At 42.8% G+C, this 72089-nt stretch overlaps 2 protein-coding genes across 2 annotated transcripts in view; one reads left to right on the top strand and one right to left on the bottom strand.

Annotated features, from left to right (window-relative positions):
- The window catches only part of ska3 (spindle and kinetochore associated complex subunit 3), a 36778-nt gene extending 6200 nt beyond the window's left edge, over positions 1–30578 (top strand). The window contains exons 4-10 of the mRNA XM_078222835.1: positions 4296–4461; positions 10170–10590; positions 12095–12204; positions 15260–15426; positions 19592–19816; positions 28564–28688; positions 29678–30578. Coding sequence (XP_078078961.1) covers positions 4296–4461; positions 10170–10590; positions 12095–12204; positions 15260–15426; positions 19592–19816; positions 28564–28688; positions 29678–29693 — 1230 coding nt within the window. The 3' untranslated portion in view covers positions 29694–30578. The remainder of the gene's footprint in view (positions 1–4295; positions 4462–10169; positions 10591–12094; positions 12205–15259; positions 15427–19591; positions 19817–28563; positions 28689–29677) is intronic.
- An 11226-nt stretch (positions 30579–41804) lies between these two features.
- Positions 41805–71606, bottom strand: sap18 (Sin3A-associated protein). Its single transcript, XM_078222124.1, has 4 exons — positions 71432–71606; positions 44967–45076; positions 44021–44143; positions 41805–42182 (listed from the first exon to the last, which is right to left on the bottom strand). Exons 1-4 carry the CDS (start codon positions 71543–71545, stop codon positions 42026–42028), a joined length of 504 nt encoding a protein of 167 aa, XP_078078250.1. The 5' UTR covers positions 71546–71606; the 3' UTR covers positions 41805–42025.
- Between the last annotated feature and the right edge of the window lie 483 nt (positions 71607–72089).

Here is a 72089-nt window from a genome sequence, read left to right as displayed (position 1 = left end):
AATACAACACATGCTAATCTATAAGGTACCATGGGTGCCAGCATTGAGTTCATCAGATGCATTTGACTTTTTGTGGAGGAGTGGGAGGAAGAAAGTTGCTACTCTAGGTTTAATGTGTGTCAGGTTATTAATCTTGCCAATTAGTGAAAAATCTTTAGTTGACAATTAGACAGTCCTTACGAATGTTCATGTCAATCTAGGTATGAGGTGAGAGTTACTGCCCTTGACATCAAGGCAACCTTTAACCAAGTATGGCATCCAGGAGCCCTAGCAAAAATTGGGGGGGAAACTCTCCACTGGTTGGAGCTATACCCAGCACAAAGGAAGATGGTTGCAGTTGCTGGAGGTCAAATATTTCAGTTCCAGAACATCACTGCAGGAATTCCCCAGGGGAGCACACTAACCCAACTATTTTCAGCTGCTTCATTGGTTACCTTCCCTCCGTCATAAGGTGAAAAGTGGTAATGTTTGCTGATGAATGTCCAGCACCATTTTCAACTCCTCAGGTACTGAAACAGTCCAAAGAACAAAGTACAGCACAGGAACAGGCTCTTTGGCCTTCCAAGCCTGTGCCAATTATGATGCCCCAACTTAGAAAAAAAACCTCTGCCCTTAATTGGTGCATTTCCCACTATTCCCTCCCTATTCATGTACCCACCCAAATGCCTCTTAATGTTGCTAATGTGCCTGCTTCCACCACTTCCTCTGGCAGCACATTCAGGCACCCACAAGTCTCTGCGTGAAAAACTTCCCCCACACATCTCCCTTAAACTTTCCCCCTCTCAGTTTGAACATGTGCCCCCTTGTAATTGACGCTTCCGCCCTGGGGAAAAGCCTCTGACAGTCCACCCTGTCTGTACGCCTCATAATTTTGTAGACCTCTATCAGGTCTCCCCTCAGCCACCGTTTTCCAGTGAAAACAATCCTGGTTTATTCAACCTCTCCTCATAGCCAACATCCTTGAGGCAAGGCAAATCCTGGTGAACCTTCTTTGCACTCTCTCCAAAGCTTCCATGGCCAAATGCACCAACACCTGGACTGCATTCAGCCTTGTGCCAATAAGTGGCAAGAAACATTTGTGCTACACAAGTGCCAGGTAATAATGACCATCTCCAGAAAGAAACAATTAACCATCACCACTTAATTTTGCTGGGGTTTTGCCTGAATGTTTATAGATTTAGCTACCAGAAGGACACTAGAGTTTGTACAATGGTGCTCCATTGGAATCTGGAAGATGCAGAGTAGGTATTGTTGATGGAACTCCTCTAATCCTCTTGCTTATGTGTGCTGATAGTCTAGGTCTGGTGATAACTGCTTTTTGTTAACTTGCGGGATGACTTTGTCAAACACTTGCTGCTGTAGTTTGAGCTGGCCCAACTGATCTAGTGTTGGATCTCCTTGTCAATAGCCCTGTTTTGAGAGAGGTAACTGCCAAGATATGAGAAGTGCTCAACATTTCCCAGAATCTCTTCCCTCAACTTATGTGGGAGGTGAAATATTTGGTTGACCAGGTGAGTTTTGTTTCAGGCTGAGTCTCGTGTATGCAGAATTGAAGAGGGAGTGGCATGTACTGTGGGCAGTCATCTGCAAGCTGTAGATCATGTATGTCTATGGTATCAATTTTGTCACTGAGATTGTTGTTAGTTTCTAGATGGTATTCAATACTCATAGCAGAGGGCAAGTTGATCTTTGAGAAAAGCCACTCGGGTAGATTGTGGTAAATGGGGCTGTCACACAGCCATGCTTGACACTGGTCTGTATTTTGAAGGTGTCTGTTTCAGATCTTCACTCATGACAATTGCAGTCATATAAAGAAGCAGTTGCAAAGTTGCGATAGACATTGTATCTTTTGGAGCACAATCTGCAGAACTTCACTATTTAGTGAGTCAAATGCTTTGGTCAGGTTGAAGAATGCAGTTAAGATTTCCTGGTGGTGTTCACGACATTTTCCTTAAATTTTTCTCAAAGGCCATGTCAAAGGTCTAAAGCCACAGTGTCTGGGAGAATTGCTTCCATCACAGGAGTCAGGCAATTCAAGGAATTTTTAAACCAATAAGTAGAAGGTCCTGGACTTACTTTGGGTATCAAAGCCGGGCAAATACTTGAAGTACAAGTGGAAGGGCATTTTGCGGACAGCAATCGTACGTTAGGTTCAAGATTGTTATGGAAAAGGGCAAGGGTGGACCAGAAATCAAAGTTCTAAACTGGGAGATGGCTGATTTTAAATAAGATGAGATGATTTGGGCTGGGAGCAGACACTTTTAGGTAAATCTGTGATGAAACAGTGGGATGTATTCATGAAGGAAATGGGGAGAGTACAGAGCCAACATGTTCAAATATAGAAAAAGGGTGGCACCATCAAATCCAGTAAGCCTGGATCTCAGGTATACAGCACTGGATAAAGAGAAAAGGGGAGGCTTATGGCTGACATCGAGGCTCAACAGCAGAAGACCTAGAGGAGTATAGAATGTGCACGAGGGAACTTGAAAAGGAAATTAGCAGTGCAAAAAGGGGACATGAAACGATACGAGCAGGTAGAATAAAGGAAAATCCTAAGTTGTTTTACAAGTACATTAAGTGCAAAAGGATAACTAAGGAAAGAGTAGGGCCCTTTAAGGACTGCAGTGGTCATTTGTGTGTGGAGCTGGAGGTCATGGGTAGAGATCTAAATGAATAATTTATGTTGGTGTTCATTAGTGAGGGAGAGACAATGTGAGTAGAGAAATTGGGGAGAAGGACTGTGATACAATTAAAGAAATTAACATAGATAAAGAGGAGGTTCTGCATGGTCTAGCAGGCTTAAAAGTAAATAAATCTCCAGGTCTGGATGAAATATATCCCAGGTTGTTGAGTGAAGCAAGGGGAAATAGCAGGGGCGCTGGCTATTTTCAGTTCCTCTGTGGCCTAGGAGAGGGACTGGAGGGACCATTATTCAAGAAGGGATAAACCAGGAAACTGCAGGCCGGTCAGTCTAACCCCCGTGGTGGAGAAACTATTGGAAGCAATTCTGAGAAATGGAATTTATCTGCATTTGGAGAGGCAGTTGGATCAAGAACAATCACGTGGTTTTGTTAAGAGGAGGTCATTCTGACCAACTTGATTGAATTTTTCAGAGGTAACCAGGTGTGTAGATGAGGGCAATAAAATGCATTTGAGAGTCTTCTTGGACTTCAGGGCTTTTGACAAAGTTCCACATGGGAGATGGTAACAAAGGTAGGAGCCAATGGGGTCAAAGGAAATTTGGCAAATTGGATCCAGAATTGGCTGAGTGGCAGGAAGCAGAGGGTGATGGTCAAGGGGTGTTTTTTGGATTGGGGTTCTGCAGAGTTCGGTGTTGGGGAGCCCTTGCTGTTGTGATTTAGGAGGGATGATAAAGTTTGCGGATGATACAAAAATTGGTTTGGTAAATAGTGGGGAGGCTAGCCTTAGAATACAGGAGGATATAGACGGGCTGGTCAGTGGTAAATGGAATTCAATCTGAATAAGTGAGGTGGTGCAGTTGGGCATGGCAAACAAGGCAAGGGAATGCATGATGAATGGCAGGATTCTGGGAAGACCGAGGATCAGCGAGACGGACCTCACTGCTGTTTATCCCTTGTGTAAATTAGATTTCTGAAATATATCCTTAATAGTCTTCAGTAATAAAACTTGTCGTACTATTAATCCAGTTCAACTCTTGACCCTGATACCAAATTAATCATGTCCTATTGTAGCCATTTATGTTTCATAATAATTGTTGATTTCCACTCTTGCCTAACTCAATGTCTTATGCTTACCTGATATTTTTTTTCCATAGCTCATACAATGCATGTTCTGTTATATTAAGGATCTTATCCCACTCTAGTGTTATGAAAGTTGCAGAATACGTTGGAAGAGAAATGAACTGAGCATTAAAAATTTCAACTGTACACAGTAATGCTTGGTTGGATTTAAAATTTGAGTGTTTTAATTGCTCTATATCTAAGGAAAGTTTATTTATTAGTCACAACGTTAACACTGCAATGATACTGTGAAATTCCCCTGGTCGCCACACTCTGGTGCCTGTTTGGGTCAATGCACCTAACCAGCATGTCTTTAGAATGTGGGAGGAAACCGGAGCACCCAGAGGAAACCCACGCAGACATGGGGAGAACGTGTAAACTCCACACAGTGACCCAAGCCGGGAATCGAACCCGGGTCCCTGGCACTGTGAAACAGCAGTGCTAACCACTGTGCTACCGTACCTCCTTGAAAGTTTGTAAATGGAGCTTCTGTATAAATGATTTCAACAGGTCTTAATTTTTTACTTTTTAAAGGTAGAAGTTCAAAAAAAAATGGAAACCCTTGATGATAAATACAAAGATAATATTGAATTAATTAGAGCCTTTCGGATACTGCAGCAAAAGAATTGTGCAGGACTTGAAGAAATCGAAGAGCACTTTCAACATTATGGCTATGAACCCTTGCATAGAAAAGATGAAGGTATGTCAAAGGGAAAAACGTAGGGGCATTGAGCACATTTGCCTGCTAATTTACTGATTTTTTTTTTTAAAAGAGTCTTTAATATGAAGCAATGTAGTTTGCTGTAGTGTTATATTGTACTCAATATGTCCCAGAAAAGTCTTACAGTATACTGATACAGTAAAGTTTTCAGGGGTTACAGTCCTGCAAGATCTCGCAAACAGCAAAATGTGAATGGGGAACATGCTTTTGAATGGGACTCAATTGGACAGGTTCCATCCATGTGAGGGCAGCATTGGTCTGAGCCGTTACTCTTCAGCAAATTGTAGTGCAGCACCTGTATACGACAGATGGGGGAGCCTCCGGGTGATACATTAATGAATATTTAAAATTGAATAGAACTGTTATTGCAGGTAGAATAGGAACTAGAAACAAGAGTAGGCCATTCAGCCCTTCGAACCTGCTCCACCATTCATTTTGATCATGGCTGATCATCGAATTCAATTTCTGGAATCCCCCCCCCCCCATATCCCTTGATTCATTTAGTCCTGAGAGCTATATCTAATTTCTTCTTGAAATCTCACAATGTTTTGGCCTCTGCTACATTCTGTGGTAGTGAATTCCACGCATCCACCACCCTCTGAAGAAATTTCTCCTCGCCTCCTTTCTAAAAGGTTTACCCCTTATCCTCAAACTATGACCCCTAATTCTGGACTTCCCCACCATTAGGAACATTATTTCTGAATCTACCTTATCTCACCCTGTTAGAATTTTCTTAAAGTTTCAAGAGATCCTCTCTCACTCTTCTAAACTCCAGTGAATATAATCCTAACTGACTTGGTTTCTTCGTATGACAGACCTGCCATCCCAGGAATCAGTTTGGTAAACCTTCGCTGCACTCCCTCTATAGCAAGGACAGCAAAACTGCACACAATACTCTAGATGTGGCCTCACCAATGCCCTATACAATTGCAGCAAAACATCCCTATTCCTATACTCAAATCCTCTCGCTATGAAGGCCACCATACCATTTGCCGCCTTTACGGCCTGCTGTACTTTCTGTGACTGATGCATGAGGACTCGGAGGCCAAGGTCTCAATGAGTATCCATCTCTCAATTTACACCCATTCCAGTAATAATCTGTCTTCCTATTATTGCTAGCAAAGTGGATAACCTCACATTTATCCACATTATACTACATCTGCCATGCAGGTGCCCACACACTCAGCCTGTCCAAATCACACTGAAGCATGTCCTCCTCACAGCTCACCCTCCCATCCAACTTTGTATCATCTGCAAATTTGGAAATAATACATTCAGTTCCCTCTTCCAAATCATTAGTATATAATGTGAACAGTTGAGGTCCTGTCACAAATCCCTGTAGAATCCCACTAGTCACTGCTTGCCAATCACAAAGACCCATTTATGGCAATTCTTTGCTTCCTATCTGCTAACCAGCTTTTTATCCATCACAAGACATTATCTGCAATCCCATGTGCTTTAATTTTACTTAGTGGTATGTTAGATGAAACTATGTCCAAAGCGTTCTGAAAGTCTAAATAAACCACATCCACTGGTTCTCGGTCAACTCTACTAGTTGCATCTCCATTCCAATAGATTCGTCAAGCATGATTTCCCTTTTGTAAATCCATGCTGATTATACCACTGCCTTTCAAATGCTGAGTTATGAAATCCTTGACGATAGACTCTAGCAACTTCCCCAGTACTGACGTTGGGCTCACTGGTCTATAGAATAATAATTTCTCTACAATGCAGAAGGAGGCCATTCGGCCCATTGAGCCTGCACCGACAACAGTTCCACCCAGGCCCTATCCCCGTAACCCCACATTTACCCTAGTCCCCCTGTCGGTAAGGGCAATTTAGCATGGCCGATCAACCTAACCCATACATCTTTGGACTGTGGGAGGAAACTGGAGCACCCAGAGGAAACACACGCAGACACAGGGAGAACGTGCAAACTCCACACAGGCTGTCACCCGAGGCTGGAATTAAACTCAGGTCCATGGTACTGTGATGCAGCAGTGCTAACCACTGTGCCACCGTGCTGCCCATTTTCTCTCTACCTTCCTTTTTGAATAGCGGACTTGCATTGGAGCTACCTTCCAATCTATAGGAACCATTCTAGAGTCCAAATAATTTTGGAAAATGACCACCAATGGATCTATTTCCAGGGCCACTTCCTTAGTACTCTGGGATGAAGATTATCAGGACTTGGAGATCTATCCACCTTCAATACTATCAATTTCCCCAAAACCATTTCTGCACTAATGCTAATTCCTTCAGCTCCTCACTAAAACATGTTTCTCTCAGCACAGTGGTTAGCACTGCCGCCACATAACACCAGGGACCAGGTTCGATTCCTGACTTGGGTCACTGTCTGTGCAGAGTCTGCACGTTCTCCCCATGTCTGCGTGGGTTTCCTCTGGGTGCTCTGGTTTCCTCCCACAGTCCAAAAATGTGCAGGTTAGATTGACTGGCCATGCTAAATTGCCCCTTAATGTCAGGGAGTTAGTAGGATTTTTATTAAAAAATCAGGTGGCACAATGGTTAGCGCTGCTGCTTCACAGCGCCAGGGATCTGGGTTCAATTCCTGGCTTGGGTCCCCTTAGTGTCAGGGGGACTAGCTAGGGCGAGTGCATAGTGTTATGGGGATAGGGCCTGGATGGGATTGTGGTCGGTGCAGACTCGATGGGCCGAATGGCCTCCTGCACTGTAGGATTCTATGAAACTGCAGATAAGCGAACATTGTTCATGCAATGGGCGTGTGATATACAAAGCACAATTAAGTGAAAATGTGAACCAGGAATTTGTGAATGATGGGACTTTACCCTACAACCCATGGTAAAGAACAGGAGTTTAAAAAATGGAATTTGCACAACAAAATGCAATTTTGTATGTACTATAATGACTTGGTTCAGATTTTGAATACTGTTTTTAAACACTCCCTCTTTCTGCATCCCAAAATTTAATCCATAACATTAATTAAATTAGACTGACCTACAAAATGTTTCTAACTGCAGAATTGGTGTTTTATATCTCGTGTTCCTTGAAACCTATATTTCGGAATAATAATGATTCGACTGTGATTTTTAAAAAAATATTTCAAGTGTTATTCTACTATATGGGAGCATGCACCAGTGGCAAAATTGTATTTAGTAAGAATTGCTGAATCAGTATTCATTGAATTTATGAACTCAGCAACTCTTTCAGTTTTAATGGCAGCATGTGGCCCAGATAGATGTTGCTGCCATGGGATTCTTTTTGGGCCCAGCTCTTGCAAACGTTTTTTTTGGGGGTCCATGATGGAATGGCACCTAATCTCTTGCCACATGCATATTTCTGATATGTGGCTGATATGTTTGCTGCATTTAAATGCATAGTTGCATGTAATTTCCTTGATGGATGCCTTAAAGGGCTCCATCCTGCATTCAAATTCACTTTTGAAATAGAGCAGACAAGTGAGCTCCTTCCTTGATGTACTAGTTGAGAAATCTGCAATGGAGTGTTCTACGATGGTTTACTGCAAGCCAACCATCTCTAGTCAATACATATGTTGGGATTCTTACAGTCACATGTACCATAACTGGTCTTATCTACAACTTCTTTGTAAATAGGCCCTGAGCTACTTGCTCACCATGTGAGCTTGATGCTAAAATAGGGATCGTCCCATGGGATAATGACTACTCAGATCAGATTTTGTACTGTGTATCAGGCAAACTCATGAACAAACCATTGGTCCTTAATAGTGCCCAGTCTACCTCAAATTACTCTGGAAGAGCAAGAGTATCAAAGGTATTAAGTGAAGCTAATAGTTTCATACTGCTACTATGCAGTAGCAACACGAGTGGTATTTGCCACTAACAGAATGCTGCCTTCAAGCCAAAAAGATGTTCTGCCTATTACACACATGAATGATATGGTATATGGATTTCCGTGCCACTGCAATGGTAGGTATATAAACAGTACGTCCCAAAGACTAGTGGATCGTATCAAACAGCATATCCCAGCAGCTGTTTGCAACGGGCAAGATTCAGACCATATCCAAACAACCCATGTTTGCAAAACAGTGTCCAACATTAGAAGTGATTTTGCAATTGAGCAACATTTGCTAAATAATCTTTGGTGCTCAGAATTACACTGACAACCACTTTAAGATACAGTTGGGTTTGCAGTGTGGCACATTTGTGTGCATGAATACACAGGGTCTTGTTCTTTGCAGATGGAACATGTATTCGCATTGCACCTGTTGACAGCCATTTGTTGATGATTCACTCCTCAAAGGTAATGCCATGACCAATCGGGGTTGAGCTGCCTGGTTTGAATTTCAAACAATGCTTGGCAATTAACTGTCAATCGCCATCTGGTGCATTCTTCATGGCAACACCTCTGCCAATCGCAGCCCACTTGCCAATTAATCAGCCCCCTTCTCATCGAGTATGAATTGTTGTTTTTTCCCCTTAAGCTGGTATTCTTGCAAAATGTCCTGATGAATGCAAAAGAAAAAGCTATGAAAAGTCACCTTTTACTATCAGACAACTATTAGTGAGAATTGTTGCAAGAGTTATAAATTTACTGTGCATAGTAGTGAATGAAAATTTCAGCAGTGACCCTGTTCAATGTTCTTTACCTTGAGATGACTGTCAGAAGTTTCCAACTGCCATGCCTTGACCTTGCAAATTTAAGATCTTCATTTGATTACAGCTTAAAGTTTGTTTATTAGTCACCAAGTAGGTTTAAATTAACACTGCATTGAAGTTACTGAGAAAATCCGCAAGTCGCCACTCTCTGGTGCCTATTCAGGTACACTGAGGGAGAATTTAGCATGGCCAATCCACCTAACCAGCATGTCTTTCAGACTGTGGGAGGAGCACCCAGAGGAAACCCACGCAGACACAAGGAGGTTGTGCAGACTCCACACAGACAGTGGCCCAAGCCAGGAATTGAACCTGGATCCCTGGCACTGTGAGGCAGCGGTGCTAAGCATTGTACCACTGTGCTTGCCCATACAACAGCCAAGCATCCAATAGTGAAGATTTTGCAAATACACGCATTAAGCCAATCATATTAAAGCCATTGCCTTCGGTTCTGTAGTAAACTCCACTCCCTCGTAATCAATTCCAACCCTCTCCCTGGTAATTGCCTGTGGCTGAACCAGACTGAAGCTTTAGTATCATATTTAAATATTTAGTATCATTTATGGGTAGCACGGTGGCACAGTGGTTAGCACTGCTGCCTCACAGCGCCACGGTCCCAGGTTCAATTCCGGCATCGGGTCACTGTGTGGAGTTTGCACATTCTTCGTGTCTGCGTGGGGTTTCCTCTGGATGCTCCGGTTTCCTCCCACAGTCCAAAGATGTGCGGGTTAGGTTGATGGCCATGCTAAATTGCTCCTAATGTCAGGGGGATTAGCAGAGTAAATGCGTAGGGTTACGGGAGTGTAGGGCCAGGATGGGATTGTGGTCGGTCCAGGCTCGATGGGCCAAATGACCTCCTTTAGTACTGTAGGGATTCAATGATTTGTCCCCAAGGTGAGCTTCCAACTTTGTACCATGCCATCACTAGGACTATCCATTTCCAACTTGTACAATCCCTTGACAATGCTTCTTTGTCGGCTCATCCACTGAAACCCTAATTTGTGCTATGCAGGAAAGCAGTAAGTAAAAGCAAAGTGGAGAATCTCTAAATAAAATGCTTTTTTTTCCTCCAAGAACCACAAATGGAACTGGTGAATACTGTAGTGGACGGGATTGAAAGTTCTGAACATGAAGAGCAAAATGATGAAGCTGTCAATCCTCCATCACATGAGAAGCCTTTGCTGAATAACTCCTTGCGTACCCCTACACTTGAAGATTTTGGACTTGGTCACCTAATGTTTCAAAATGTGTGGGGGGTGCCAGAATGTAATCTGCCTTCAAATTCCCAAATCACTCCAGAATTGTCTAGAAATGGGCATCCTTCAACATTACAAGGTCCAGTTATGTCAAAGACACCAAAATGCTCATTAAAGCTGGATGATGAGATGCTCCTCACTCCTAAATTGGAACATTTTGGTATTACAGAACATACTGGTTATGTAAATGACTTTACTTTGGCACTGTATAATAAATGTGCTCAACCAGAAATCAACAGGTAAAGGTTTTACAATGTTTTTGGAAATAATTGTAATACAGGTTTCTCTTGTTGCCATTAATCGTTGACCATTCTAGCTGATTTAGAAGCAGATCATTAGTGACTAGTTCACTGCAAGCTAAATTTTAGTTGTATTGATTTTTTTTCCCCACGCATCTCCCCACCATCCCAGTTCAAAACAGAATTAGTATGCTTTTATAACAGTGAAATGTTTGCACTGTTGTTCGTATTCTAAAATTTATAATTTGCAATAGCTATGGTTGTATGTTGATTTTGAACAAACTTGTCCATGTGTGTGATAAAGATTGAAATAGGAAAGCATTGTTTTAAGCTATCTTTATCCCTGTGGCAAGGTACTTACTGTAATTTTCCAAATATAATGCACCCTCAAATATAATACACACCTAGACTTTCACAAGACTGTGGTCAAAATGTATTATTCTAAGTGGTGTGATAGGTAAGTGATGGACATCAACTAAGGCAGACTCTGAGACCATTTGAGAATGTCACTCGTGGAGGATTCCTGTACTGCTTGTCTCTCATGTTTTATTACGTTGCATACTAATTAACAAAGCTGGGCCATAGTGTTTTGCAGACAGCCTATGTCTAATGCCAGTCGAGTCCTTTGTTGAATTTAAAGCCTAGCAATCCTCAGATGGTTTACTTCTGGGGAGACCCATCACCAAGTGAATCTTGTAAAAAAAAAGATTCAGCAGGATGACTGTTAATCCTCTTGCAGGCAGCAATTTTCTTTTGTAGCCTCCCTGTTTCCTTGAGTGGTTCCATCCTCCTGCTCTTGCGTTGTCTCAGGCAGGGAAACAGAATTGGCCCAAGTTCCTGTGTGCTCAAACCTTTACTAGGAAAATATAGTCAACCCCAAATAGGATCGAGTGCATTCCTCATGAAGCCCACTTGGTCATTTGATCCAATATCTCCTTGTATGGCTCTGTCTTGTTTTGTACTGCTCCTGCAAAGCACCTTGGGTTATATATTATGTTAAAGGCACTAAATAAATGTAAGTTGTTCTTCACTGCGCACCCTAATTTCTAGATCAATTTTTTTTAGGAGAAAGTGTATGTTCTGTTCAGAGAATTGCAGTAACTTCTGGGACCACCATATGACAGCACTGGTTTTGTCAACGCAATTAAAAGTTTCTGTTTCTGCCAGTAGTGCTAACGATGCTAAGTGTGCCATCTGATTTTTTTTTTTAAGGGCAGCTTCAGTGTGTTGGGGTTACATGTATACAATTTTCTTGGCACTTCTAACCCAAGACTGGGAGAAAAATTAAGTATTTGCATTCTTCATCCCTCACCACATTCCAAAGAAATGGCCATTTTGTGTTATTGTACAATTGATTTTTGTCAGTAATGTTATATATTGCATTTTGTCATTTTTTTAATCTACTTATAGGAATTATCTTATAGAAATATGTTTTTTCTTTTGTTCCTTCTCTTTTCTTTCTTTCTCTCTTTTCTCTTCCCCCCCCCCCCCAAACATTTTCCAGTTGTAATTCTATACCAGCAACTGAAGAATATCTATGGCAAACTTCTGTGTCCAAACAGGCTGAAAAGATTGTTTCTGTGACTTCTAATACACATCAGGCAGATCCCAACAGTAAGTATAGGCTGAATATTTAAAATATTTGAATGAAGCTTCTGTTACCAAACAGTGTTAAACCTGTATGTATGCAATTCATTGGCAGGTCTACCGACTGGATTGGTTTATGCTGGAAAACCAATCCAAACATTCTTGTTAGTAGGCAGCACAAAGACTGAAATTATAAAGTATCCATTGTTTTGGCTTTAGGATTATTTTCTGCAAATCAGAACGTTTAAGCTATTAATGTTTAGTCTTGATGAAGTAAGTATCATTAGCTCAGTAGCCCTTCCTCTGGATTTTGCATAGAGCATGGCTTCGTTTCAGAAACCTCAGTGCAAATTGGTAGATGGTGCCAAACTAGGACAGGCTTTTGAATCCACAGCAGACCATTCACATAATGCACCAACATTGACACACAGACAAGGTTAAAGAAGCATTCTGTGATGATCTCCGCAGGATTGTCTGAGGAGTACCCTGCCAAGACAAGCTCATCACCCTGGTGATTTCAGTGGTATGTTGGCACAGACTGCAATACACAGAAGGGAGTAATAAAACGTCACAGTATTGGTAGATTAAACTCCAACAGTCAGTTTCTTCTCTCAAGTGCAGAGTTGATCGTATCATCACAAACGCAATCTTCCAACAAGTTGATAAACTGAAAACTACATGCATGCGTCCAAGATCTAAACATTAATATGTGTTGGACAACATTATTGTACAACGATCATGAACATGCGTTCGACCTGTTGCCTTAGTTTGACCAACCTTCAGCACCTCTATTGGCTTGTCAAGAGCATCACATCTTTGAAGATAACACCCAATACATTATGACAGTCAAACCACAAAAGAAGTCTGTATCTATCCTAATAAGATGTGGCCAAGGGCAAGAACTGGAATAAAATGTGAGCTTGCTGGTATCCCAGAAGAAAACTTAATGTCTATGTTAATGGGATGTCACTTGCAGTACAGCATTTGGAGTCCTTTGGATTCATCAAATGGAAGCACCAAAACTGGTTTGATAAGACCAAGACATAGACAAGTTACTAGATAATATGCAGAATGCTCACATCCTGCATATATGGTGCAAAATCACCCAGGAAAGCTGGTTGTCATCCAGCAAAACACATGCTGAGGTACAATTAAGAGGTGAAGAACCAGTGCTAGGCAAACAAGGCTGAAGAACTTCAGAAAGCTGTCAATAAAGATGAACTGAAAACTCTGAAGGTCTCCAAAATGTTCTAGCTCCAAAACCAATGGTGTGACATCTGTCCACTCAGCAGGTTAGGGTCAGCTCCTAATGAGCAGGCATGAGATACTTTCTTGTTGAAGGGTTCTGTCCAATCTACAGAACCAAGAATCAATAGTGTGCGACAATGCCATTGAATCACTTCCACAGCATCGCATTCTCAATCGCAAATTATTACAGTGCAAAAGGAGGCCATTTGGCCCATCATGCCTGCACTGGTTCTCCAAAGGAGCACCATGACTTGGTGCCAGTCCTCTGCCTTTTTCCTGTACCCCTGAATGTTGTTTCTATTCAAGTATTCATCTAAATGCCTCGATTTAAACCTGCCCCCACAATTCCAGGCAGTGCATTCCAGGACTGAACCAAGAGTTTTTCTTGCATCACATTTGCTGCTTTTGCAAATCGCTTGGTAAATCTGTGCCTTCCCATCCTTGATCCCTTTGAGTGGCAACAATTTCTCCCTATCTACTCTGCCCAGCCTTTTAATTTTGAACATCTATCAAAACTCCTCTCTTTCGAAGGAGAACAATCCAAACCCCTCCAATCTATCCTTAACACAAGTTTCTCATCCCTTAAACCATTCTTGTAGACCTCTTCTGCACTTTGGCATCCAGAACAGTATGCAATATTCCAGCTGAGGTTCAACATAGCCTCTCTGTTCTTGTATTCTTTTGCCCCAATTAAAACCCAGAATACTATATGCTTTACTAACTGCGCTCTCCACCTTTCCTGTCACCTATGCAAATTAACACCCAGGCCCCTCTCCTCCTGCACTCTAAGAATTTTCCTTGTTATTTTATATTGTGTCTCCATGTTCTTCCTACCAAAAATGCATAACCTCACACATCTTTGAACTTTATCACCCACTTCACCAACTTGTCTGTCATTTTGAAATACTATACTGTCCTCTCCTCAGTTTACAATACTTTCAAGTTTTGTATCATTCACAAACTTTGAAACTGTCCCCTGCACACCAAGATCTAGATCATTAATAAGATGAAGGGAAGATTTGATATGGGTATTCAAGATCATGAAGTGTTATATAGGTGAATATGGAGAAACAGTTTCAAGTGATAGAAGGATTGGTGACTAGAGGGCACAGAGTTATGGTAACTGGTAAAATAACCAGTAGTCCCTTGAGAAATATGTAGTGAGTTATGATCTGGAGTTCATGGCCTGAAGAAGTGATGGAAGCAAATTCATTAATAACTTCAAAAGGGAATTGAATAACTACTTAAAGGGGAAACATTTGTAAGAGGAAAAAGCCAAGGAAACAGAAGTAATTGGATAGCTCTTTCGAAGAGCCTGCAGAGGGATGATGGACTGAAAGGCTACCTGTTGCATATCATTGTGATTCTATGGTTCATTACAATAGGCCTTCCATATTTGAGTGAACATCTTGAATGTTATTTCCAGTATGAAATAACTGAAGCAATGTTTGAGTGCAAGAGATCTTTTTGGAATTTTGTTTTTTTTTGTTCTACTTAAAATCTTCCTCAGTCAACTTCACAAAAATAGATAATCTGGTTATTTATGGGAGTTTGTGTGAAAACTATATGCCACATTTCCTACATGACAGCAGTCACTACACTTCAAAAGTACTTGATCGGCTGTAAAGTGTTTTGGAGCATCCTGTGGTCGAGGAAGGCACGATATAGATGCAAGTTGTTTTTCTTTTCAGTTGCAAATCCAAAATGTTTACCTCTGCTCATTCAATACATTGAAAATAATGCCTACGTTTGGGTTTCAAATTCTAAGTAGCTTGTGTATTTCAATAAAATATTACTGCCTTGATAAATTGGTTGTAATTTTCTATTTTTTTAGCTGCAGATATGCTGAATTCCCCTTTGCCTCCTGTGTTCTGCACGCCTGGTCTAAAAATTCATAAAGGTTTCTCCCAAGCTCCAGCAGATAAAAGAAAATCAAATGACTCTGTGTCCTCTCCAGTACTACCTCATTTTGAAACACCATGGCTGAAAAAGCAATCTACTGTGAGTATGATCTTTAGTGCTAATTTAAAATTGTATGAAATGAGCAACTATATTCATGTTGTCTCAGATCTGCAAATAGTAATTGCTATCAAATACACTTTGATATGGCTTTGCAGAAAGATTAGCCAATTTTGTCAACATTTTCCAATCACTCTAAACAATCATTTAAAAGTTATGATTGGTCTTGTTCCTACCTGTATGGCTGCTTTTTTCCCTGTTCAAGTGTTACTTTTCTCTTGAACTCAAAGTGAAAGCACATGTCCCTAAGAAATTTTCCAGCAGGCTTCCAAATTAACTACCCCATCCCAAGAATATACTGTTAGCAGATATGTTGGACTTGTCTGAACAGAAGCATTTGCATGTTAATAGGCCTAAATGTCTATCAGAATCTCTCAATTGTTTTCTGCAATACATTATTTAAAGCACTCTGGTTGAGACCCCTGAAAATCCAAACATGCCTTTCTTAATTCTGCTGCACTGTGAATGTAACTCCTTGAGAATTTGGTTTGATCTAATGAAACATTGGTTGCAGCACAAAAGGAAGCCATTTGGCCCGTCATGCCTGCAATTTTTTTCCTTTTCAGGTGCTGATCAATTCTGTTTTGAAAGCCTCAATTGTATATGTCTCTACCACAAACTCATGTCAGATCATAGCCACTCTCACTGATTAAGGCATTTAGCCCGTGGAACCTGCTCCGCCATTCAATTAGATCATGACTGATTATCTACCTCAGCACTGCTTTGCCCTGCTATCTTCTTATCCCTTGATATCATTAGTGTCAGAAATCTATTGATTTCTGTTTTGAACATGTTCAATGATCGTACCTCCACAGCCTTCCAATGTAAAGATTCACCTCTTTGAATGAAGAAATGCCTCCTCATCTCAGTCTTAAATAGCCTACTCCTTATCCTGAGATTATGCCCCCTGGTTTTAGATTCACCAGTCAAGAAAAAACATCTACATCTACCCTGTCGTGCTATAAGAATTTTAAGTTTCAATGAAGTTATCCCTCATTCTTCAAAACTCGAGAGTCCAGATCCATTTTCCCCGATCTCTAATCATAAAACAATCCTGTCATCTTAAGATTTAATCCGGTGAACCTCAGTTGCACACTCTCTGGTATATCCCTCCTTGGATAAGGGAAACAAAACTGTATGCAACATTCTAGGTGGGGTCTCAACAAAGCTCTATATAACAGCAGCAAGACATCTTTACTCTTGCACTCAAATCCCCTTTTTGATGAAGGCCAACATACCATCTACCTTCCTAATTGCTCTCAAAGTGAATCGCTTCACACTTATTCATATTACATTCCATCTGTCATTTTCCAGCCCATTCACTTACCCTATATAAGCAGGCCAATTGCCTTAAATCAGAGTGCTGTAATTCTCAATCCTTTTAACCAATGGAACTAGTTTCGCTACATCTAATGTCTAGCCCCTCACTGTGACACTTTTAGCATAAATTATTTCTCCAATGGGGAGACATATCAATATTGAACAAAATTTAGTTGGGTAACAAGAGATATGAAAGACAATTGTATGGAGTTGATTTACAGATCAAGCATTGGAACATCTGAATTTCTACGTGGAGAAAGACAAAGTCCATCCATTTTGCTGCCTTCTATCTTATAATCAAATGGTACAAAAGTATTAAAGTTGTTAATTACACAGCAATCTATATGTCAATTATTCTACAAGAAATGAGACATGGAAGGCTCCAGCAACGGAGAGCTTTGAGAACTACAAGTCCAAAGTCACCTTTTGCTTCACAAGTATGCTTTTGTCAATTCTCAAATTACTCGTGTACCATACCTCAATCTTTTTCTTTACCAAAAACTTTTAAGATGCACTTGATACAAACTGCTTATGCTGTCTCCCCAGGAAATATGTTCCATAGTGACTACTCACTCACTGAAACATCTGAGACTTCTATGAACTGGAATTTATATCTTTATTCATTGTATCTAGAATAGTGTACTTTGGTTTAACAATCCCATATTGTGTTGAATACATATTACTAAAAAAATATAAGGAACAATTACTATGTTTCCTGATCACCTTAAAATGGAAAAATGACACGTTGCCAGTAAGACATAAGATTGTCTGAATGCACGCACACACTTTGGAGTTACCATTATCTGCTTGCTGTTGTAGAAAAGCGAAATTAAACAGCTCCTTCTCCCAGACAGCAAGGAATGCCAATTGCATTCCACAGTAAGAGTTTTAACAACACCAGGTTAAAGTCCAACAGGTTTATTTGGGAGCAATTAGTATTAGCTTTCGGAGCGCTGCTCCTTCGTCAGATGGAGTGGAAATCTGCTCTCAAACAGGGCACAGAGACACAAAATCAAGTTACAGAATACTGATTAGAATGCGAATCCCTACAACCAATGTGAATGGAGGGAGCATTAAGCACAGGTTAAAGAGATGTGTATTGTCTCCAGACAGGACAGCCAGCAAGTCCAGGAGGCAAGCTGTGGGGGTTACTGATAATGTGACACAAATCCAACATCCCGGTTTAGGCCGTCCTCATGTGTGCGGAACTTGGCTATCAGTCTCCGCTCAGCAACTCTGCGTTGTCGTGTAGGCCGCCTTGGAGAACGCTTACCTGAAGATCAGAGGCCGAATGCTCGTGACCGCTGAAGTGTTCCCCAACAGGAAGAGAACACTCTTGCCTGGTGATTGTCGAACGGTGTTCATTCATCCGTTGTCGTAGCGTCTGCATGGTTTCCCCAATGTACCATGCCTCGGGACATCCTTTCCTGCAGCGTATCAGGTAGACAATGTTGGCCGAGTTGCAAGAGTAGGTACCGTGTACTTGGTAGATGGTGTTCTCACGTGAGATGATGGCATCCGTGTCGATGATCCAGCACGTCTTGCAGAGGTTGCTGTGGCAGGGTTGTGTGGTGTCGTGGTCACTGTTCTCCTGAAGGCTGGGTAGTTTGCTGCGGACAATGGTCTGTTTGAGGTTGCGCGGTTGTTTGAAGGCAAGAAGTGGAGGTGTGGGGATGGCCTTGGCGAGATGTTCGTCTTCATCAATGACATGTTGAAGGCTCCGGAGGAGATGCCGTAGCTTCTCTACTCCAGGGAAGTACTGGACGACGAAGGGTACTCTGTCCACCGTGTCCCGTGTTTGTCTTCTGAAGAGGTCGGTGCGGTTTTTCGCTGTGGCGAGTCGGAACTGTTAATCGATGAGTCGAGCGCCATATCCTGTTCTTATGAGGGCATCTTTCAGCGTCTGGAGGTGTCTGTTGCGATCCTCCTCATCCGAGCAGATCCTGTGTATACGGAGGGCTTGTCCGTGGGGGATGGCTTCTTTAACGTGTTTAGGTAATGTGACATTTATGTCACATTATCAGTAATCCCCACAGCTTGCCTCCTGGACTTGCTGGCTGTCCTGTCTGGAGACAATACACATCTCTTTAACCTGTGCTTAATGCTCCCTCCACTCACATTGTCTGTACCTTTAAGATCTGGTTGGTTGTAGGGATTCGCATTCTAATCAGTATTCTGTAACTTGATTTTGTGTCTCTGTGCCCTGTTTGAGAGCAGATTTCCACTCCATCTGACGAAGGAGCAGCGCTCCAAAAGCTAATGGTATTTGCTACCAAATAAACTTGTTGGACTTCAACCTGGTGTTGTTAAAACTCTTACTGTGTTCACCCCAGTCCAATTGCATTCCACACAACCTCGCCAATGGTGTAAAAACGTATTTTCTTTTTGGTTGCTAGAGGGTATTTATTTTATCAACCAAAAGTTTTCTGGGGTGACATGGTGGCATAATTAGGTTAGCACTGCTGCCTCACAGTGCCAGGGACCTGGGTTCAATTCCCGGTTTGGGTCACTGTCTGTGTGGAGTCTGCATGTTCTCCCTGTGTCTGCGTGGGTTTCCTCCAGGTGCTCCGGTCTCCTCCCACAGTCCAAAAAACGTGTTGGTTAGGTGCATTGGCCATGCTAAATTCTCCCTCAGTATACCCAAACAGGCATTGGAATATGGTGACTGGGAATTTTCACTGTAACTTCATTGCAGTGTTAATGTATGCCTGCTTATGACAAACTAAAATAAATAAACTTTTAATCAATTGAATAAAGTACAAATGGCACCAAATCCCCTTTTATGTGGGGCACTTGTATATTTTCTATATTAAATTTTACTCTTTAGGGTCACTATTTTAAAAATGAAGAAACCGCTACACTTATAAACAAAACTGCAACAGATGTGTTGAGTTTAGAAGAACCTCAGCCACCAGCCATTAGTACTGAGAATTACTTTCTGAATGGATGCAACAAATCACCATCGCCTCCAATAATGATGACTGACTGTGAAATTCTAAATACACCAAAGGCCCCAGAAATGACAACGGAGATTACTGCAGATGTTCTTAAGGTTGGTTATGTTTCTTTTAATTTTAACTGTTCTAAGATTAATTAGAAATTACTAAATTGATACATTGAATAAAAGCAATAGATGTAGATTTTGGTCCACTACCTTTTTATCTTTTATCTTTTTGTCTTTAATAACTGAATGTTACAAATAAGGTGATAGGAATGATTGGTTGCTTCAAAATAGCAAATGAAGACTGGGAACAATGTACAAAAGCCCTGAATTGAATTGAAAAAAAAAGCAATGTCAGCCATTTGGATGAGGGTGGCCATGGACAATGTGCAGCATTGGTATTGCTCTATAAGTGGACAGTAGACTGGCATTTATGTAACTGCAACATGGAGTTCTGAATAGTGACTGAACCAGACGCAAAGAAAGATGATGGAGAATTAAACAGAACAGTCAGAAGTTGTGCTTCAGTTTGGAACCTGTGCAAATGGAGTTTCAGCAATTTGGAGATAAGAGCAGCACCTCAAGCGTAGTAATCTCAGGATTGCATGTCGTACAATGTGCTATTTCGTACAGTAATAAAATGTACACGTCATTGGTGAGACAATACCTGGAGCACTGTGCAGTTTTGGCTTCTGTACTTGAGGAATATACTTGCATTTGTGGCAGTTTAAAGAATGTCCACTAGGTTGATTCCTGGGATGAGGGGATTAGTTTAGGAGGAAAGGTTGAGCAGATTGTGCAAATACTCTGATGTTTAGAAGAATTGTGATTTTATTAAGATTCTGATGGGGGCTTGACAGAGCAGATGCTGTGAGGATGTTTCTTCTTGTGGGGAAATCTAGAACAGGGGGAACAGATTCAAAATAAGGTTGAGATGAGGAAGAATTTCTTCTGCAGGTTGGTTATCTTTGGAATTTACTACAGCATAGTGAAGTCTGGATCATTGAATATTTGTAAGATTGCGTTGGATAGATTTTATGATCTACATGGGTATCAAAGGTGATGGGGGCAGGCAGGAAAATGGAATTTCAGCCATGGTTTTATTGAATGTTGGAGAAGGTTTGAGGGGCCAAATGGCCTAATCTATTAATGTCATTTTAAAAATGTTCTGCTTTCCTATTTTTCCTATAGAAATGGGTATAATTTTGCTTTTCTCCATTATATTCCATCTTCCAAGTCTTTGACGTTTCCCTCAACCTGTCAAAATTCTTTTGCAATCTCTTGTGCCTTCGTCATACTTTCACACTGAAACTTGTATGGTTAGAAAACTAGGCTAGTTACCTTTAGTCTCCTCATTAAAAGTCATTGATATAAACCGTAAATAATTGAAGGTGGTGGAATGTGTGCCAATCATGTGGAATGCTTTGTCCTGGATAGTGTCAAGATGGTGTTGCTGAAGCCGCACCTCAGCCAGCCAAGTGGAGAGTTCCATCGTACTCCTGACTTGTGCCTTGCAGATGGTAAAAGGCTTTAGAGAGTTGGGAGACAAATTACTCGCCACAAAATTTCCACAGGATGTTGATAGTAATGCCACTGAATGTGATGAGATTATTAGATTCTCTCTTGTTGGAGATCGTTGTTAACTAGCACTTGTGTGAATGTTACTTGTCACTACTCAGCCCAAGCCTGAATGTTATCCATGTCTTGCTACATGTGAACATAAGAGTTGCAAATCATGCTGAACATTGTAAAATCATCAGCGTGTATCCCTATTCCTGGTCTTGTGGAGAACAAGTTATTGATGATGCAGCTGATGGTGGTTGGGCCTAGGACACTATCCTGAGGAACTCATGCAGTGATGCCCTGGGACTGAGATAATTGGCTTCCAATAGCCACTTGGTTTGTGTTGGGTATTACTTCAGCCAGTGAAGTGGTTTCTCCTTTTATTGAATCCAGTTTTTGTCAGGGCTCCTTGATGCTGCACTTGGTCAAATGCTTTGATTTGATTTATTATTGTCACAGTGAAAAGTATTGTTTCTTGTGCGCTATATGGATAAAGCACACCATACTTGGAGAAGGGAAGGAGAGAGTGCAGAATGTAGAGTTATAGCCATAGCTAGGGTATAGAGAGACCAACGAGGTAGGCCCATTCAAAAGTCTGGCAGCAGGGGAAAAAGCTGTTCTTGAGTTGGTTGGTACATGTCCCCAGGCTTTTGTATCTTTTTCCTGACAGAAGAAGGTGGAAGAGAGTATGTCCGGGGTGCATGGGGTCCTTGATTATACTGGAAGTGGGAAGTGTTGAGAGTCAGCGGATGTGAGGCTGCTTTGTGATGGACTGAGCTTCGTTCACGACTCTTCGTAGTTTTTTGCAGTCTTGAACAGAGCAGGAGCCATACCAAGCTGTGATGCAACCAGAAAGAATGCTTTCTGTTGTGCATCTGTAAAAGTTGGTGAGAGTCGTAAGGGACATGCCAAATTTCCTTAGTTCCCTGAGAAAGTGGAGGCGTTGGTGGGCTTTCTTAACTATAGTGTCAGCATGGGGGGACCAGGACAGGTTGTTGGTGATCTGGACATCTAGAAACTTGAAGTTCTCTACCACTTCTGCTTCTTCCCTGTTGATGTAGACAAGGGCATGTCCTCCTCCATTGCGCTTCCAGAAGTTGATGACTATCTCCTTCGTTTTGTTGACTTTGAGGCAGCGATTGTTATTGCACCAGCTCACCAGATTCTCTCTTTCTAGTACTCCGTCTCATCATTATTTGTGATCTGACCCACTACAGTAGTGTCATCAGCAAACTTGAAAATTGAGTTGGAGGGGAATTTGGCCACAGTCCTAGGTGTATAAGGAGTATAGTAAGGGCTGAGGACGTAGTCTTGTGAAGCACTGATGTTGAGGATGATCGTGAAGGAGGTGTTGTTTCCTAAATTACTGATTGCGGTCTATGATTCGGGTCAGAAACTCAAGTGTTTTACGAGCCTGCCTGGATCATAAGTTTTGCCTCTTGAATTTGGCTAGGATAAGTATGATATGTTTCAAACGACCCACTGGGAACTTTTATCAAACAAAGTTTATTTTAAAATATAGTTAACATGTAGAGTAAGAAAATTAACAAGAACTCATCAATTACAAACAAGAAACAAAACAACCACGATAATGTATAACCTCAACAGATATATCTAATGTGTTTCAATCAAACCAGTCCTGTAGACAAAAGACTCTTTTCACAGGCTTAACACAGCGAAGATTAATGCTCACATAATACTGGACTTGGGTCCTTTGGATGAAGTCTGCAGTTCTCTGGACAACCCCCATTTAAGTTATTGAAGTAGCAATAAAAGTACATCTGTAGTCAAGCTGGTAACAAATGACATTAGCTGAGCCTGTGTGCTAAGGCTAAGAAAGCACTGAAGCTGAGAGCTGCAGAGATCATAATTTTTTTAAAAAACTTAAAAGTACACTGATGTTACAAAATCAAGGATCCAGTTGCAGAGGGAGGAGCTGAGCCCCAGGCTATGGGATTTGGAGATGAGTTTTGTAAGAATAATGGTGTTGAAGACTGAACTGTAGTCAATAAATAGGAGTCTGTCATAGGTGTCTTTGTTATCTACGTGTTCCAGGGTTGAGCGTAGGGCCAGGGAGATGGCATCTGCTGTGGACCTGTTGCAGTGGTAGGCGAACTGTAGTGGATCCAGGTAATGTGAGAGGCTGGAATTGATTCATGCCATGACTAACCTGCCGAGGCACTTCAGAATGATGGATGTCAGAGCCACTGGACAATAGTCATTAAGCTGTGCTACCTTGCTTTTCTTTGGTACTGGGATAATGGTTGTCTTCTTGAAGCAAATGGGGACCTGAGATTGGCACAGAGGTTAAAGATATCTGCGAATACCCCTGCCAACTGTTCCATACAGGATCTGAGTGCTCGTCCGGGTACCCCATCCAGACCAGTCACTCTGCGTGAGTTGATTTTCGAGATGGCTGCTCTGACTTCTGCGATGGTGACCTCAGACACAGGTTCGTCCGAGGCTTCTGGGTTGGAGGGCTTGCTCTTGCTCAAAACACGCATGGAATGCATTGAGCTCATCAGGGAAGGATGCATTTGTGCCAGCTTTTTTACATGCCTTCAAATTATACCCTGTTGTGTCTTGCAGACCTTGCCATAGTCACTGGGAGTCTGTGTGGCTAGCCTGGGACTCTAGCTTGCTCCGCTACTGTCTTTTGGCATCTTTGGATCTCCATAGATCATACCTGGATTTCTTGTATAAGTCAGGGTCGCCTGACTTGAACACCTCAGACCTGGACTTCAGCAAGCAGTGAATATCCCTGTTCATCCATGGTTTCCGGTTGGGAAACACATGGATTTGCTTCTTTGGCACACAGTCTTCTGCACACTTACTGATGAAGTCGGTTACTATAGTAGCGTATTCATTTAGGCTGGTCGCAGAGTTTTTAAATACTGACCAGTCTACTGACTTGAAGCAGTCCCTGAGAGCTCATCTGAGTCCTCGGACCAACATTGCACAACTTTCTTTAATGGATTCTCCCACTTCAGTTTTTGCTTGTAAGCCGGGAGCATGAGCATAGCCTTGTGGTCTGATTTGCCAAAGTGTGGGTGGGCGATAGAGCGGGAGGCATGTTATTTGTGTAGCAGTGGTCTAGAATGTTTGGGCCTCTGGTGGAACGGATGTGTTGGTGGTATCTTGGTAGGACGCTCTTGAGCTTGGCCTGATTGAAGTTCCCGGCCACAATGAATAAGACCTCGCGATGTTTTGTCTCAAGGCTAGTTGTGGTAGTGTATATTTTGTCCCGCACAATCTTCACATCCGCATGAGGTGGGATGTAAACTGCTGTCAGGATAACAGAGGTGTTCTCCTGTAGAAGGTAGTAGGCGTGGCATTATAGCGTCAGGTATTCTAGGCTTTGTGAGCAGAAACTCGCCAGTGTTGCTATGTCTAGGCAGCAAGAGGTGTTGGTTAGAAAGCAGACCCCGCCTCACCTGAGGCTGCTGTACGGTCTATTCGGTGGATTGAGAAGCCCTCTGGTTGTAGGGCACAGTATGGTGAAGCAAGAGTGAGCCATGTCTCTGAAACAAAGTACACAGCAGTCTCTCAGTTGTCTTTGAAAAGTGAGTCTGGCTTTAAGTTCATCTAGCTGCTTTGCTGTCAAGGGTAGTTACTCTTGCATAACCTCTTGAAGTTCAGCTCTTTAGTCCATGTTTTTCATAGAATCCGTACAGTGCAGAGGGAGACCATTCGGCTCATCAAATCTGCACTGACTCTGATAATGTGTTTTACCCCCTTGTCTTATCCCCCGCAACCCCGCTCATTTACTATGGCTAATCCACCTAACCTACACACCTTTGGACTGGGAGGAAACTGGAGCACCTGGATGAAACCCACGCAGGCACTGGGAGAACATGCAAAGTCCATACAGACACCCAAGGCCAGAATTGAACCTGGATCCCTGATGCCAAGAGATAGCAGTGCTAACCACTGTGCCATCCTTTGTTTGGACCAGGCTGTAATGGGGTCAGAAGCTGAGTGGTCCTGGCAGAACCCAAACAGAGCGCAGTGAACAGACAATCCTTCCATAACTGATCAAGAGTAGACTAATGGGGTGGCAATTGGACTATTTGGATTTGTCCTGCTTTTTAAGGACCGGACATAACCTAAGCAGTCTCCCACGTTGCCAATAGATGCCAGTGTTGTAGCTGGAACAACTTGACTAGGGGCATGGGCTAATTCTGGAGCATGTCTCAGTATGGTTTTTGGAATGTTGTTGGGGCCTTTTGGCCATTTCTTGACATCACATGGAATGAATCGAATTGATTGAAGACTGGCATCTGTGATGCTGGGGATCTCCAGAGGAGGCCAAGATGGATCACTTGGCACTTCTGGCTAACAACTGTTGCAAATGCTTCAGCCTCATCTTTTGCACAGATTTGCTGGGCTCCTCCATCATTGAGGATATTTGTGGAGCATCTGCATCCAGTGAGTTGTTCAATTGTTCACCATCATTCCAGGACTGCTGAGCCATTTATATTCTGCCTGACCCCACAACGACTAGGTAGAGGTATCTATAACCAGAGGGCATAGATTTAAGGTAAGGGGCAGGAGATGTAAAGGGAACTTGAAGAAAATATTTTTCACCCAGAGGGTGGTGGGAATCTGGAACTTACTGCCTGCAAGGGTGATAGAGGCAAGAACGGTCACAACATTTAAGCATTTAGATGAGCTCTTGAAACGCCATAGCATATAAGTACTGGAAAATCGGATTAGAATAAATAGATATTTGATGGCTGGCACAGGCACGATAGCCGAAAGGCTTCTTTCTGTGCTGCAAAACTGACTGGGGATTGTATGGTGATATATTTTGGTTGGAAGAGTAAATGCATTGAACACTAAAACGTCAAAAGGGAAAGAATCTGGTGTGATGGGCCAAATGGTCTCCTGCACTGTAAGGATTTTATGGTTCTATGATGCACTTTTTTTCAAATGAGTTTTCAAAAAAGAATAAGGAATTCTAGGTTTCTGAAATGTGTGTGGCAAAAGGCTTGGCTGTACCTATACAAATTGATCAAGCACAGTTAGTATATATTATTCCAGGTATCCTTGAGGAAGGATTTTGTAATTTACTGAGACAATAGCACATTGAGGAGTTTTAGTTAAAACCATTTCTAAGTTTTTTTTCCCTCTTATGTTGTCAGTCAGTTTGGTGAGTCAATAATTTAGGAATTAGGAGCGAGGGTTGGCAATTCAGCCCTTCGAGTTTGCGCTGCCATTCTGTAATCATGGCTGATCTTCATCTCATCTTAACTCCACTTCCCTGCCTTTTCCCCATAGCCCTTTATCACACTTTTGATCAAATATTTATCTATCTCTTTCTTGAATCCATTGATTCTGCATTCACTGCACTCTGGGGCAGTGAGTTCTATAGATTCACAACCCTCTGAGAAGTAGCTTCTCCTTATGTGTCTTGAACCTTCCCCCTCTTACTCTACAATTTATGAAGCCTGTGCATTTACCCCACTAGTCCCCCATACCTACACATCTTGGGCCACTAATGGGGAATTTAGCATACCAATCTACCTGCACATCTTTGGACTGTGGAAGAAAATCAGAGCACCCAGAGGAAACCCACACAGACACGAGGAGAAAGTGCAAACTCAACACAGTCACCCAAGGCTGGAATTGAACCAGTGTCTCTGGCGCTGTAAGGCAGCAGTGCCAATCACTGTGCCACCATGCCAGAGGAGGTCAGAGACATCTGTGCACAGTCCCACGCAGGCATGGAGGAAAACAAAGGAACTAGGCTATACCTTTGTCACATCTTGACGTGACTATTCCAGTTGGATTCCTGATCAGCCTACTATCTTTCTCCCTCTAAGTGAGGTCTCCCAAAGCTCTGCTGCTCATGTCCTAATTCACGCAAAGCCCCTTTCACCCATTGCCCCCAAATGTGCTGACCTTCACTGGCTTTAGTCTGACAATGCCTTGATTTTAAACTCCTCACCTGTGTTCTGAAATCCCGCCAAGGTCTTGCCTATCTCTAATCTCCTTTAGCCCTCCAACCCTCAATTATCTGCGATCCTCTGATTCTGGCTGACTGCATACACATGCCTGATTCTAATTGGTCTACATTGGCCATTCCCTAAATCTCTCCATGCCTCTGTCCTGCTTAAATTGCTTCTTTGACCAACTGCCAACTGGATAAAGTAGACAAAAGGTTAGGGGGATTAGTGGGGTAAATGCGCACACTTGTTAAGACTTGGATGTTGCAATAAGAGTAAAATTTCAACTTGCTGATAATACAAATTTGGAGGTATGGCAAAAGTGAGGATGACACCAAATGACTGCAACAGGCAAAGAACTGGTCAATGGAAAATACAGAAGTGTAAGGTAATGTTGTTTAGCAGAGGAATGGGAGAGGTAATATAGATTAAATGGCACAGTTCTAAAGTACAGGAACAGAGAGACCTTGGGTGTTCATGTGCATAGATTTTTGAAAGTGACAGGACATATTGAGAGTGATTAGTAAAGCATATGGAATCTTAGACTTCATAAATAGACATGTTGAATACAATAGCAGGGAAATTATGCTGAACCTGTATAAATCCCTAGGTGAGGCCACAACCAGAGTATTGCATCCAGTTCTTGTCACTACGCTTTAGGAAGGATGTGAAGGGCCTTGAGAGGATGCTGAGGAGATTTACCAGAATGGTTTCGGGGGCAACGGTTTTTTTTAGCTCCAAGATTGGGTAGAAGAAGCTGAGGTTATCCTCTTTGGAGCAAAGCAGATTTAAGGGGAACTTTGATAGAGGTGTGCAAGATGATGACAGGTTTGGATAAAGTAGACAAAAGAGCTATTTCCATTAGCTAGTGGTACAAGGATTAGAAGATTTCAAGCGAAAGGTGCAAGGAAGATGTGAGGAACAATCTTTTTATGCAGAGTGGCAATTACCTGAAACTTGCTGCCTACAAGGCAATGAACGGCTTCAAAAGGAAATTGGATAGGCAGTTGACAGAAATAAACTTGCACGGCTATGGAGATAGAATGGGGTCATGGGATTGTTCCACAGAGAAAACGTGGACTTGAGAGGCCAAGTGTCCTTATTTTCTGACTTCTGAATGTTTTACTCAGTTAAAGATGCCATACAAATACAAGTTTACCTGTTTCATACACCTGGCACAGATGCATCTAGCCATCTCCTTTGCTTTAAAATTCTTTCTATATCTAGTATGGCCATTTCATAGGAATTTTTCTGATTTGTTTACATTCAAATTAAAATTTATTTATTTTTGTAACTTGTAATGTACCAATTTATTGCCATAGTATACTGATTTAATCTGTGTACCAGATGCTGCAAGTCTATGATGCAGATTTAAGGACTCCTCATGATACAAGACACAAATTTAACAGAGAGAATTTGACTTCTGTTAATCAAATGACTCCACTTGGGAACAAATCAGAGAAAGAAAATGGGTAAGATGTGATCTTTCATTTAGTGCTTCCGACAGTGATATTTTGAATCTCTTGCTATTTTGTATTGATTAAATTAAAATTCCTGGCAGTTGTTATAGCGAATGTAATTCAAGGCTGCAGATCCTAACTTTTTATCAGAAATATCACTGCTTCAGTGATGGGGTCAATTGAGCAATGCAGCCTGCAGGATTCCACTTTTGGCAATGTTTTGATAAATGTGCTTGCATTCTCTTGGTTGCCCTCATCCATACTGTAATGACAACCCTACATGTGAAAGAGCAAGCACAGCCAAGCCTAATCTTGATCACTCCTAGTGTCCATTTCAGTAGGGATCCTTAACAGATGGCCAATATCAGGAATAAAATTAATTTCTTTATCTGCATGCTAAATGATTGGAATAATCCTGCAAGGAAAGTAATGGAGCAAAAATATATGTGTTTTATTCCATAAACAAATGCCACGGTGAAAGAGCTTTGGATGGAGAACCTTCAATAAACAGTAGCACAATGATTAGCACTACTGCCTTGTAGTACCAGGGTCCCACATTCAATTTTGGCCTTGGGTGACTGTCTGGTGTGGAGTTTGCACATTCTCCCTGTACCTCCGTGGGTTTCCTCCCACAGTCCAAAGATGTGCAGATTAGGAGAATTAGCGGGGTTACGTGGATAGGGCCTGGGTGGGATGCTCTGTTGGCGAGCGAGTCAGTGCAGACTTGATGGGCCGAATGGACTCCTTCTGTACTGTAGGGATTCTCTGAAATCTTTTCTCATTTCTGGCTTATGAACTGAAGTACCATTTTATTGTGGCTTTTCATGGTTAATGTCAGTATTTTTGTATAACTACTATAGCATGAAATGTAAACTAATTGGGATGGTGTGCTCATTGCAGAATCATTGGTGCAGAATCAGTAGCCTAGTTATACTAAGGTTATGATTATACTTTTGGCATTCAAAAGCATTTGGATTGATATCACTTGTGTTTTCTTTTAGTTTTTTCAGAAAGTGACATTTTTCCATCTTTGACAAGTCTTGGTGAAAGAAATTAAAAAGACTGGATAACAAAGGAATATACTAATCAGCAAATTCAGACTGAGTAGAGCAAAATGTTTGGGCCGTTATTCCAATTATGTGCGATTGAGCTACATTTACAGAAGAACTCTGGATCTGCACTAGGGTAAAGTAGGCCAAGTAAACTGTACTGTAGGAAGTGTTATTGAAGCATACTTTATAAGGACAGATCCAGGTTGTAATTGGGAATGAGTCATAAAATGAATTGAACTTTACTTGCTATCTGTATGGCAGAAAAATATTGTGTGTTTGAAACCATGGGTATATTATGGGGAGGTAGAATAATGAAAGCTGTGTAACAAACATTTAATGTGTGATTGTGCATTTGTCTCCTTCCCAAAACATTGCAAATCTTTTGGGTTCAAACAAAATTATAGAATTTTGGTCAGTATGAACATAATTTGTGAAATCTTCAATATTGTAGCGTTTTAATCAATGCACAGATGTAGAAGATTAACTTCGATTAAGTAATCAGCTTTAGAAGAGGAATGGCAACAGCAGAACATTGGGAGGAGAACCCAAATCAGTCTTCTTTTCCATGTTTTGATCCTTCTAGCCTGAACTTTTATTTTACAAGTTTTTTCTTTGCATTCGTTATACATCAGTTTTATCAGAAGGTATAGTGTCATTTTAACCCATTTCGACTTGTTTTTTTAAAATTATACTTGAACTTTACCTGCAGATTTTGTTTCATGATTCTAGTACCATTTTTGTTTTAAAGGTCATGCAAAAGTTTGTTGTGATCCAGGCCAATGAATTGTTGTAAACATTTTTTGTGGATATCTGGCATGTTTAACAAGAATAAACTGGAAAACTAGTACCTAATGCCTGATTTTAATATTTGTACATGCGATTGAAGAAAATTTGGAGAGTAAGCCACACTGACTGTTTTATTTGGTGTCAGTTTGGCTCTTGTTGGTACTCATTGCACAAGTTGACTACACATTTTCCTATGTAAGTGACTTTACTTCAGTTTCTTATTTCACAGTCAATTAATTGCTTTTGAAGTAGTTTCATGTCTGTTACGGTGCCAGAACAGAAACCCCAAAGCATGTTATGAAGACTACTAGACTCCAACAGTTTTTTTAAAATTTGGCATTACTGTGAGGATGAGACTTTCGCTCCAGGTGTGATTCTGTTGGCACACGAGTAAGCTTTTATCAAAACACACTTTATTTAACAATACAGTAAGTATAATGAATTAGCTAAACATTTACCAATTGAACAATACTGCTAATTTATCTCTATTCCATTTCAAGCAATATTCCTCTTGTAGGCTTAAACTCCTCCCAAATTAGTTAGCAATCCCCTGGTTTATGTGCTGGTACTTGTTAAGTCTTAGAGCCTTTGTATGCCTCTAGAGAGAGACAGAGAGACACCTGTCTTCCGACAGCTGCAGAGAGAGAGACACAAAGATACTACTTGCTTCTTTCTGGACCTCTATTGCATGTGCATCTTGTTTTTAAAGCTGAACCATTCTTTATCTCTTGTGTTCTCATTTATTTGTTCTTAATGTGACACGATGAGTTGACACTACCAGGCCTCAAAATCAGGGCTCCTATATTTACACCAGTTATTCCTGGTCAAAATAGGGATTGGTGCAATAATTTTCTGATGCTTTTTGTATGTTGGAACATGGCACTTCTTAACATCATGCATCACCACAGTCGGTAGGTAACGAATTGAATCACCTTCTTCCTAGAAAACTTGCTAAGCTCAATCTCACTCTCTGCATTTTCTCTAAAGTAGATCTGTCACAAAGATTAATAACTGCTGTGTCACTAGTATTTCATTGCATCGCTTTGTGGATCATCACCAGTGGTGCTGAGAGCACAGATGTGTACAGTCCAGACCAAACAGAAAATCCAGGAAAACAGCACCCTGGCGGCAAACAACATGGGACAGCGGCCTCTGATACAGGCCATCCTGCAAAATCTGGGACACCTGATCACCCGGAATGATCACATCACTGAAATTTATCTCCAAATATGATGTGAATACATTTTTTAAAAATAATCTTTGAAATTCTTGGTTTTGGCTGGGTTTTTTATTCATTCGTGGGACGCGGACATCAGGTCGGCCAGCATTTATTGTCCATCCCTAGTTGCCTGAGAGCAGTTGAGAGTCAACCACGTTGATGTGGATCTGGAGTTGCATCTGGACCAGACCAGGTAAGGGTGGCAGATTTCTTTCCCTAAAGGATATTAGTGAACCAGATGGGTTTTTCCGATAACCAACAATGGTTTCATGGTTAATTCCAGATTATTTTTTTTAATTGACTTCAATTTCCACCATCTGCCATGGTGGCATTCAAACCCAGGTCCCCAGAACATTAGCTGAGTTTCTGAATTAATAATCAGGTGATAATACTACTCTGCCATCGCCTGGCCCGGCTCTTCTACCATCATCCCACAGATTTTTGGCCATTCAGAATCGAGTGATATGGGGAGTGGGTGGGAAAATGGTTTCCTTGAATAGCCGAGCAGGCTCAATGGGCAATATGGTCAACTCTTTGTTTTGGCTTCAAAATACTGGCACTGAACTGAATTCGGAGTAGACTTGATGCACACCAGTTTACCACGTGGACACTTGAAGAAGAATAAAAGTAATCCAAGAGCAGAATTTCATCTCTTCAGTGCCATGAGCAGAAACATTTGTTGGTTGACAGCAATTGCTCATCCTGAAGTAGTTCTGCACCAAATGTCTTGATGTCAGTCTCTTGGGCATATTATGCAAAATGCTCTTATTAGTAACAAAATAGTCTTTGTTGGAAAGGGAACATTGGTACATAGAGTTACATGACAAATAGATGAATAGTTTGCATCTTGAACCCTTCAGAATACCTGCAATTAACCCTTTTGATACTTAAGTTTTTAATAAATATATTTGCTTTTATTCCTTTTAGTTTTTAAAAGCAAAGGTTATATGTCAAATTTTGTTAATACTCCTGTGAAATACCTTGAGATGTTTCACTACATTTTAAGTGCTATATAAATGCAAGTTGTTGCCTCTTCATCCCCCTATTCTGGAGCTAGGATGCAATTTATGTAATTCACATCCTTAGCTGGAAAAGCATAGACCTGCATATATACTGCCAGATTTACTGAGTATTTCCAGCATTTGTTTTTATTTGAAAAACCCATTTACAGCTTCTCATTGTAGGTCTCAACTCTTCTGTATCCTGGGGGGTTTACTGACACTTTAGAATTCATATTCTTACTGTCTCTTTTCTGTGAGGGAGGGGAAAAAATTGGCCTTGTCCTGTATTTGCCTTTCACCTTTTAATGAGCAAGATTTGGTTACGTTCCAGGACATGGAAATTCAAATGCTTTATCCTGGGTCTGTTTGGAAGCCAATACAGTATTTTAAATCAGCACTGCAAGAACGATGCCACTGTTTATAATGTATCGCTGATTGTGGTCTAACTCATAGCTTATAATCCACACAATATCATTTTGTAATGCACCTTTTGAACTATTTTACCACAAGTTAGCAGTCCTGGTTTATGGTGCATACCCAACAATACCAGTTATAGATGATTAAATTGACTTCAAATTCATCAGATTTAAAATATTCTAGCATCCAAGTGGTGGATCATTCCGAGAAAAGAATCCCTACAGTGCAGAAAGAGGCCAAATGGCCCATAGAATCTGCGCCGAATCTTCGACAAAACATTGTTTTCAAATTCTTCCTGCTGTCTCTTTTTATTTCTGGGAAGTATCTTCTACATCTACCGGGGACTGTAAAAGGCAAAAAGGGAGCATCTCCCAGATGTAAAGTGTGTATATATATATATAAATATATATATATAAAAATATATAAATAAATATAAATAAATATAAATATAAAAAAATATAAAGCATGCACATTTAACAGTAGTATGGTCTAGTTCAGTCTTTTCCAATGTTCAACATTCTATCCTTTTATATATCAGTCATGATAAAGCATTTGCAATCATTTTCTCTCTTCCTGCTATATGTACAATCCTTAAATTAAATGGTTGTAACAATAAGCTCCATCTAAACAATCTTGTATTCTTATATTTAAACTTCTTCAGCAATGTCAATGGATTATAGTCAGTGTAAATAATTGTCGGATTAATTGCTGGCAACATAAATGTTGAAATATTGCAATGCTAATACCAAACTCAATGTGTGCTTCTCAATGGTTGGATGCCTTTTGATGAACATTTAGTTTTTTTGGAAAAAGTAATCAAGGCCTTTCTATCCTTTCATTGTCGTCGTCTTGCAACAATATAATACTGACGCCCGCATCACTTGTATCAATGGCCATCTTGAATTGCTTTGTATAATTCAGTGTCGCCAAAACTGGTCCAGTGGTTAACGTATTTCAAATTGTGAAATGCCTCCTGACATTCAGGCCTCCACTGAAAGTTTGTGCTTTTTCAGCAGCTCAATCTGGAGCAACCACACTGCTAAAACTTGGCACAAATTTCCTGTAGAAACCACCCATGCCCAGGAATCTCAGCACTTCTCATTGACTGTATTGGGAACTCCCCAATAACTTGTTTTCACGTTCTGTGGGGCCATCAGTCCATGCCCAATTGTATGACTAAGAATGTGATGTTCACTGTTAGTCAAGTATATCACCAAGCCTGGCTCCTGTAGTTGAACAAACAATTCCTTTAAATATTCCAAATGCTCCTCCCACGTCTTACTGAAAACCACCAGATTGTCTTTGTACACTGCACAATTATTTAGTGCAGAAATTACTTTGTTTATTAGTCTTTGGAATGTTGCTGGATCATTTTTCATTCCAAAGGGCATGACTTTAAACCAGAGACAGAAGCAAAATACTGTGGATGCTGGAATCTGAAACAAAATCGGAAAATGCTGGAAAATCTCAGCAGGTCTGGCAGCATCTGTGGAGAGAGAATAGAGCCAATGTTTCAAGTCTGAATGACCCTTCGTCAGAGCTAAAAGCAAAGAAAATCAGGAATGATTTATACTGAGGGTGGGGGAGGTGTTGTAATTGGACAAAGGAAATATAAATGGGGATGAAGAAGGCTGAGAAAGGTGCGAAAAATGATTAAGTGATCAGAATGTGTGAATGGCAGAACAGGTACAGATGGTTGAGTTCATAGAAACCCTACAGTGCAGAAACAGGCCATTTGGCCCATTGAGTCTGCACCAACCACAATCCCACCCAGGCCCTAGCCCCATATTCCTACACATATTACCCACTAATCCCTCTAACCTACGTATCTCAGGACACTAAGGGGCAATTTTAGCATAGCCAATCAACCTAACACACACATCTTTGGACTGTGGGAGGAAACCGGAGCACCCAGAGGAAACCCATGCAGACACGAGGAGAATGTGCAAACTCCACACAGACAGTTACCCAAGCCAGGAATCGAACCCAGGTCCCTGGAGCTGTGAAGCAGCAGTGCTAACCACTGTGCTACCGTGCCGTAACACTAACCGTGTTGTAACAACTAACATCCCCATTCTGTTTTCCTTCCCTATCAAAATACCATTTTAGCATATTAACATGAAACATAGTTTTCCTATCTGGCATTCTTTTTTTTCAACTTAATAAGGCCCGCTAGACCTTGCTTTTAATGGTTCATCTACCACTGGTAATAATGCTAATACTTTCTCCCCACTAACTGTGAATTTTTGATCTCTATCTGCTTTTTCATCACATGCTGTGCCAACTTTAAATGCTGTCTAGCCAAATCATTAGCTCTAGTTTCTCTCCATGTTTGACAAATAGTCCAACAATGTAGTCTCAGAATACTGACTCAGCAATCTCTCCTTGATCAACTTAAGTAATCCTTTCACCTCACGACCAAAAATCAATTTGAATGGACTGAAATTAGTTATTAGGTGCATCCCTAATTACAAAGAGTGCAAATGGAATTCCTTTATCCCAATCCTCTGGATATTCCTATCGGCCCTCAATATGGTCTTTAAAGTTTGATGCCGCCATTCTAATGCTCCTTGTGATTTTGAATGATACACAGTTGATTTAAATTGCTTTACTCCTAAGCTATCTCCTAAGGAACAAAACGTGGAATCGTTATGCATAGAGATAAGGGGAGAAAGACACTAGTAGGCGTGGTCTATAGGCCCCCAAATAATGTTGAGGTGGGGAGGGCTATAAACAAGCAAATAATGGATGCGTGCAAAAACGGGAACGGCAATAATCATGGGGGACTTCAACCTGCATATTGATTAGCTGACTCAAGTTGGAAGGGGTGGGATGGAGGAAGAGTTCTTAGAATGCTGTTGGGATAGTTACCTTGAACAGTATGTTACAGACAAGGGAACGAGTTATCTTAGATCTGGTAATGTCTAACGAGGTAGGTAGAATTAAGGATGTTCTTGTGAAGGACCCTCTTGGGTCAAGTGATCACAATATGGTCGAATTTCTGATACAAATGGAAGAGGAGAAAGTAGGGTCCCATACCAGTGTCCTTTGTTTGAATAGAGGGAAGTACGATAAGATGAGGGCTGAATTGGCTAAGGTGGACTGGGAGAGCAGACTGGTAGGTAGGACAGCTGAGGAACAGTGGAGGATTTTTAAGGAGATCCTTTTCAGTACTCAGCAACAATATATTCCGGTGATAAAGAAGGACTGTAAGAAAAGGGATAATCAGCTGTGGATAACGAAGGAAATTAAGGAGAGTATTAAATTAAAGACCGATGCGTACAGAGTGGCCAAAAATAGTGGAGAATCGGAAGATTGGGAAAACTTTAAGAAACAACAAAGAACGACTAAGAACGCGATAAAGAAAGGAAAGATAGGTTATGAAGCTAGGCTAGCTCTAAATATAAAAAAGATAGTAAAAGCTTTTACAAATATATAAAAAGGAATAGAATGGCAAGAGTGAATGTTGGACCCTTGGAGGACGGGGGGGGGGATTTAATAGTGGGAAATGAGGAAATGGCTGAAACTTTAAATAAGTTTTTTATGTCGGTCTTCACGGTGGAAGACGCAAATAGTTTACCGAATATTAACGATAGAAGGTTGGTAGGAGGAGAGGTACTCAATACAATTAATGTTACCAGGGAGGCAGTGCTTGGTAGACTAACAGGACTGAAGGTGGACAAGTCCCCGGGCCTGGATGGAATGCATCCCAGGGTACTGAAAGAAATGTCAGAGGTAATAGTGGATACAATAGTGGTTATTTATCAAAATTTGTTGGATTCTGGGGTAGTGCCAGCGGATTGGAAAACAGCTAATGTTACGCCGCTGTTTAAAAAAGGAAATAGACAAAAGGCGGGTAACTACAGACCGGTTAGCTTAACGTCTATAGTTGGGAAAATGCTGGAATCCATCATTAAAGAAGAAATAGCAGGCCATCTGGATAAGAATGGTTCGATTAAGCAGACGCAGCATGGATTCATGAGGGGAAAGTCGTGCTTGACGAACTTGTTGGATTTTTATGAAGATGTGACTAGTGCGGTTGACGGAGGGGAACCGGTGGATGCGGTGTTTTTGGATTTCCAAAAGGCGTTTGATAAAGTGCCTCACAAAAGGTTGCTGAAGAAGATTGGGCCACACGGGGTTGGGGGTAGGGTGTTAGCGTGGATTGGGGATTGGTTATCCGACAGGAAGCAGAGTCGGAATAAATGGGTGCTTTTCTGGTTGGCAGACGGTAACTAGTGGCGTGCCCCGGGATCAATACTGGGGCCTCAACTATTTACCATTTATATAGACGATCTGGAGGAGGGGACTGAGTGTAGGGAACAAAGTTTGCAGATGACACAAAGATGAGTGGAAAAGTGAATCGTGTGGAGGGCGTAGAAGGTCTGCAGAGAGATTTGGACAGGCTGAGTGAGTGGGCGAGGATCTGGCAGATGGAGTATAACGTTGACAAATGCGAGGTTATTCACTTTGGAGGAAATAATAGCAAATTGGATTATCTAAATGGAAAAAAATTACAACATGCTACAGTGCAAAGGAACCTGGGGGTCCTTGTGCATGAGATGCAAAAACCCAGTCTGCAGGTGCAACAGGTGATCAAGAAGGCAAATGGGATGTTGGCCTATATCGCAAGGGGGATAGAATATAAAAGCAGAGATGTCTTGCTGCATCTGTACAGGGCATGGGTGAGGCCGCAGCTGGAATACTGTGTGCAGTATTGGTCCCCTTATTTGCAGAAGGATATATTGGCCTTGGAGGGAGTGCAGAGAAGGTTCACCAGGTTCATACCAGAGATGAGGGGTGTTGATTATGAGGAGAAACTGAGCAGATTGGGTTTGTACTCGTTGGAATTTAGAAGGCTGAGGGGGAGATCTTATAGAGACCTATAAGATAATGAAGGGGCTGGATAGGGTAGAGGTGGAGAGATTCTTTCCACTTAGAAAGGAAGCTAGAACTAGAGGGCACAGCCTCAAAATAAAGGGGGGGTCAGTTTAGGACAGAGTTGAGGAGGAACTTCTTCTCTCAGAGGGTGGTGAATCTCTGGAATTCTCTGCCCACTGAAGTGGTGGAGGCTACCTCGTTGAATATGTTTAAATCACGGATAGATGGATTCCTGATCGGTAAGGGAATTAGGGGTTATAGGGATCAGGCGGGTAAGTGGAACTGATCCACTTCAGATCAGCCATGATCTTATTGAATGGCGGGGTAGGCTCGAGGGGCTAGATTGCCTACTCCTGCTCCTATTTCTTATGTTCTTATCCATAACTTTCCAGAATAACTGATGTAAAATTAGGTCCTTGATCTGATTGGATTTTTGAGGGCAGTCTGTTTCTGCTAAAAAATTCAAGTAACTCCTCTACAATCCTCTTAGCTGTAATATTACTTAATGGAATGATCTCCAGAAATCGAGTAGCCACATCCATTATGGGCAACAAATACAGATTCCTAATTTTCATTTTAGGCAGGGGTCCCACGCAATCAATTAGCACCCGAGTAAAAAGTTTCTCAAATGCTGGAATGGGTATTAAAGGTGCCGGTATTACCATTTGAGGTTGTCCTATTATCTGATGTGTAACATGTACAGCAAAATTCAACCATATCCTTATGCAGTCCAGGCCAATAAAAGTGCTTTTGTATTTTTGCTCAAGTTTTCCTTAGTCCTAAATGACCTTCTACTGGAAGCTCAAGCATTTATAGGACGGGGCATAGAGTATAAAAGTTGGGGTCTGATGTTGCAGATGTATAGAACGTTGGTTCGGCCGCATTTGGAATACTGCGTCCAGTTCTGGTCGCCACACTACCAGAAGGACGTGGAGGCTTTGGAGAGAGTACAGAGGAGGTTTACCAGGATGTTGCCTGGTATGGAGGGGCTTGGTTATGAGGAGAGATTGGGGAAACTGGGGTTGTTCTCCTTGGAAAGACGGAGGATGAGGGGAGACTTAATAGAGGTGTATAAAATTATGAAAGGCATAGATAGGGTGAACGGTGGGAAGCTTTTCCCCGGGTCGGTGGTGACGTTCACGAGGGGTCATAGGTTCAAGGTGAAGGGGGGGAGGTTTAACACAGATATCAGAAGGACATATTTCACACAGAGGGCCGTGGGGGCCTGGAATGTGTTGCCGGGCAAGGTGGTGGAGGCGGACACACTGGGAACGTTTAAGACTTATCTAGACAGCTATATGAACGGAGTGGGAATGGAGGGATACAAAAGAGTGATCTAGTTTGGACCAGGGAGCGGCGCGGGCTAATTGTTCCTGGTTTCTCGTTTCAAGGCTTCATTCTACGATCATCTTGCTGGTGCCAGTACAGAGTGATACTGCGGATAGTTGGGAACCTGTCTCGGGGGCAGGGGATTCATATGGTGTTCGTGGAAGTGGAAATGACTAGGGTTGGGAAGCATTTTCCGATCGGGGCCATTGTGATCTCCTGGACTCGTTTCGATCGCCTCAGGGGGTCGGAGAGGAATTTCCCAGATTTTCTTTTCCCCATATTGGCCCTGGGGTTTTTCACTCTGGGTTTTCGCCTCTCCCTGGAGATCACATGGTCTGGAATGGGGGGGTGGGGGTAAGTTAATAGGTTGTAATGAACAAAGCATCGTAGCTGTGAGGGACAGCTCGGTGGATAGGATATTGGTATGTAGATAGGCTGGAAAATTGGGTGGGGATCCTGGATTCAGGATTCAATCCTGGACTGGGGAGCGGCGTGGGCTTGGAGGGCCGAAGGGCCTGTTCCTGTGCTGTATTGTTCTTTGTATTACCCGTAAAACGTCCTTTCTATAACCCACCGTTAATACAACTTGATGAACTTCTGCCCATTTTTCAAGCATCTGAATTTGTAAAGGTCTCCACCTCCTCATTAAGACATTGGGCAGAATCTTACCAAAAAATGGCGGTGTGTTGCTTCCGACGCAAAAAATGGAGTCTCTCCAGCCAATAATGCCAGCGTGTTTTCAGACCAAATCTTATCCCTCATTAGCTACCATTTTTATGCCAAGTGATTCACCTGCCCTGCAATGACCAACTGCTGCAAGCACTGGGGAGCTCCATGTAAATGGCTCCCTAGCACTTATTCCATGACTGCAGGAAATGGTAGGCAAGTTGGCAGGACACCTCACCAAGATGTTAGACGGCATGGATCAGCAGCAGAACACTCTACCCTCCCACTCCAGGAGACGGCCTTCCAGCAGGGTCATCACTCCCACCTGGGTTGCCGTGGTCCTACTGAGTGCAAGCTCACTCCAGAAGAGGACAGGGCAACAATGTCAGAAGATGAATGATCTTCTTTGCTCTGCCAGGGTAAGTGAACCACTCAGTCTCCCACTGGACCCCCTCACACCCCCAACCCTTTCAGCCACCTTGGCCTTTGCCAACACCTGGCACCAGCTACCCCCCTCCCTGCCTCCCACACTCACCATGTTCTCCCAGTAGCTATGCAGCTCCCACCCAAGCCCCCCCCCCCCCCCGTCTGCCACACATCATAAATGTCAACACTCCCACCTACACTCTTCCTCAGTGTCATTTCAGGACAAACTCAACCATACCAGGCGTCAGTTGATGCAGCCAGCTGGATTCATGCCTGAGCCAAGAACCTTCACAGTTTGAGGAGCATGTCTTTGAACTGGCCAGGGCAGAGGATGAGCATGCCTGCGCTGCTGAAGTGGGAGCAGCAGAGAAACACAAGAATCCTCAAGTCTCAAATGTGTAATCAAGTTTCCCTCTGTATCCCCTGTAAAGTATTGATGGACCCACCGTTCTCCAGCAGCTGAGAATGACTTCTCAAACCCCAGTGTTGATGAGGCATCACAGCTGTCACCTGCACCCAGCACGAGCACAGATGTTCACACCTCGGGGTAGACAGGTTTCAGGATTACTCACTGGTGAGCACCTCACAGCTGAAGATCAACAGCAGGTGAAAGCAAGGGCGTCCCTAGGAACCAGCGCTTGGACAGATGCTGGAGCCCAGGATTCTGCTGAGCCCCTTGTTGATGATGTGCCCCTGGGCCCAGTCGTCGCACATCTGCTGCAGCTGCAAAGGCACAGCCAGAAACATCAGGGAGAGATGATAGCAGCACTCAGAGTGCAAGGCCAACTGGAAAAGTCCCATCGCCTTCTGTCCGAGGAGATGGTGCTATCACTGCAGTGCATGGGTGGCATCCACAGTGGAGATCTTGGTGCAGAACGTTCACACATTTTGGTGCAGATGTCCACACAATGGTGCAGGGCTTCGCCTGTACGGTGCAGGCATTGGTGGGAATGCACAAGTGTCAGCATCAGAGGACAGTGGGCTTCCAGATCTCACTGCAGCTGCAGAGTATTCCAATGGCCTTACTAGAGGAGGATCAAAGGGCTGAATGACCTATTCCTGCTTTTAAAGTTCTATATTCCTAGGACCACCAGTGAGATTTAAGAGGGGAATGATTCCATGTGTGAAGCAAACAACAGAGTGTTGTAATTCTCTTAATTGCTTGAACTTGCAGTTTGATGGGTGCAAAGCAAGTGGTATTAAACAAAGCATTACTTAGCTGAGGGTGTGGAGGTGGTTCATGACCCATAATACGTTCTCACAATTGCGGTGTAATTTTTAATACATCCAGATTGTATTAAAGTTCCCAGACAAATTCTACACTTACATTTTAGAAATGAAAACAATTCCATGAAGGCACAGTTTTATTAAAAAATTCCAAACAAACTAATCAAAAAATATAGAGCTACAATACACAATGCTACCCCCAATCTGCATTGTTAAAATTAATTCTCAAAAGTGCACCTTATTTAGGAAGAAAATACAATGAAACATGCCAACTTTCTTGGTTAGACAGGTGCAGGACCACCAACAATCAGCCATGCTGCGCAAGGGGTGCTTGGGGAAAGAACATTAATATGGTCTCATGCGGCCAGGAGGGGGCGGTGCTCTACTAGGTGGTGTTATTGCAATGTCCAGGTAGTCCCCAATATGAAATTTTTGTGATTGTAATGTCATTGAGTCATCTGGTCCTTTCCTTCCTGAAACAGTGGTACCGATTTCTTTCACTCTGTTATAACAAAAACAAAGCATTAGTGATCTGGATGCAAATTTTGCTAGGTAAAATAACTAACATCTATTGGAACTACACATTGAGCCAGGTGTAATTTTTAGGACATGTAAGGGAATGTAATAGAGTATTTGAATCAAAACCTTGTCCCTTTAAACCATTGCACTCTGGTGTAATCATCTTCTTAAAACCATAAAGGAACTCCTTAGTAATATATAACATAACACACAGGTTCACTCTCCAACTTCTGCAGAGAAAAAAAAGCCTTTATAATTTCTGCATAATTCTGCAATTCATTTGCCCTTTTAGATTATAAATTATATAAGTTTAGATTTACATCTAATATCAAAGAACAAAAGAACAATACAGCACAGGAACAGGCCCTTCGGCCCTCCAAGCCCGCGCCGCTCCCCGGTCCAGGATTGAATCCTGAATCCCCGCCCAATTTTCCAGCCTATCTACATACCAATATCCTATCCACCGAGCTGTCCCTCACAGCTATCGTGCATCTAATATCAACTACATGTTTAAATAATCTGCATTTAAATATGATAAAATCAAGAACAGTGGGTTCTGATAAAGAAAAGCCATTTCACCCTTCCAGAATGTTAAATTTGTCTCTTCCTTTTATAGCATTCGCTCAAGTGATTCAATTGCTCTGTCCTTCACCAATTCTCTCTCAATTGCACTGAGCAAAACGTTCTCACTATCACTATCATTTTTCCAAATTTAGCGAGATTCTCAAAATTGAAGGGTGTGTGTCTCTCCAAACATAAATCATTACACTGCATTTTTGTCCCCAAATTGGTAGAAGTTACAACTTTGACTTCTTTTAGAGATTAATGCTGACATAAGTAACCAAATGTACCAGAAATTGTAACTTGCCACCACCACCTGGTTCAAATTTTCTTCTTGCAGAAGGACATTCATTATTGCATCAAATACAAGTCAACACCAACACAACAAATCAATAAACCAGTTCGTTTTAGGTTACCAAAAAGCATATATTCAATTTTCTGAATAAATTTATTGATAAGCAATTTTTTTAAAAATTCATGATTAGCTTTTAACCATATCTTGGAGAGGTCATATCTGCAGTTATTCAATACGAAGCAACTTAAGCAAACTTTATTTTACATTAATATAATGGAATAATTAGATTTATTCATCTGTTGACCCAAGTTGTGTTAGCTGTCACACTTGTAGCATTTAACACATCAACTCACTTGATTTCAGTTTCAATTGGACAATTTTTCAAACTGCCCCTATCACATCCTCTTCACCATGTAGGCACTGCCGTAATATATTGATTGGCACTTAGACTGTTCAACCCACAAATTGCAATCGAAAAGGTCAAGTATTCTAATTTGTTTTGTGTGAATTTGGTGCGCTCAGAAAGAACTGTTGAGCAGTTATCTAACTGATGGGATAAATTTTTAAAAATCAAACGTCCAAAAATGTCTAGGTTAGGTGGATTAGCCATGACTAACCCATGGGGTTATCAGGATATAGCAGGGGCTGGATGGGCCTGGGTAAAATGCTCTTTCGGAGCATTAGTGCAGACTTGATGGGCCAAACGGCCTCCTTCCGCACTGTAGTGATCGTGGTTTAATGGTCAACAGCGACAATTCGAGATATGCAAATTAATGAGAATACGGATTTAAACTTTGGTCTGTGGAAGAGGACAGTTTTTATTGAAACCACCCATCCCAATGAGAGTTGAGCCAGGCACCCCAGAACATTATTCTAGGTTTGTGGATTACCAGTACAATTCCACCAGGTCATTTGGCTTTGGGCCTATCCATCATACAATAAGTTCATGAGACTCTAATACAAACCTGTAACCAGGTCGTTTAGGATCTGGATACACAATTGCAAAGCTGAAGTGTGTTCCCTTTTTCCGGGCCTCTGGATAGACTTCCTTTACTAAACTTGTTAACTCCTTCAGTGTAGCATCCATCCTAAATAGAAAAGACAATGTATGTATCATTTTATCAAATGCTCATGTACATTGACTTGGGCTGTGGCGTAGGATAGGTGAAAGAGGGAGAGGGAAAATAATTGCTCTTTTTGAATAAATTTACAATTTTCTTCAAAAGGAGACTCATCAAGAGTACAAAACACAATAAAGTTAGCAATAGGATGGTGTTTGATTATAATTTTTTACATTGTATGCCTCTATATTAAATAGATAAAAGAAAAATCATCAGGTCCCAACTATTTGAACAATTATCATGACAAGTTGGAGAAAGTGTAGCATGGGAAATTATTAGGACACTGTCATGGTGGTTGAATCACTGAGGGTGCATTTTTTGAAGGAATGTAACGAAGGAGAAAATTGAAATCAATAAAGATTGTGTAATTAGATTGACAAATAAAGAAAATGTAGGCAAGAGCAGCTATTAGAACAGAAAAACTGTTTAAAAATAACTCAAAGAAAAGTGAACACACCATGACAACCGCAATGCAAATTCTGTATTAAATTTTCCTGTCTGTCATGTAGAAAGATACTCTAGTACTAGAATTTGTTGAGTATTTATTACAAATTCATTTGCTGGCTTTGCTTAACCAAGTGAGAAGTTGGCTACTGAAATCAGACAAATCTTTGAAATGAAACCTAACAAAGATAATGCCTTCAAAACCACATGACAGTCTGCTATAATGACCCAGTAACTTGCAGTATTAACACCTATTTTCAAAACCAGATGGTAATCAAATTGTCATTAAGCATAAAACAAGCATAACTATCCAGACCATGTTTTATAGCTGAAGTACAATACTTACCAAGTGTAGATCTGGAGCTCACTAGATGGGACATTGCCTCTCGCAAAATCATCCACTCTATGATGCCTTCCATTGTTAGTTGTGAACACTCTCAACAGAAGAGGGCAGGTCTAAATTTTAAACAAAAGTTTTTTAAAAAATCAAAATCAGGACATCAAATCAGCATTTTTTCTAAGTTGGCAGAAGTCGTTCAACTTTGTTTTCTCAGCTGCAGAACGTAAACTTTTTGAAAAGTTTAAATTAAATCCCAAATATTTTTTTTCTGTAAGGATCTTTTATCAATCAAACAGGGACAAGAGATGTAAAATTCAGCCCCAAGGATTAGCAGCACAGTCACAAATCAATACAAGATTTCTGAGCATTGTTTTGATAGAGTTCGGAAAATGTTGCTGATAGACAAGAGGTTGTTATATTTTACTTTAATAAATATCCATTATACATGTTTTTCTGAAATAATGTAAATTAAACTATGTTATCTGTTCTCCAAATTTTAAGTCAGAAACCCCTACATTTCTGCACCTACTTTATCTGACTTTTCCAATGCATGACATCATGAATTAAGATTAAGGTGGAAAAAGTCTGTGTAAAGTTCTGCTGAGCCCAGGATCCGATGGATTTATGTAGGTAAACACTTTTAATGGAGATTTTAAAAGAGTGGGAGTTAAGCAGCACGAAGAGCTGAAAGTCTGAAACAAATGGGAGGGAAAAAAGTTACAGTACAATAAGAGTTTTGTGGGTCAAATATATGAATTTGGAGTAGGCCAGTTAGCCACTCGAGCCTACTACACCATTCAATATCATGGCTGATCTACTTTTAACTTAAACTTCACATTCCTGCCTACCCTGATAAGCATCAAGAATCTATCTACCTCCACTTTAAAAATACTTAAAGACTCTGCCTCAACCAGCTTTTGAGGAAGAAAATTCCAAGTCTCAACCCTCAGAGAAAATGTTTTTCCACATCTCTGCCTTAAATGGTGACCTCTTATTTTAAAACAGTGGTCCCTAGCTCTAGATTCTCCCACAAGTAAAAACATCCTCTCCACATCCACCTGTCAGGACCCCTCAGGATCTTGTATGTTTCAATCAAGTCACCTCTTCTAAACACCAGCAGATAACAAGCCTAGCCTGTCCAGCCTTTCCTCACAAGACAGCCTGCCCATTCCAGATATTAAACTAGTAAACCTTCTCTGAACTGCTTTTAATGCACTTACATCTTTCCTTAACATGAGACCAGTAATGTACACAACATGGTCGCACCAATGTGCTAACTGAAGCATAACCTCCCTTCTCTTGTATTCAATAAACAACATATTAGCTTTGCTAATTATGTGCTGCACCTGCATACAAACCTTTTTGCAATTCATTCACTAGGACACCCAAATTGCTCTGTATCTCAAGTGCAATTAGGGATGGACAATAAATGCTAGCCTAACCAGCAATGCCCACATCTCATGAATTATTTTGTTTTAAATCTCAGCGCTCTGTAATCTCTCACCATTTAAATAATGTGCTTACTTTTTATTTATCCTGACAAAATGAACAACCTCACATTTTCCCACATTACACTCCCTTTGCCAGATCTTTTTTCCACTCACTTAATCTATATCCTTTTGTAGCCTCTATGTCCTCGACAGAACTTACTTTCCAACCTTTTTGTCATCTTTATATACTGGTAGGCTTCTAATTTAATCCAAATTAATCAAACATAAATATTAGTATAAAACTAATTCCAATTTATCATTTGATCACAATCAGTACTCAATTAATCAAATCTAGATAAATTTAAAATTAAATAGCATGGGATAGCGATATTTTCAGTAATTTAAAATTAGTTTTTTTTAAGATAAGAGTTAAGTGAAATTTCAACTCCCCTCCCTGTAAAATAAAGTGACATCATAAGAGAACAGCTGATTGGGAATCTTATTTAAGAAGTTTAATAGTACAATTAGGACACCCATGGAAGGATAGCTCGATCCTGTGTACTACGTGGGAACGCCCAGACACTTCTTGTGTCCTGTGTCCTAGACAGTCATGTCCAGAAAGTGTCCTCAGTTGAAGAAGCTTGAGCTCTGGTTTCAGAGCTCGGGTTGCAGATAGCATTACTGTGGTGCATCCATAAGGTTGAATATTTTATAAATAGCGTATCTATAGATGTGGTGCCCACAGCTTAAGGGTGTGCAAGCATTGAGGGAACACATGATCTCCAGACAGTTAAGAACCAGGCATGCACAGCTGGAGTTCCTAGAGTGCATACCATTCTACAACCTGCATCCCATTCTGAATACTGGTGAGAGCGATGATCCTCTGAGTGTGCAGCCAAAGCAAGTCCATGATACCATGCCTAGTTGGTTGTACAGACAGGCAAGAGGAAGATTAAGAAATCAATATTCACAGACGACTCAATAGTTAAGGGAACTGACAGGCATTTCTGCAACCATAGATGTTAATCCAGGATGGTATGTTGCCTCCTTGGTGCCAGGATCAAAGATGTCATTGAGTGGCTGCACAGCACGGAGATAGGCAGGTGAACAATTATTGGTCATGGCTCATATCTGTACTAAAGACACAGAGGGATGAGGTTCTGCAGGCAGAGTTTAAGCTCAGAAAGAAACCAGCAAGAAGAACCTCAAAAGATAGCAATCACCAGATTATTCCCAGTACCACATGGTATAATAAAAATAGAACAGCAGAGCAGATGAAAGCGTAGCTGGAGAAATGATATAGAAAGGATGGTTTTACATTCCTGGAATATTGGGACTGGTTGGACAAGTTGCATCTGAACAAAGATGGGACCAATATCCTTGCAGGTGATTTGTGAATATTTTTTCTGGGAAGAGTTTAATCCAACTTGGCAGGAGAATGGGAGAGAGGTAATTTTAGCAAGGCAAAACAAAATACACAGAGAATTGGGAGAGACAGCACTACAGCATAGGATATAGAATGACCGGGCGGCACGGTAGCACAGTGGTTAGCACTGCTGCTTCACAGCTCCAGGGTCCCGGGTTCGATTCCCAGCTCGGGTCACTGTCTGTGTGGAGTTTGCACATTCTCCTCGTGTCTGCGTGGGTTTCCTCCGGGTGCTCCGGTTTCCTCCCACAGTCCAAAGATGTGCGGGTTAGGTTGATTGGCTAGGTTTAAAAAATTGCCCCTTAGAGTCCTGGGATGCATAGGTTAGAGGGATTAGCGGGTAAAATATGTAGGGGTAGGGCCTGGGTGGGATTGTGGTCGGTGCAGACTCGATGGGCCGAATGGCCTCCTTCTGGACTGTAGGGTTTCTATGATTCTACATTAGGTGAGTTCAGAGTGAAAGGGAATGCAATAAGGTCTAAATTTGGTTTACCATGTACGAATGCAAAATACAGGTAAATCAGGTTGGCAAGCTGCAAATGCAGATAGTCATATGGGACTTCCTTTTTGCACCTTGCCCTGTCCCTCCCTGGGACACTTGTTGGCCATTACACTCCGTACCCAGTCACCTGAACCAAGTTTTTGGGCCATTTTTCTAGACCTCTTAAGGATCAACAAGGTCATCTATGTGCAGACCCACAAGAGATGGGTGAGATCCTAAACGAATATTTCTCAGTATTCACTGTTGAGAAAAGCATGGATGTCAGGGAACTTGGGGAAATAAATAGTGATGTCTTGAGGAGTGTACTTATGACAGAGAAGGAGGTGCTGGAAGTCTTAAAGTGCATCAAGGTAGATAAATCCCCAGGACCTGAAGAAGTATATCCCAGGATATTGTGGGAGGCTAGGGAGGAAATTGTGGGTCTCCTAGCAGAGATATTTGAATCATCAATAGTCACAGGTGAGGTGCCTGAAGATTGGAGGGTAGCAAATGTTGTGCCTTTGTTTAACAAGGGCTGCAGGGAAAAGCCTGGGAACTACAGGTCGGTGAGCCTCACAGCTGTAGTGGGTAGGTTGTTAGAAAGTATTTTGAGAGACAGGATCTACAGGCATTGAGAGACACAAGGACTGATTAGGGACAGTCAGCATGGCTTTGTGAGTGGAAAATCATGTCTCACAAATTTGATTGAGTTTTTTGAAGGTGGTAGATGAGGGCAGTGCAGTTGATATGGTCTACATGGACTTTAGCAAGGCCTTTGACAAGGTACCGCATGGTAGGTTGTTGCATAAGGTTCAATCTCACAAGATACAGGGCGAGGTAGCCAAATAGATACAAAATTGGCTTGATGACAGAAGGCAGCGGGTGGTTATAGAGGGTTGTTTTTCAACCGGAGGCCTGTGACTGTGCCTCAGGGATCAGTGCTGGGTCCACTGTTATTTGTCATTTATCTTAATGATTTGGATGAGAATTTAGTAGGCATAGTAAGTTTGCAGATGCCACCAAGATTGGTGGCATAGTGGACAGTGAAGGTTATCTAGAATTGCAAAGAGATCTTGATCAATTGGGCCAGTGGGCTGACGAATGGCAGATGGAATTTAATTTAGATAAATGAGAGATGATGCATTTTGGTAGATCGAACCAGGGTAGGACTTACTCAGTTAATGGTAGGGCGTTGGGGAGTGTTATAGAACAAAGAGATCTAGGAGTACAGGTTCATAGCTCCTTGAAAGTGGAGTCACAGGTGGACAGAGTGGTGAAGGTGGCATTCGGCATAGTTGGTTTCATTGGTCAGAACATTGAATACAGAAGTTGGGATGTCTTGTTGAAATTGTACAAGACATTGGTAAGGCCACACTTGGAATACTGTGTACAGTTCTGATCACCTTATTATAGAAAGGATATTACTAAACTAGAAAGAGTGCAGAAAAGATTTACTAGGATGTTACCAGGACTTGATGGTTTGAGTTATAAGGAGAGGCTGGATAGACTGGGACCTTTTTCTCTGGAGCGTAGGAAGCTCAGGGGTGATCTTACAGAGGTCTATAAAATAATGAGAGGCATAGATCAGCTAGATAGTTAATATCTTTTCCCAAAGGTAGGGGAGTCTAAAACCAGAGGGCATAGGTTTAAGGTGAGAGGGGTGAGATACAAAAGGGTCCAGAGGGGCAATTTTTTCTCACAAAGGGTGGTGAGTGTCTGGAACAAGCTGCCAGAGGTAGTAGTAGAGGCGGGTACAATTTTGTCTTTTAAAAAGCGTTTAGACAATTCCATGAGTAAGATGGCAATAGAGGGATATGGGCCAAACGTGGGCAATTGGGACTGGCTTAGGAGTTTAAAAAAGCGGCGGCATGGACAAGTTGGGCCAAAGGGCCTGTTCCCATGCTGTAAACCTCTATGACAATAAGCACACTTGTCCCAGTCTGTGCAAGCACAAAGGTTCTAAGGCCTGTTAGGAGTTGAAGTTCTTGATCTCCAAGCTCAACATTAAGGCAAGTTTTTGAAGGCATTAGAGTGCCATCAGGAGTATAGACACACAGAGGGACCTGGGTGTACAAGTCCACAGATCCTTAAAGGTGGCAGCACAAGTGGAGAGGGTGGTAAAGGCAGCATATGGCATGCTTGCCTTTATTGGACAGGACATAGAATATAAAAGTTGGCATATGATGTTGCAGCTGTATAGAACGATGGTTAGGCCACATTTGGAATACTGCGTCCAGTTCTGGTCGCCACACTACCAGAAGGACGTGGAGGCTTTGGAGAGAGTACAGAAAAGGTTTACCAGGATGTTGCCTGGTATGGAGGGTCTTAGCTATGAGGAGAGATTAGGTAAACTGGGGTTGTTCTCCCTGGAAAGACGGAGGATCAGGGGCGACCTAATAGAGGTGTATAAAATTATGAAGGGCATAGAGTGAACAGTGGGAAGCTTGTTCCCAGGTCGGAGGTGACGAACACAAGGGGTCACAGGTTCAAGGTGAGGGGGGCGAGGTTCAACACAGATGTCAGGGGGACGTATTTTACACAAAGGGTGGTGGGGGCCTGGAATGCACTGCCAAGCAAGGTGATTGAGGCGGACACGCTGGGATCGTTTAAGACTTATCGAGATAACCACATAAACAGACTGTGAATAGAGGGATACAAAAGAATGGTCTAGTGGACACATGAGCGGCGCAGGCTTGGAGGGCCAAAGGGCCTGTTCCTGTGCTGTATTGTTCTTTGTGTTCAAAAAAAATTAAGAATGGCTCCAGGGATGAGGAATTTCAGTTTCATAGACAAGATTGGAGAAGCTGGGACTGTTCTCCTTGGAGTAGAGATGATTAGAAGGAGATATAATAGAGTTGTTCAAAATTATGAGGAGTCTGGACAGAGTAAATAGAAAATGTTCCTGCTGGTGGAGGGATCGAGAATCAGAAGACATTGATTTAAGCATTGGCTATGAGGAAAAAAAGGTTTTTACATTGAGTGGTTCGGACCTGGAATTCACTGCCTGGGAGTGCAATGGCTGCAGATTCAATTAAAGCCTTCAAAAAGAGAATATGGATAATTATCCAGAGAAAAATAATTAGGAGTGCTTTGGGACAGACAGGCGATTCTGTGGGGGCGAACGGGACTCCAGGATGGTAGTCTGCCTACCTGGTGCTGGGGTCACGGATGTCTCCGAGCGGATAGGAGGCATTTTAAAAGGGGAAGATAAAGAAACGGATGTCATTATACACATTGGTGGAAATGACGTAGATAGGAAGAGTAGGGGGGTCCTAAGAGAACAATTCAGGGAGTTGGGAAATAGGTTAAAAAGTAGGGTCACTAGGGTGGCCATCTCTGGGCTGCTCCCAATGCCTCGTGCCAGTGAGGATAAGAATAGGGAGTTGGTTCAAATGAATGCCTGGCTAAAGGACTGGTCCAGGAGGGAGGGCTTTATTTTCATAGACCAATGGGAGGTTTTCAGGAGAGGATGGCACCTGTACAAGAGGGAGGGGTCACAACTAAGTTGGAAGGGCACAAATATCCTGGCTGGGAGCTTTGCTAATGCAGTTCGGGGGGGTTTAAACTAGTATGGCAGGGGGGTGGGGATCAAACTATTAGGTCTATAAGTGTGGTGGCTGGGGACGAGCTTGGGGCTGGGACAAGGCTGGCAAAGAAGAAGAGCACTCTGGGGGAGGACGACCTCACTGAGCCTGGGGGTCTGGAGTGCTTATACTTCAATGCAAGGAGCGTAGCAGGTAAAACAGACGAACTTGGGGCCTTAATGCGCACGAGGAATTTGGATGTGGTTGCGGTGACAGAGACTTGGTTGAAAGAGGGACAGGACTGGCAGCTGAATATTCCAGGGTACAAGTGTTTTAGGCGAGACAGAGGAGGGGCCAAAAGAGGTGGGGGAGTAGCGGTATTGGTTGGAGAGCATATTACAGCGGTGCAGAGGGAGGACAATTCGGAGGAGTCGTGTAGCGAGTCACTCTGGGTGGAGCTTAGAAACAGGAAAGGCGCAGTCACTATGTTGGGGGTGTACTACAGGCCCCCCAACAGCCCAAGGGAAGTGGAAGAATGGATATGTCAGGAGATACTGGATAGGTGCAGGAAATATAGGGTTGTTGTAGTGGGAGACTTCAATTTCCCTGGTATAGACTGGAAATCGCTGAGGGCAGGGACTCTGGATGGTGAGGCATTTGCAAAATGTGTACAGGAGGGTTCGTTGGAACAATATGTGGACAGCCCAACTAGAGAGGGGGCTATACTGGACCTGGTGCTGGGGAATGAGCCCGGTCAGGTCTTCAAAGTTTTGGTTGGGGAACATGTGGCAAATAGTGACCACAATTCTGTTAGCTTTAGGATAGTGATGGAAAAGGATGAGTGGTGTCCCAAGGGTAAGGTGTTGGATTGGGGGAAGGCTAACTTTATTGGGATCAGGCAGAAATTGGCAGCTCTTGATTGGGAGAGGCTGTTTGAGGGTAAATCCACATCTGGTATGTGGCAGTCTTTTAAGGAACGGTTGTTAGGGCTACAGGACAAGCATGTGCCTGTAAAAAAGGATAGGAAGGGTAGGATTAGAGAACCGTGGATAACCAGGGAAATTGAGGGACTGGTCAAAAGGAAAAGAGAGGCGTATGTTAGATCCAAGCAGCTAAAAACGGAGGGAGCTCTGGATGAGTATAATGAAAGTAGGAAAATGCTCAAACGGGGAATTAGAAGAGCAAAAAGGGGTCACGAAATGTTCTTGGCAGACAGGATTAAGAAGAATCCCAAGGCATTTTATTCATACGTTAGGAACAAAAGGGTTGTTAGGGAAAAAATCGGACCTCTCAGGGACAAAAGTGGGGACTTATGCTTGGAGCCCAAAGAGGTAGGGGAGATCCTAAATGAATACTTTGCGTCGGTATTCACTAAGGAGAGGGATGTGTTGACTGGGAGTGTCTCGGAGGGGAGTGTTGAACCGTTGGAGAAAATCTCCATTACAAAGGAGGAAGTGTTAGGTTTGTTAGAGAATATAAAGACTGACAAATCCCCAGGGCCTGATGGAATCTATCCAAGGCTGCTCAGGGAGACGAGAGGTGAAATCGTTGGGCCTCTGACGCAAATCTTTGTCTCGTCACTGGACACAGGTGAGGTCCCAGAGGATTGGAGGATAGCCAATGTGGTCCCGTTAGTTAAGAAGGGTAGGAAGGATAACCCGGGTAATTATAGGCCGGTGAGCTTGACGTCCGTGGTGGGGAAGTTGTTGGAGAAGATTCTTAAAGATAGGATGTATGCGCATTTAGAAAGGAATAAACTCATTAACGATAGTCAACATGGTTTTGTGAGAGGGAGGTCATGCCTCACGAACCTGGTGGTGTTTTTTGAAGAAGTGACCAAAATGGTTGACGAAGGAAGGGCTGTGGATGTTGTCTATATGGACTTTAGTAAAGCATTTGACAAAGTCCCTCATGGTAGGCTAGTGAAAAAGGTTGGATCCCATGGGATAAAGGGGGAGGTGGCTAGATGGGTGGAGAACTGGCTTGGTCATAGAAGACAGAGGGTGGTAGTGGAAGGGTCTTTTTCCGGCTGGAGGCCTGTGACTAGTGGTGTACCGCAGGGCTCTGTATTGGGACCTCTGCTGTTTGTGATTTATATAAATGATCTGGAAGGAGGAGTAACTGGGGTGATCAGTAAGTTTGCGGACGACACAAAACTGGCAGGACTTGCAGATAGTGAGGAACATTGTCAGAGGCTACAGAAGGATATAGATAGGCTGGAAATTTGGGCAAGGAAATGGCAGATGGAGTTCAATCCTGATAAATGCGAAGTGATGCATTTTGGTGGGAATAATGTAGGGAGGAGCTACACGATAAATGGAAGAACCATAAAGGGTGTAGAGACGCAGAGGGACCTGGGTGTGCAAGTCCACAGATCTTTGAAGGTGACGTCACAGGTGGAGAAGGCATATGGCATGCTTGCCTTTATAGGACGGGGCATAGAGTATAAAAGTTGGGGTCTGATGTTGCAGATGTATAGAACGTTGGTTCGGCCGCATTTGGAATACTGCATCCAGTTCTGGTCGCCACACTACCAGAAGGACGTGGAGGCTTTGGAGAGAGTACAGAGGAGGTTTACCAGGATGTTGCCTGGTATGGAGGGGCTTGGTTATGAGGAGAGATTGGGGAAACTGGGGTTGTTCTCCTTGGAAAGACGGAGGATGAGGGGAGACTTAATAGAGGTGTATAAAATTATGAAAGGCATAGATAGGGTGAACGGTGGGAAGCTTTTCCCCGGGTCGGTGGTGACGTTCACGAGGGGTCATAGGTTCAAGGTGAAGGGGGGGAGGTTTAACACAGATATCAGAAGGACATATTTTACACAGAGGGTCGTGGGGGCCTGGAATGGGTTGCCGGGCAAGGTGGTGGAGGCGGACTTATCTAGACAGCTATATGAACGGAGTGGGAATGGAGGGATACAAAAGAGTGGTCTAGTTTGGACCAGGGAGCGGCGCGGGCTAATTGTTCCTGGTTTCTCGTTTCAAGGCTTCATTCTATGATCATCTTGCTGGTGCCAGTACAGAGTGAGACTGCGGATAGTTGGGAACCTGTCTCGGGGGCAGGGAATTCATATGGTGTTCGTGGAAGTGGAAATGACTAGGGTTGGGAAGGGCCATTGTGATCAGGGCCATTGTGATCTCCTGGACTCGTTTCGATCGCCTCAGGGGGTCGGAGAGGAATTTCCCAGATTTTTTTTCCCCATATTGGCCCTGGGGTTTTTCACTCTGGGTTTTCGCCTCTCCCTGGAGATCACATGGTCTGGAATGGGGGGGTGGGGGTAAGTTAATAGGTTGTAATGAACAAAGCATCGTAGCTGTGAGGGACAGCTCGGTGGATAGGATATTGGTATGTAGATAGGCTGGAAAATTGGGCGGGGATCCTGGATTCAGGATTCAATCCTGGACCGGGGAGCGGCGCAGGCTTGGAGGGCCGAAGGGCCTGTTCCTGTGCTGTATTGTTCTTTGTTCTTTGATGAAAGGCAGACGAGTGAGCCTTCAACCAACTCTTTTCTCTCGAGAAGAAAGACAATCGCAGATATTATTTAATTACTATTCTCATGATCATACAACAGGACCAGTTAGGGACAATAGCTCAGCTGCACAGTGCCTGACCAAAAGCATAGACATTTCAATAAAGATTCAATAGTTGTAATAAATTAACAATATCAACTAAAATTAGATAAATGCATTTTGACAAACAACTGCATTGATAAAACAGCTACCTGACCTTGGAATATTTAGCATTGAAATACTTATGCATACTCGATTCTCAATCGTTAAACTGCTTGGTATAGGGCATATGCTTATTATCCTTCAAATGAATTAATATATTCAACAAAAAAAAAAGATTCCATCTCGTTTATGTAAAGACTATCATCCTCAGAATTCAAGTACCAACGTTCACTTTTTGGTTCAATCCAACATAGAGCCATTTAAAATGCATTTGTAAATCCCATTTTCAAATTTATTGTTCACATGTTTAACTGAACTCACGCTGAAGTGCTTTCAGATCAAAGGATTTTCTCCAAGTCGAGATCACGATCAGATCAGCTGTAGTTTTATTAAATTGCACGAGGCGGGGTGTTCAGAGACTTTTTGAGCTTTGTCGTGAAGTTGGTGTTTGTGCGGATCAGAAATGTCACTTTTCAGAGTTGATGACAAGTACTTCATCGCTTCTGAGACTTGCATATCTTGCAGCTATTTTCACAAAGCTAAATAAAGTGAACCTGTCACTACAAGGAAGGATATCATCTTCACTGCAACAAGCAAGGTTTCACTGTGATTGAGAAAATGCTTCTGGATTTCATGCATAGAAAATAAGACCTCCAACTCCATACCCACGCTGAATGACTTTCTCACTGAAGCTAATTCAACCCGAGGAAGATATTTTCAGTGATATTACACAGCACCTGCATGGCTTACACTCTGGGTTTGAATGCTTGTCTGTCAGATGAGCAAAACGTGGGCTCACAACCCATTTGCACTAACAGCCAGGAGGACAGGTGACTTATCACTGCACAATTATGAGAACCTGACTGACATGACTTCTGACTCCACACTAAAGCAACGCTTCAGTGCACTACCATTGATGAATTTGTGGAACAGCTTAATGCATGCATATCCTAGTGCAGCCAGAGCAGTTCATTTGCTCCTTCCTTTTCAACTCAACATACTTGTGAAAAAGTGGTTTCTCCCAATACATAGCTATAATTGCAAAAAACAGGAGCAGACTGAATGCCACACCTGAAATGAGAATCCAGCTCTCGAACATCACTTGTTTACACTTGATTTCTGTGTTCGCACCTATTTTGTGGCAAAAAAGGGCATTGACATTCTGAGAATGTTTGGGGTTCCTTGCAGGTCACCAGAGGTTCCGTAGCTGGAAAAGTTTATTTGACTAGATCAACTGCTTTGGGTGTTGCTGGAGGGATAATTATTGGGGAGAACAACAGGTGAACTCCCTACTCTTCTTCCAATAGTGCCAAGGGGTCTATTACGTCACTCCAGAGGGCAGACAACCTTCAGTTAACATCTCATCTGATAGTGATACATTCCCCCAATATCACAAAAGGCACGAGTGCGCTCAGTGAACCATGGTTGAATATTTTGTTCAGTATACCTCAATATTTGTGCCAAACATCTCTTCTGAACCTATTAAAAAGAGAGGACTACCAAATCTAGACTGGGAGCGCAGACTAGTTAGGAGGACAGCTGAGCAACAGTGGCGGATTTTTAAGGAGATTTTTCTCAGTACTCAGCAAAAATATATTCCTGTGATAAAGAAGGAATGTAAGAAAAGGGATAACCAGCCGTGGATAACTAAGGAAATAAAGGAGAGTATTAAATTAAAAAGCGATGCATACAGAGTGGCCAAAACTAGTGGGGAATTAGAAGATTGGGAAAGCTTTAAAAAACAACAAAGAACTACTAAGAAAGCGATAAAGAAAGGAAAGATAGATTATGAAACTAAACTAGCACAAAATATAAAAACTGATAGTAAAAGTTTTTACAAATATATATATAAAAGGAAAAGAGTAGCTAAAGTAAATGTTGGACCCTTAGAAGACGAGAAGGGGGATTTAATAATGGGAAACGAGGAAATGGCCGAGGCCTTAAACAAGTTTTTTGTGTCGGTCTTCACGGTAGAGGACACAAATAGCTTACCGAAAATTGACGGGACTGTAGGGGGTGAGGTCCTTAAAACGATTACTTTTACTAACGAGGTAGTGCTTGGTAGGCTAAAGGGACTAAAGGTAGACAAGTCCCCGGGCCCAGATGGAACGCATCCCAGGGTACTGAAAGAAATGGCAGAAGTAATAGCAGATGCATTGGTTGTAATTTATCAAAATTCGCTGGACTCTGGGGAAGTGCCGGTTGATTGGAAAACAGCTAATGTGACGCCACTGTTTAAAAAAGGAGGTAGACAAAAGGCGGGTAACTACAGGCCGGTTAGCTTAACGTCCGTAGTTAGGAGATTGCTGGAATCCATCATTAAAGAAGAAATAGCAGGACACCTGGGAAAAAAATGGTTCGATCAAGCGGACGCAGCATGGATTCATGATGGGAAAGTCATGTTTGACGAATTTACTGGATTTTTATGAAGATGTAACGAGTGCAGTTGACAGAGGGGAACCGGTGGATGTGGTGTTTCTGGATTTCCAGAAGGCGTTCGATAAGGTGCCTCACAAAAGGTTGCTGCAGAAGTTGGGGGTAAAGTGTTAGCGTGGATTGAGGATTGGCTATCTAACAGGAAGCAGAGAGTTGGAATAAATGGGTGCTTTTCTGGTTGGCAGTTGGTGACTAGTGGCGTGCCGCAGGGATCGGTGCTGGGGCCTCAACTGTTTACCATATACATAGACGATCTGGAGGAGGGGACCGAGTGTAGGGTAACAAAGTTTGCAGATGACACAAAGATGAGTGGGAAAGCGAATTGCGTGGAGGATGCGGAAAGTCTGCAGAGAGATTTGGATAGGCTAAGTGAGTGGGCGAGGATCTGGCAGATGAAGTGTAACGTTGACAAGTGTGAGGTTATCCACTTTGGAAGGAACAATAGTAAAATGGACTATTATTTAAATGGTGAAAAATTACAACATGCTACTGTGCAGAGGGACCTGGGGGTCCTTGTGCATGAATCGCAAAAACTCAGTTTGCAGGTGCAGCAGGTGATCAAGAAGGCAAATGGAATGTTGGCCTTTATTGCGAAGGGGATGGAGTATAAAAGCAGGGAGGTCTTGCTGCAATTGTACAAGGTACTGGTGAGGCCGCAACTAGAGTACTGTGTGCAATTTTGGTCCCCTTATTTGCGGAAGGATATATTGGCCTTGGAGGGAGTACAGAGAAGGTTCACCAGGTTGATACCGGAGATGAGGGGGTTAGCTTATGAGGAGAGATTGAGTAGATTGGGCCTGTACTCGTTGGAGTTTAGAAGGCTGAAGGGAGATCTTATAGAGACATATAAGATAATGAAGGGGCTAGACAGGGTAGAGGCAGAGAGATTCTTTCCACTTAGAAAGGAAACAAGAACTAGAGGACACAGCCTCAAAATAAGGGGGAGTCAGTTTAGAACAGAGTTGAGGAGGAACTTCTTCTCTCAGAGGGTAGTGAATCTCTGGAATTCTCTGCCCATTGAAGCAGTGGAGGCTACCTCGTTAAATATGTTTAAGTCACAGGTAGGTAGATTTCTGATCAATAAGGGAATTAAGGGTTATGGGGAGCGGGCGGGTAACTGGAACTAAACCACTATCAGATCAGCCATGATCTTATTGAATGGCGGGGAGGCTCGAGGGGCTAGATGGCCTACTCCTGCTCCTATTTCTTATGTTCTTATCTACCACTATGTACAGCTTTAAGCAGAAAAATGCTTAAGTTACAAAGTGCAAAACTGGCAAAAGGACAGTTTCTATGGCATTGTAGGTTCTTAGCCATGGAGCTTAAACCTACTGGCAAAGGGTTGGACTCAACACATTAACAGGCTAATGTAAAGTTGTTAATATACATAATATTCCATATCACAGTAATCAAATTCACTTTCTTCACCATCCTTTCGCCATTCAAGACTAATGCCAAGGTATGGAAAAGTAACCTAACGTGACTCTTCACTGACTTTCCTCCTCCTCCTCAATATAGTTGAGGATGGGAATTCCTAAGGAGTGGGAAGAGGGGATGATGGAATCATATCCACAAAACAATATTGCATTTCACAAATGGAGGTTTTGGAAAGGTAATCACATGCACAAGAGAGTGTATCCACGAACATTAACAATTAAAGACCATCTTTTCGGCATGGTAAAATCTGTAGTGGGTGGCGGTGTTCTGCTGCATTTTTTAAGCATCAAAAACCGAAGGAACAAAACATCGGGCTCCAAAAGCTCATGTAAATTTGCAGAAAAGTCTAAAAAATGATTTTTATTTCAAGCATTGCTATAGCTCAAGTAAATTGTTTCTACACAATGTAACAATTTGTGTTCCCTTTCAGTGTAATGTGTCTGGCTTTGCCAGCTTAATTTGTACGAAGGAAGTCATGGGATGATCTGACAATTTTCCTCACAAAAATGTAGCCACTTTTCTAGTGTTCATCAAGGCAGACTTTTCTGGAATGGTTAAAAAGATTTGCATTTTTTTAAGGACCTTTCATAACATTAGAATATTCCAAAGCACCTTACAGCTACTAAAATACCTTTTTTGGGAGTACACTGTTGTGGGGTGATCTCTGTATTTCTGGTCCCATTATAATGCTTTCCCTATGCTTGCGTTTTTACTAATATATAATCTCAAGGACTGAGTGTTATGCCGCTTACAGGAAAATTCAATGTTAAAGTGACCAGTTCATCCTTAATTTGTCAGAATGCATGGTTGAAATGGAATTACAAGACTTCCTTCACCCAAAACTGTTTTCTAACTTACCTATGGGTTCTCTACTACATTGCACAATGCCATGCATCTGGGAGATGCAATTCAGGAAGACAAAATAAGGTGGATGTCTGGAGTTCAATGACAGGTAAGCAAACTTCTTTTAGTTCAAGTTTTGTTTTGGGTTCACAGTTGTAAAAATAGTACTATGGTTAAGGACAGGAAAGCGATAGTCAAACAGCGCTGATTTCTTCTTTACACCTGTCCATAAGCAGGTATCTTGAATTAGTTTTTTTTTAAAAAGAACAAGCAGTGGCATGTTTTCCCAACCCCTCAATTTGCGATCCAATTTTACGAATAATCCACAGAAACGGAGTTAGGATTAACTCAGAAAGTTAGCTCATTTTACACATTCAAAACACACAAAAGGAGTGTTCATCGTGTCCCGCTCCATACATTCACACAGTAAAGGGTGGCAAATAGAGAAAAGGAGTTTTACTGTATAAGGACCAGAGAAAATGAATATTAGTTCACCCGATTTCCAGAGTTCAAAGTCAGAATATAGAAGGTATTTCCTTTGAGGTGTGGTTCAATTCCGATATGTTTCTGGTTGGTTAAACAATACGAAATTCCTTGAAATGAAAGATGCTGCTGCAAGATGAGCTTTGTGTTTAGGCCGCTTGGCAGGCATTGGTCAGACACTTTTAAAATCAAGCAGACCATGTGGAGTTGAGAGATGGTAATCGACTCAACTTCTGTCCGGTTGACATTAACAGTAGTCTGCCAGTAAGGCCCAAAGATGCAATGTTAATATTTTCCATAAAGGTCACGAGACATGGCCCAGTACTAGTTAATTGCAACTTAATCAGTTTCTGTGCTTCCATTGTTCCTCCTGAGCAGAGAGACTTGGTTATTAACAATTCTTTCAGTAATGAATTTTGATCTCTTCTGTTATAGTTCAGGATGGTGAGCAAGTTTGTCTCCACTTCCTCTGCATTTGTTGATTACAAGTTGTTTCTACAAGGAAGTGTGAAATTCCAGAAGCTGAAAAAGAGGAATCCTTCTGTTCATGAAACTGCTCCCAGAGGATCAACTCTGCTCAGGCGACTTGTAGCAGCCATCTTAATTTTGTTCCGTAGAAAGTCCAGTTTTAAACACTAGCAATAAAGGATAAAGTTTTGAGTATACGGTGTTGTGTTTCTTTCCATGTCATAGGGATCCAACACTACATTTCAGGAGTTAGGTTCCAAATTGACAACCAAGTACTTTAAAGTGAAGCAGTGAGAGTACAAGTCTAGAAAACCAAGTCACTGGGTTTTGGTTTGAAACAAGGTGAAGTACAATGTGAAGCAAGGTTTTAAAAAAAACTGGCTCATTGGGAACTTGATAAACTAGGCATGGAATCTATTTAAAACTATGATAAATGAGTACCACTGCAAACATCCTCATATTAAAATATCCAACACAGCTTTGTATGCAAGACCGACCTTTTTTAAAAATAATGCCATTATGGGATGTAGTGCTAATCCCTAATTGCCCTAAGATGGTGGTAAGCCATCTTCTTGAACTGCTGCATTCTGATTAATACACCTACACTGTTGTTAGGAAGCGTGTTCCAGGAATCTGAACCAGTGACATTGAAGAAACAGCAATATAGTTCCAAGTCAGGATGGTGTGTGGCTTCAAGAGGAACATTGCCTCCAGCAACCACAATCATCTTTATTTGTGCCAGGTATGTGACTGCAATGGGTTTGGCCCCCAATTCCCATTGACGAAGCCTTGTTAATGCCACATTCAATCAAATGTTGCCTTGATGTCAAAGTGGCAGTCACTCACCTCACCTTTGAAATTTAGTTCTTTTGTCCATGTTTGGACCAAGGCTATAATGAGGTCAGGAGGTGAATGACCCGAGAAAAACTTAAATGAAACATCAGTGCGTAGTCAGGCTCTGTGGCCCGGAAAGGAAAGAGAGGGGTTAGGAGAGCAATAGTGGTGGGGGATGCATCGGTTAGAGGCACAGACAGGCGATTCTGTGGGTGCGAACGGGACTCCAGGATGGTAGTCTGCCTACCTGGTGCTAGGGTCATGGATGTCTCCGAGCGGATAGGAGGCATATTAAAAGGGGAAGATAAAGAAACGGATGTCATTGTACACATTGGTGCAAATGACGTAGATAGGAAGAGCAGGGGGGATCCTACGAGAGCAATTCAAGGAGTTGGGGAATAGGCTAAAAAGTAGGGCCTCCAGGGTGGCCATCTCTGGGCTGCTCCCAATGCCTCGTGCCAGTGAAGCTAAGAATAGGGAGTTAGTACAATTGAATGCTTGGCTAAAGGACTGGTCCAGGAGGGAGGGCTTCATTTTCCTAGATCAATGGGAAGTTTTCAGGAGAGGATGGCACCTGTACAAGAAGGACGGGTCACAACTAAGTTGGAAGGGCACGAATATCCTGGCTGGGAGGTTTGCTAGTGCAGTTCGGGGGGGTTTAAACTAGTATGGCAGGGGGGTGGGGATAAAAATATTAGGTCTACAAGTGTAGAGGCTGGGGACGAGCTTGGGGCTGGGACAAGGCTGGCAAAGAAGAAGAGCACTCTGGGGGAGGATGACCTCACTGGGCCTGGAGGTCTGGAGTGCTTATACTTCAATGCAAGGAGCGTAGCAGGTAAGACAGACGAACTTAGGGCCTTAATGCTCACGAGGAATTTGGATGTGGTTGCGGTGACAGAGACTTGGTTGAAAGACAGACAGGACTGACAGCTGAATATTCCGGGGTACAAGTGTTTTAGGCGAGACAGAGGAGGGGCCAAAAGAGGTGGGGGAGTAGCAGTATTAGTTGGAGAGCATATTACAGCGGTGCAGAGGGAGGACAATTCAGAGGGGTCGTGTAACGAGTCACTCTGGGTGGAGCTTAGAAACAGGAAGGGCACAGTCACTATGTTGGGGGTGTACTACAGGCCCCCCAACAGCCCAAGGGAAGTGGAAGAACGGATATGTCAGGAGATACTGGATAGGTGCAGGAAAAATAGGGTTGTTGTCGTGGGAGGCTTCAATTTCCCTGGTATAGACTGGAAATCGCTGAGAGCAGGGACTCTGAATGGGGAGGAATTTGTAAAATGCGTACAGGAGGGTTCTTTGGAACAATATGTAGATAGCCCGACTAGAGCGGGGGCTATACTGGACCTCGTACTGGGGAATGAGCCCGGTCAGGTCTTCAAAGTTTCGGTAGGGGAACATGTGGCAAATAGTGACCACAATTCTGTTAGCTTTAGGATAGTGATGGAAAAGGATGAGTGGTGTCCCAAGGGTAAGGTGTTGGATTGGGGGAAGGCTAACTTTAGTGGGATTAGGCAGAAATTGGCAGCTCTTGATTGGGAGAGGCTGTTTGAGGGTAAATCCACATCTGGCATGTGGGAGTCTTTTAAGGAACAGTTGTTAGGGCTACAGGACAGGCATGTGCCTGTAAAAAAGGATAGGAAGGGTAGGATTTGAGAACCGTGGATAACCTGGGAAATTGAGGGACTGGTCAAAAAGAAAAGAGAGGCGTATGTTAGGTCCAGGCAGCTAAAAACGGAGGGAGCTCTGGAGGAGTACAAAGAAATTTAGGAAAGAACTCAAACGGGGAATTAGAAGAGCAAAAAGGGGTCACGAAATGTTCTTGGCAGACAGGATTAAGGAGAATCCCAAGGCATTTTATTCATACGTTAGGAACAAAAGGGTTGTCAGGGAAAAAATCGGACCTCTCAGGGACAAAAGTGGGGAATTATGCTTGGAGCCCAAAGAAGTAGGGGAGATCCTAAATGAATACTTTGCGTCGGTATTCACAAAAGAGGGGGATGTGTTGACTGGGAGTGTCTCGGAGGGGAGTGTTGAACCGTTGGAGAAAATCTCCATTCCAAAGGAGGAAGTGTTAGGTTTGTTAGAGAATATAAAGACTGACAAATCCCCAGGGCCTGATGGAATCTATCCAAGGCTGCTCAGGGAGACGAGAGATGAAATCGCTGGGCCTCTGACGCAAATCTTTGTCTCGTCACTGGACGCAGGTGAAGTCCCAGAGGATTGGAGGATAGCTAATGTGGTCCCGTTATTTAAGAAGGGTAGGAAGGATAACCCGGGTAATTATAGGCTGGTGAGCTTGACGTCCGTGGTGGGGAAGTTGTTGGAGAAGATTCTTAGAGATAGGATGTATGCGCATTTAGAAAGGAATAAACTCTCATTAACGATAGTCAGCATGGTTTTGTGAGAGGGAGGTCATGCCTCACTAACCTGGTGGAGTTTTTTGAAGAAGTGACCAGAATGGTTGACGAGGGAAGGGCCGTGGATGTCGTCTATATGGACTTTAGTAAAGCGTTTGACAAAGTCCCTCATGGTAGGCTGGTGAAAAAGGTTGGATCTCATGGGATAAAGGGGGAGGTGGCTAGATGGGTGGAGAACTGGCTTGGTCACAGTTACCTGCAGATCCGACCAAAGAACACACCCGTCAACTCAACACTCTGATCAAGACCTTTGATCCGGACCTTCAGAACACCCTCCGTGCTCTCATCCCACGTACTCCCCGTGTTGGAGATCTCTACTGCCTCCCGAAGATACACAAGGCAAACACACCCGGCCGTCCCATCGTATCGGGCAATGGGACCCTTTGCGAGAACCTCTCCGGCTATGTCGAGGGCATCCTGAAACCCATTGTACAAAGAACCCCCAGCTTTTGTCGCGACACAACGGACTTCCTACAGAAACTCGGCACACATGGAGCAGTTGAACCAGGAGCGCTCCTCGTCACAATGGATGTCTCGGCACTCTACACCAGCTTCCCCCATGACGATGGCATTGCTGCAACGGCCTCAGTGCTCAGCGCCAACAACTGCCAGTTTCCAGATGCAATTTTACATCTCATCCGCTTCATCCTGGACCACAATATCTTCACCTTCAACAACCAGTTCTTCATCCAGACACACGGAACAGCCATGGGGATCAAATTCGCACCTCAATATGCCAACATCTTCATGCACAGGTTCGAACAAGACTTCTTCACCGCACGGGACCTTCAACCGATGCTATACACTAGATACATCGATGACATTTTCTTCCTTTGGACTCATGGTGAACAATCACTGAAACAACTCTATGATGACATCAACAAGTTCCATCCCACCATCAGGCTCACCATAGACTACTCTCCGGAATCGGTTGCATTCTTGGACACACGCATCTCCATTAAGGACGGTCACCTCACTGTACCGCAAGCCCACGGATAACCTCACAATGCTCCACTTCTCCAGCTTCCACCCTAAACACGTTAAAGAAGCCATCCCCTACGGACAAGCCCTCCATATACACAGGATCTGCTCGGATGAGGAGGATCGCAACAGACACCTCCAGACGCTGAAAGATGGCCTCATAAGAACAGGATATGGCGCTCGACTCATTGATCAACAGTTCCAACGCGCCACAGCGAAAAACCGCACCGACCTCCTCAGAAGACGAACACGGGACACAGTGGACAGAGTACCCTTCGTTGTCCAGTACTTCCCCGGAGTGGAGAAGCTACGGCATCTCCTCCGGAGCCTTCAACATGTCATTGATGAAGACGATCATCTCGCCAAGGCCATCCCCACACCCCCACTTCTTGCCTTCAAACAACCGCACAACCTCAAACAGACCATTGTCCGCAGCAAACTACTCAGCCTTCAGGAGAACAGTGACCATGACACCACACAACCCTGCCACAGCAAACTCTGCAAGACGTGCCGGATCATCGACACAGATGCCATCATCTCACGTGAGAACACCATCCACCAGGTACACGGTACATACTCTTGCAACTCGGCCAACGTTGTCTACCTGATACGCTGCAAGAAAGGATGTCCCGAGGCATGGTACATTGGGGAAACTATGCAGACGCTGCGACAACGGATGAATGAACACCGCTCGACAATCACCAGGCAAGACTGTTCTCTTCCTGTTGGGGAGCACTTCAGCGGTCACGGGCATTCGGCCTCTGATATTCAGGTAAGCGTTCTCCAAGGCGGCCTTCGCGACACACGACGGCGCAGAGTTGCTGAGCAGAAACTGATAGCCAAGTTCCGCACACACGAGGACGGCCTCAACCGGGATATTGGGTTCATGGCACACTATTTGTAACCCCCACAGAATTTCACTGGCTGTCTTGTCTGGAGACAATACACATCTTTTTAGCCTGTCTTGATGCTCTCTCCACTCACATTGTTTTGTTTCTTAAAGACTTGATTAGTTGTAAGTATTCGCATTCCAACCATTATTCATGTAAATTGAGTTTGTGTCTTTATATGCTCTGTTTGTGAACAGAATTCCCACTCACCTGAAGAAGGGGCTTGCAGCTCCGAAAGCTTGTGTGGCTTTTGCTACCAAATAAACCTGTTGGACTTTAACCTGGTGTTGTTAAACTTCTTACTTGGTCACAGAAGACAGAGGGTGGTAGTGGAAGGGTCTTTTTCCGGCTGGAGGCCTGTGACTAGTGGTGTTCCGCAGGGCTCTGTATTGGGACCTCTGCTGTTTGTGATTTATATAAATGATCTGGAAGAAGGTGTAACTGGGGTGATCAGTAAGTTTGCGGACGACACAAAATTGGCAAGACTTGCAGATAGTGAGAAGCATTGTCAGAAGCTACAGAAGGATATAGATAGGCTGGAAATTTGGGCAAAGAAATGGCAGATGGAGTTCAATCCTGATAAATGCGAAGTGCTGCATTTTGGTAGAAATAATGTAGGGAGGAGCTATACGATAAATGGCAGAACCATAAAGGGTGTAGATACGCAGAGGGACCTGGGTGTGCAAGTCCACAGATCCTTGAAGGTGACGTCACAGGTGGAGGTGGTGGTGAAGAAGGCATATGGCATGCCTGCCTTTATAGGACGGGGCATGGAGTATAAAAGTTGGGGTCTGACGTTGCAGATGTATAGAACGTTGGTTCGGCCGCATTTGGAATACTGCGTCCAGTTCTGGTCGCCACACTACCAGAAGGACGTGGAGGCTTTGGAGAGAGTACAGAGGAGGTTTACCAGGATGTTGCCTGGTATGGAGGGGCTTAGTTATGAGGAGAGATTGGGTAAACTGGGGTTATTCTCGCTGGAAAGACGGAGGATGAGGGGAGACTTAATAGAGGTGTATAAAATTATGAAAGGCATAGATAGTGTGAACGGTGGGAAGCTTTTCCCCAGGTCAGAGGTGACGTTCACAAGGAGTCATAGGTTCAAGGTGAAGGGGGGGGGGAGGTTTAACACAGATAGCAGAAGGACATATTTTACACAGAGGGTGGTGGGGGCCTGGAATGTGCTGCCAGGCAAGGTGGTGGAGGCGGACACACTGGGAACATTTAAGACTTATCTAGACAGCCATATGAACGGAGTAGGAATGGAGGGATACAAAAGAATGGTCTAGTTTGGACCAGGGAGCGGCACGGGCTTGGAGGGCCGAAGGGCCTGTTCCTGTGCTGTATTGTTCTTTGTTCATACTGCTAAGTGCTGCTTGATAGCACTGTTGACAACACCTTCCATCATTTTACTGAAGATGGAGAGTAGACCGATGGGTCAGTGGTTGCCCGGATTGGATTTGTCCTGCTCTTTGTTGAGCAGACATACCTGGACAACTTTCCACACTGCCAGCATTGTAGCTGTGTTGGTAGTTTGGTTAGTTCTGGAACAAAAGTCTTCAGTGGGACATGGATGTCGCTGGCTGGCCAGCATTTATTGCCCATCCTTTGTTGCCCTTGAAAAGGTGGCGGTGAGCTGCCTTCTTGAAATACTACAGTCCAAGTGTTGTGGGTTGACCCACAATGCCTTGGGGGAGGGAATTCCATGATTTTGACCCAGCAACTGCGAAGGAACAGCAATATATTCCCAAGTTGGGATGGCGAGTGGCTTGGAGGGGGACTACATCCAAAATGTTGTCAGGGCCCATAAACTTGGCTGCATTCAGTGCTTTCAGACATTTTGAGATATCGTGCAAGCGAATTGAACTGGCTGAAGACTGAAATCCGTGATGCAACGGACCTCAGGAAACCAAGATGGGTAACCCATATGGTGTTCTGACTGAAGATTTCAGAATGATAGGGAGTGGGATAGCTTGACCCTGGTTTCGGACAAAGCTTGGCACAACATCGAGGGCCAAAGGGCCTGTACTGTGCTGTACTGTTCTACGAAGATGGTTGCAAATAATTCAGCCATCTTTTGCATTGATGTGCTGGACTCTCCCAACATTGATTGGGGACATTTGTTGAGCCTCCTTCTCCAGTTAGCTGTTTAATTGCCTACCACCATTCACAGCTGGCATTAAGGCAGTTCTCTGATACAATCCATTGGTTGTGGGATTGCTTAGCTCTATCACTTGTTGCTCACACTGTTGGTATGCATGTAGCCCTGTGTTGTAGCTTCACCAGGTTGGCACTTCCATTTTTAGATTTGCCTGGTGCTGCTCTTGGCACACTCTTCTGTACTATTCATTGAACCAGGGTTAATCCCCTGCCTTGATGGTAATGGAAGAATGAGGGATAAGACAGGCCAACAAAAAATGCTAGAAACACACAGCAGGTAAGGCAGCATCTATGGAAAGAGAAACAGTTAATGTTTCAGGTCAATGTTCATCATCAACCGGAACATTATCACTGCTTCTCTCCACAGATACTTGACCCACAGTATTTCCAGAATTGTGCTATTGGTTTTATATAAAACTTTGTGATTTTTATTAATGACTTAGAGGAGGGGGCTGAAGGGTGGATCAGTAAATTTGCTGATGACACCAAGATTGGTGGAGTAGTGGATGAGGTGGAGGGGTGCTGTAGGCTGCAAAGAGACATAGATAGGATGCAAAGCTGGGCTGAAAAATGGCAAATGGAGTTTAACCCTGATAAATGTGAGGTGATTCATTTTGGTAGGACAAATTTAAATGTGGATTACAGGGTCAAAGGTAGGGTTCTGAAGACTGTGGAGGAACAGAGAGATCTTGGGGTCCATATCCACAGATCTCTAAAGGTTGCCACTCAAGTGGATAGAGCTGTGAAGAAGGCATATAGTGTGTTAGCGTTTATTAACAGGGGGTTGGAGTTTAAGAGCCGTGGGGTTATGCTGCAACTGTACAGGACCTTGGTGAGACCGCATTTGGAATATTGCGTGCAGTTCTGGTCACCTCACTATAAGAAGGATGTGGAAGCGCTGGAAAGAGTGCAGAGGAGATTTACCAGGATGCTGCCTGGTTTGGAGTGTCGGTCTTATGAGGAAAGGTTGAGGGAGCTGGGGCTGTTCTCTCTGGAGCGGAGGAGATTGAGGGGAGACTTAATAGAGGTTTATAAAATGATGAAGGGGATAGATCGAGTGAACGTTCAAAGACTATTTCCTCGGGTGGATGGAGCTATTACAAGGGGGCATAACTATAGGGTTCATGGTGGGAGATATAGGAAGGATATCAGAGGTAGGTTCTTCACGCAGAGTGTGGTTGGGGTGTGGAATGGACTGCCTGCAGTGATAGTGGAGTCAGACACTTTAGGATCATTTAAGCGGTTATTGGATAGGCACATGGAGCACACCAGGATGGTAGGGAGTGGGATAGCTTGATCTTGGTTTCAGATGAAGGTCGGCACAACATCGTGGGCCGAAGGGCCTGTTCTGTGCTGTACTGTTCTATGTCTATGTCAAGATTTTCTTTTAAAAACAGAAGACAATCCTTCAAATCTGATTTGTGGAAGAACCATCTATCAATCCTACCAAATCCATTTAATCTCCATCATTTGTCTGTCAGTTAGATCCAGACAAAAGTTCTTCATGTAGATCCAGTTGTTTCAACATCCAACAACTTTACAGCACATATATGAACAAAGGAGCTAAAGGGCCATTATAGCTCCTGAAACCAATGGAATCTGTATCTCCGCAATAACAGTATTGTTACCACAATTTTACCAAGTTGAAGCAATGAAATTTCCTAAGTTATAATCAGTTTGAATGAAATGATGTCCATGCATGCATCCTTGTTAATTGATATATATTTGCACCCTTACTTCTAGACACTCATTAACATACATTCGAACATAAAAATCAATATAAACAAGAGATCCTCTAAAACAATTGAAAAGTCCAGACCCACAATATATTCCTACTTTAAGTACGGAAATTGTTAAAGTTTCAAGCTGTCCAAATGTAATCCATACATATTAGGAACAGTATATTTAAAAGCATACAATTAACTTTCCAATGTTTAATTGTGATTTATACTGCAAACATAAATGTAATCAAATCAAAAAACATGGCAGGTCTGAGACTGAAGAAAAAAAAAAATCACAAATTAACAAATCACCAGACAAATGTTTTGCTTCCTACAGCATCAATTTCACTTAATTTTACAACTGTTTTAAATGTAATTCAAGAGATTTCATATAATCATAGAATCCCAAAAGTGCAGAAGGAGGCCTTTCGGCCCGACGAGTTTGCAACCGACTCTCCGACAGAGCATCCCACCCAGGCCCTATTCCCGTAGCCCCACAAATGTACCTCGCTAATCCTCCTAACCTACACAGATTTACAAGTACATTCATATGAATGTAATGAATTGAGATGTGCTGAGGAGGAAGATTGATGGAAATTTGGACACAGCGTAAATAACTTATGCCCGCGTTTTCATTTTTTACGTCGGGAGGTAGAAATTCCTCCTGAGCGAAGGCACAAAATGGGCATCAGATCAGCTACCCGATATTCAGTTCCACTCCAGCGGATGGAATTAAGTAACAGTCCCTATAGAGAGCATCTGATACCACCCGAGTCTAATCTCTACCCTCTTCACTTTACGCCCCAACTACGCGGGTTCCTGGGCACCAATCTACACACAGGTTTACACACCAAGAAGTCACTGGGTTCGGTGCAGGACCGCAGGTTACTCTAATACTGCTAACGATTGTCAGATCACGAAGGAAAATGTCAGGAACAAAATATTTAAATCAAAAAAAAACTTCTGGCCTTTGGTTTTCACTCCAGAAATTTCCAGAATCGCCGGTTAAAATCGGACTTGTGTCGAAAATGGGGCAATACCGCCGGGTCCACCAGACAAATTTCTGCCACCCTCTCCCCGAGGGAAGCTTCATTCAGACCGGAGAGTGCCCACGGCCTCGAAACCAGGAGCCGAGTACAGGAAGGCGGCGGCGGCGCCTTCAAACGTGCTACATTATCGCCAGGCTTTGGCCTAACTCAACTTCCCGCGCTCCAGCCTCGGATCAACAGCCCCTCCGCCGCCACTGCAAACGGACCTCACCTTTTCTCGATCCACCGGCTTTTCTGGCTCTTTCTTAATCTCCTCCTGGGTGACTCTGGACTCCACCGCCATGTTCCCTCCCCTCCGCTCTCTCAGTGATGGCGACCGCACCATAGAGAGCGAGCGAGGCCCCCAGAGCTACGCACGCAGGAATGCGCATGTCAACAACGAGACTGTGACAAATACAGCAACCATCTTTGATCCAGGCAACGGAAGACTGGCATTGGAGCGTTGGTGCATGACAAGTAGCACAGTCCCTGGCCATTGGATCCGTCACTTGTCTGCTGATTTGATGTTTTCACCACATGAGAGAGTTAAAGTAGTCCTGGCTCCCTTTAGACATTAATAATCTACTTTGCCAAGTACCTGTCTAAATTATCATTATGTGGAGATGCCGGCGTTGGACTGGGGTAAACATAGAAAGAAACACTACAGCACAAAACAGGCCCTTCGGCCCCACAAGTTGTGCCGAACATATCCCTACCTTTTAGGCCGACCTATAACCCTCCATCCTAATAGAAACACAGTAACAAGTCTAACAACACCAGGTTAAAGTCCAGGTTAAAGGAAATAAACCTGTGGGACTTTAACCTGGTGTTGTAAGACTTCTTACTAAATTATCATTAGCAAACAATTCTGGGCTCTCTCTTTTTATTTT

The sequence above is a fragment of the Mustelus asterias genome, chromosome 10 (genome assembly GCF_964213995.1).
Source record: "Mustelus asterias chromosome 10, sMusAst1.hap1.1, whole genome shotgun sequence".
Lineage (NCBI taxonomy): Eukaryota > Metazoa > Chordata > Chondrichthyes > Carcharhiniformes > Triakidae > Mustelus > Mustelus asterias.
The sequence above is the reverse complement of the archived record's forward strand: the minus strand, read 5'-3'. Positions and strand labels throughout refer to the sequence as shown.

Bases quoted from the DNA above. Each gene is read 5' to 3' on its own strand.
- sap18 (XM_078222124.1), bottom strand. From the start codon at position 71,545: ATGGTGCGGTCGCCATCACTGAGAGAGCGGAGGGGAGGGAACATGGCG. The intron at 44,144-44,966 runs GTAAGTATTGTA...TTTTCTATTTAG, and splicing joins GAGCTCCAGATCTACACTTG to GATGGATGCTACACTGAAGG. The intron at 42,183-44,020 runs GTTTGTATTAGA...TTGTTATAACAG, and splicing joins CCTAAACGACCTGGTTACAG to AGTGAAAGAAATCGGTACCA.